The sequence below is a fragment of the Clytia hemisphaerica genome, unplaced genomic scaffold, assembly GCF_902728285.1.
Source record: "Clytia hemisphaerica strain Z4C2 unplaced genomic scaffold, Clytia hemisphaerica genome assembly, whole genome shotgun sequence".
NCBI classification, from domain to species: domain Eukaryota; kingdom Metazoa; phylum Cnidaria; class Hydrozoa; order Leptothecata; family Clytiidae; genus Clytia; species Clytia hemisphaerica.
The window spans coordinates 25,584-97,672 of NW_027103940.1; the positions used below are offsets into that span (position 1 = coordinate 25,584).

The window sequence follows — 72,089 nt, forward strand, 5'->3', positions numbered from 1 at the left end:
CCCTACTGGACCATTTTTGAACTTTTGGATCCTCAGATCCTAAGGTCCTAAAGTCTTAAGTCTAGCGTTAAAACTCAGAGTTAAAACTCAGCCCTTCGAACCTACTTTAGAGCACTTACAAATCGATTGTGGTTTCAAAACACCCCGGTGAATTTCTCTTTTGTGCCAAGTATTTTGTCTCTGATTGTTTTTGAAAATTAAAAATGCCGATTTCTGCTCTGCGGGGAGTCTAAAATTAGGAGGAAACCCCAAAAATGTGAAAATAACCCTTTTCCGACCATTTTGAGGCATTTTCATTAGGTCAAAATCAATTTTTTGTGAAATATTTAACATTTTGAAAACGTGCAATTTACGAAAGCCAAACAGGCGAAAATTTCAGAAAATTTTGACTCTTTTTTACAGTTTTAAGCCCCTAAAATTGACGAATGGGGGATTTTGAGCCCGAAAATTGCTTGAACTTGAATTAGAACCCCTGCTAGCAGAATTTGGCATTTTTCAGTTTCCGAACTGTCTTTGAAAATTAAAAAGGCCGATTTCTGCTCTGGCAGGGAGTCTAAAAATTAGAAGGAAACCCCAAAAATGTGAAAATAACCCTTTTCCGACCATTTTGAGGCATTTTCATTAGGTCAAAATCAATTTTTTGTGAAATATTTAACATTTTGAAAACGTGCAATTTCGAAAAGCCAAAAGGGGAATTTCAGAAAATTTATTTTGACTTTTTTTCAAGTTTTAGCCCCTAAAACTGACAAAAGGCGGATTTTGAGCCCGAAAAATTGCTTGAAACTTGAAATTAGACCCCCCGCTGAGCATTATTTGGCATTTTTCAGTTTCTTAGACAATCAGGGTCATAATATATTGGCACTTTTGGCTAATTTACAATTTTTCGAAAATTGAAGTTCGAGCGAGAATGTCAATTTTTAGGCCTTCAACTTGATTTCATCAAGTATTTCGATCTGGGAGGGATTTATGGGTTTCTAGGCTATATTTCAAGCCCTACTAGACCATTTTTGAACTTTTGGATCCTCAGATCCTAAGGTCCTAAGTCTTAAGTCTAGCGTTAAAACTCAGAGTTAAAACTCTACCCTTCGAACCTACTTTAGAGCACTTACAAATCGATTGTGGTTTCAAAACACCCCGGTGAATTTCCCTTTTGTGCCAAATATTTTGTCCCTGATTGTCTTTGAAAATTAAAAATGCCGATTTCTGCTCTGCGGGGGGTCTAAAATTAGGAGAAAACCCCTTAAATGTGAAAAATAACCCTTTTCCGACCATTTTGAGGCATTTTCATTAGGTCAAAATAAATTTTTTGTGAAATATTTAACTTTTTGAAAAGGTGCAATTTACGAAAATTCAAAAAGGTGAAAATTTCAGAAAATTTTGACTTTTTTTCAAGTTTTAGCTCCTAAAATTGACGAAAGGAGGATTTTGAGCCCGAAAAATGGCTTGAAACTTGAAATTAGACCCCCCACTGAGCAGAATTTGGCATTTTTCAGTTTCTGAGACAATCCGTGCCATAATATATTTGCACTTTTGGCTAATTTACCATTTTTCGAAAATTGAAGTTCGAGCGAGAATGTCAATTTCAGGCCCTCAGCTTGATTTCATCGATTATTTCGATCTGGGAGGGATTTACTGGTTTCTAGGCTATATTTCAAGCCCTACTGGACTATTTTTAAACTTTTGGATCCTCAGATCCTAAGGTCCTAAGTCTTAAGTCTAGCGTTAAAACTCAGAGTTAAAACTCTACCCTTCGAACCTACTTTAGAGCACTTACAAATCGATTGTGGTTTCAAAACACCCCGGTGAATTTCCCTTTTGTGCCAAGTATTTTGTGCCTGATTGTCTTTGAAAATTAAAAATGCCGATTTCTGCTCTGCGGGGGGTCTAAAATTAGGAGAAAACCCCTTAAATGTGAAAAATAACCCTTTTCCGACCATTTTGAGGCATTTTCATCAGGTCAAAATCAATTTTTTGTGAAATATTTAACTTTTTGAAAAGGTGCAATTTACGAAAAGTCGAAAGGTGAAAATTTCAGAAAATTTTAACTTTTTTTCAAGTTTTAGCCCCTAAAATTGACGAAAGGGGGATTTTGAGCCCAAAAAATTGCTTGAAACTTGAAATTAGACCCCCCGCTGAGCAGAATTTGGCATTTTTCAGTTTCTGAGACAATCCGTGCCATAATATATTTGCACTTTTGGCTAATTTACCATTTTTCGAAAATTGAAGTTCGAGCGAGAATGTCAATTTCAGGCCCTCAGCTTGATTTCATCGATTATTTCGATCTGGGAGGGATTTACTGGTTTCTAGGCTATATTTCAAGCCCTACTGGACTATTTTTAAACTTTTGGATCCTCAGATCCTAAGGTCCTAAGTCTTAAGTCTAGCGTTAAAACTCAGAGTTAAAACTCTACCCTTCGAACCTACTTTAGAGCACTTACAAATCGATTGTGGTTTCAAAACACCCCGGTGAATTTCCCTTTGTGCCAAGTATTTTGTGCCTGATTGTCTTTGAAAATTAAAAATGCCGATTTCTGCTCTGCGGGGGGTCTAAAATTAGGAGAAAACCCCTTAATTGTGAAAAATAACCCTTTTCCGACCATTTTGAGGCATTTTCATCAGGTCAAAATCAATTTTTTGTGAAATATTTAACTTTTTGAAAAGGTGCAATTTACGAAAAGTCGAAAAGGTGAAAATTTCAGAAAATTTTAACTTTTTTTCAAGTTTTAGCCCCTAAAATTGACGAAAGGGGGATTTTGAGCCCAAAAAATTGCTTGAAACTTGAAATTAGACCCCCCGCTGAGCAGAATTTGGCATTTTTCAGTTTCTGAGACAATCCGTGCCATAATATATTTGCACTTTTGGCTAATTTACCATTTTTCGAAAATTGAAGTTCGAGCGAGAATGTCAATTTCAGGCCCTCAGCTTGATTTCATCGATTATTTCGATCTGGGAGGGATTTACTGGTTTCTAGGCTATATTTCAAGCCCTACTGGACTATTTTTAACTTTTGGATCCTCAGATCCTAAGGTCCTAAGTCTTAAGTCTAGCGTTAAAACTCAGAGTTAAAACTCTACCCTTCGAACCTACTTTAGAGCACTTACAAATCGATTGTGGTTTCAAAACACCCCGGTGAATTTCCCTTTTGTGCCAAGTATTTTGTGCCTGATTGTCTTTGAAAATTAAAAATGCCGATTTCTGCTCTGCGGGGGGTCTAAAATTAGGAGAAAACCCCTTAATTGTGAAAAATAACCCTTTTCCGACCATTTTGAGGCATTTTCATCAGGTCAAAATCAATTTTTTGTGAAATATTTAACTTTTTGAAAAGGTGCAATTTACGAAAAGTCGAAAAGGTGAAAATTTCAGAAAATTTTAACTTTTTTTCAAGTTTTAGCCCCTAAAATTGACGAAAGGGGGATTTTGAGCCCAAAAAATTGCTTGAAACTTGAAATTAGACCCCCCGCTGAGCAGAATTTGGCATTTTTCAGTTTCTGAGACAATCCGTGCCATAATATATTTGCACTTTTGGCTAATTTACCATTTTTCGAAAATTGAAGTTCGAGCGAGAATGTCAATTTCAGGCCCTCAGCTTGATTTCATCGATTATTTCGATCTGGGAGGGATTTACTGGTTTCTAGGCTATATTTCAAGCCCTACTGGACTATTTTTAAACTTTTGGATCCTCAGATCCTAAGGTCCTAAGTCTTAAGTCTAGCGTTAAAACTCAGAGTTAAAACTCTACCCTTCGAACCTACTTTAGAGCACTTACAAATCGATTGTGGTTTCAAAACACCCCGGTGAATTTCCCTTTTGTGCCAAGTATTTTGTGCCTGATTGTCTTTGAAAATTAAAAATGCCGATTTCTGCTCTGCGGGGGGTCTAAATTAGGAGAAAACCCCTTAATTGTGAAAAATAACCCTTTTCCGACCATTTTGAGGCATTTTCATCAGGTCAAAATCAATTTTTTGTGAAATATTTAACTTTTTGAAAAGGTGCAATTTACGAAAAGTCGAAAAGGTGAAAATTTCAGAAAATTTTAACTTTTTTTCAAGTTTTAGCCCCTAAAATTGACGAAAGGGGGATTTTGAGCCCAAAAAATGCTTGAAACTTGAAATTAGACCCCCCGCTGAGCAGAATTTGGCATTTTTCAGTTTCTGAGACAATCCGTGCCATAATATATTTGCACTTTTGGCTAATTTACCATTTTTCGAAAATTGAAGTTCGAGCGAGAATGTCAATTTCAGGCCCTCAGCTTGATTTCATCGATTATTTCGATCTGGGAGGGATTTACTGGTTTCTAGGCTATATTTCAAGCCCTACTGGACTATTTTTAACTTTTGGATCCTCAGATCCTAAGGTCCTAAGTCTTAAGTCTAGCGTTAAAACTCAGAGTTAAAACTCTACCCTTCGAACCTACTTTAGAGCACTTACAAATCGATTGTGGTTTCAAAACACCCCGGTGAATTTCCCTTTTGTGCCAAGTATTTTGTGCCTGATTGTCTTTGAAAATTAAAAATGCCGATTTCTGCTCTGCGGGGGGTCTAAAATTAGGAGAAAACCCCTTAATTGTGAAAAATAACCCTTTCCGACCATTTTGAGGCATTTTCATCAGGTCAAAATCAATTTTTTGTGAAATATTTAACTTTTTGAAAAGGTGCAATTTACGAAAAGTCGAAAAGGTGAAAATTTCAGAAAATTTTAACTTTTTTTTTCAAGTTTTAGCCCCTAAAATTGACGAAAGGGGGATTTTGAGCCCAAAAATTGCTTGAAACTTGAAATTAGACCCCCCGCTGAGCAGAATTTGGCATTTTTCAGTTTCTGAGACAATCCGTGCCATAATATATTTGCACTTTTGGCTAATTTACCATTTTTCGAAAATTGAAGTTCGAGCGAGAATGTCAATTTCAGGCCCTCAGCTTGATTTCATCGATTATTTCGATCTGGGAGGGATTTACTGGTTTCTAGGCTATATTTCAAGCCCTACTGGACTATTTTTAAACTTTTGGATCCTCAGATCCTAAGGTCCTAAGTCTTAAGTCTAGCGTTAAAACTCAGAGTTAAAACTCTACCCTTCGAACCTACTTTAGAGCACTTACAAATCGATTGTGGTTTCAAAACACCCCGGTGAATTTCCCTTTTGTGCCAAGTATTTTGTGCCTGATTGTCTTTGAAAATTAAAAATGCCGATTTCTGCTCTGCGGGGGGTCTAAAATTAGGAGAAAACCCCTTAATGTGAAAAAATAACCCTTTTCCGACCATTTTGAGGCATTTTCATCAGGTCAAAATCAATTTTTTGTGAAATATTTAACTTTTTGAAAAGGTGCAATTTACGAAAAGTCGAAAAGGTGAAAATTTCAGAAAATTTTAACTTTTTTTCAAGTTTTAGCCCCTAAAATTGACGAAAGGGGGATTTTGAGCCCAAAAAATTGCTTGAAACTTGAAATTAGACCCCCCGCTGAGCAGAATTTGGCATTTTTCAGTTTCTGAGACAATCCGTGCCATAATATATTTGCACTTTTGGCTAATTTACCATTTTTCGAAAATTGAAGTTCGAGCGAGAATGTCAATTTCAGGCCCTCAGCTTGATTTCATCGATTATTTCGATCTGGGAGGGATTTATTGGTTTCTAGGCTATATTTCAAGCCCTACTGGACCATTTTTAAACTTTTGGATCCTCAGATCCTAAGGTCCTAAGTCTTAAGTCTAGCGTTAAAACTCAGAGTTAAAACTCTACCCTTCGAACCTACTTTAGAGCACTTACAAATCGATTGTGGTTTCAAAACACCCCGGTGAATTTCCCTTTTGTGCCAAGTATTTTGTGCCTGATTGTCTTTGAAAATTAAAAATGCCGATTTCTGCTCTGCGGGGGGTCTAAATTAGGAGAAAACCCCTTAATTGTGAAAAATAACCCTTTTCCGACCATTTTGAGGCATTTTCATCAGGTCAAAATCAATTTTTTGTGAAATATTTAACTTTTTGAAAAGGTGCAATTTACGAAAAGTCGAAAAGGTGAAAATTTCAGAAAATTTTAACTTTTTTCAAGTTTTAGCCCCTAAAATTGACGAAAGGGGGATTTTGAGCCCAAAAAATTGCTTGAAACTTGAAATTAGACCCCCCGCTGAGCAGAATTTGGCATTTTTCAGTTTCTGAGACAATCCGTGCCATAATATATTTGCACTTTTGGCTAATTTACCATTTTTCGAAAATTGAAGTTCGAGCGAGAATGTCAATTTCAGGCCTCAACTTGATTTCATCGATTATTTCGATCTGGGAGGGATTTACTGGTTTCTAGGCTATATTTCAAGCCCTACTGGACTATTTTTAAACTTTTGGATCCTCAGATCCTAAGGTCCTAAGTCTTAAGTCTAGCGTTAAAACTCAGAGTTAAAACTCTACCCTTCGAACCTACTTTAGAGCACTTACAAATCGATTGTGGTTTCAAAACACCCCGGTGAATTTCCCTTTTGTGCCAAGTATTTTGTGCCTGATTGTCTTTGAAAATTAAAAATGCCGATTTCTGCTCTGCGGGGGTCTAAAATTAGGAAAAACCCCTTAAATTGTGAAAAATAACCCTTTTCCGACCATTTTGAGGCATTTTCATCAGGTCAAAATCAATTTTTTGTGAAATATTTAACTTTTTGAAAAGGTGCAATTTACGAAAATTCAAAAAGGTGAAAATTTCAGAAAATTTTGACTTTTTTTCAAGTTTTAGCTCCTAAAATTGACGAAAGGGGGATTTTGAGCCCAAAAAATTGCTTGAAACTTGAAATTAGACCCCCCGCTGAGCAGAATTTGGCATTTTTCAGTTTCTGAGACAATCCGTGCCATAATATATTTGCACTTTTGGCTAATTTACCATTTTTCGAAAATTGAAGTTCGAGCGAGAATGTCAATTTCAGGCCCTCAACTTGATTTCATCGATTATTTCGATCTGGGAGGGATTTATTGGTTTCTAGGCTATATTTCAAGCCCTACTGGACCATTTTTTAACTTTTGGATCCTCAGATCCTAAGGTCCTAAGTCTTAAGTCTAGCGTTAAAACTCAGAGTTAAAACTCTACCCTTCGAACCTACTTTAGAGCACTTACAAATCGATTGTGGTTTCAAAACCCCGGTGAATTTCCCTTTTGTGCCAAGTATTTTGTGCCTGATTGTCTTTGAAAATTAAAAATGCCGATTTCTGCTCTGCGGGGGGTCTAAAATTAGGAGAAAACCCCTTAATTGTGAAAAATAACCCTTTTCCGACCATTTTGAGGCATTTTCATCAGGTCAAAATCAATTTTTTGTGAAATATTTAACTTTTTGAAAAGGTGCAATTTACGAAAAGTCGAAAAGGTGAAAATTTCAGAAAATTTTAACTTTTTTTCAAGTTTTAGCCCTAAAATTGACGAAAGGGGGATTTTGAGCCCAAAAAATTGCTTGAAACTTGAAATTAGACCCCCCGCTGAGCAGAATTTGGCATTTTTCAGTTTCTGAGACAATCCGTGCCATAATATATTTGCACTTTTGGCTAATTTACCATTTTTCGAAAATTGAAGTTCGAGCGAGAATGTCAATTTCAGGCCCTCAGCTTGATTTCATCGATTATTTCGATCTGGGAGGGATTTACTGGTTTCTAGGCTATATTTCAAGCCCTACTGGACCATTTTTGAACTTTTGGATCCTCAGATCCTAAGGTCCTAAGTCTTAAGTCTAGCGTTAAAACTCAGAGTTAAAACTCTACCCTTCGAACCTACTTTAGAGCACTTACAAATCGATTGTGGTTTCAAAACACCCCGGTGAATTTCCCTTTTGTGCCAAGTATTTTGTGCCTGATTGTCTTTGAAAATTAAAAATGCCGATTTCTGCTCTGCGGGGGGTCTAAAATTAGGAGAAAACCCCTTAAATGTGAAAAATAACCCTTTTCCAACCATTTTGAGGCATTTTCATTAGGTCAAACTCAATTTTTTTGTGAAAGATTTAACTTTTTGAAAAGGTGCAATTTACGAAAAGTCGAAAAGGTGAAAATTTCAGAAAATTTTGACTTTTTTTCAAGTTTTAGCCCCTAAAATTGACGAAAGGGGGATTTTGAGCCCAAAAAATGGCTTGAAACTTGAAATTAGACCCCCCGCTGAGCAGAATTTGGCATTTTTCAGTTTCTGAGACAATCCGTGCCATAATATATTTGCACTTTTGGCTAATTTACCATTTTTCGAAAATTGAAGTTCGAGCGAGAATGTCAATTTTAGGCCCTCAACTTGATTTCATCGATTATTTCGATCTGGGAGGGATTTATTGGTTTCTAGGCTATATTTCAAGCCCTACTGGACCATTTTTGAACTTTTGGATCCTCAGATCCTAAGGTCCTAAGTCTTAAGTCTAGCGTTAAAACTCAGAGTTAAAACTCTACCCTTCGAACCTACTTTAGAGCACTTACAAATCGATTGTGGTTTCAAAACACCCCGGTGAATTTCCCTTTTGTGCCAAGTATTTTGTGCCTGATTGTCTTTGAAAATTAAAAATGCCGATTTCTGCTCTGCGGGGGTCTAAAATTAGGAGAAAACCCCTTAATTGTGAAAAATAACCCTTTTCCGACCATTTTGAGGCATTTTCATCAGGTAGTCAAAATAAATTTTTTGTGAAATATTTAACTTTTTGAAAAGGTGCAATTTACGAAAATTCAAAAAGGTGAAAATTTCAGAAAATTTTGACTTTTTTTCAAGTTTTAGCTCCTAAAATGACGAAAGGGGATTTTGAGCCAAAAATTGCTTGAAACTTGAAATTAGACCCCCCGCTGAGCAGAATTTGGCATTTTTCAGTTTCTGAGACAATCCGTGCCATAATATATTTGCACTTTTGGCTAATTTACCATTTTTTCGAAAATTGAAGTTCGAGCGAGAATGTCAATTTCAGGCCCTCAGCTTGATTTCATCGATTATTTCGATCTGGGAGGGATTTACTGGTTTCTAGGCTATATTTCAACAAGCCCTACTGGACCATTTTTTAAACTTTTGGATCCTCAGATCCTAAGGTCCTAAGTCTTAAGTCTAGCGTTAAAACTCAGAGTTAAAACTCTACCCTTCGAACCTACTTTAGAGCACTTACAAATCGATTGTGGTTTCAAAACACCCCGGTGAATTTCCCTTTTGTGCCAAGTTTTTGTGCCTGATTGTCTTTGAAAATTAAAAATGCCGATTTCTGCTCTGCGGGGGGTCTAAAATTAGGAGAAAACCCCTTAATTGTGAAAAATAACCCTTTTCCGACCATTTTGAGGCATTTTCATCAGGTCAAAATCAATTTTTTGTGAAATATTTAACTTTTTGAAAAGGTGCAATTTACGAAAATTCAAAAAGGTGAAAATTTCAGAAAATTTTACTTTTTTTTCAAGTTTTAGCCCCTAAAATTGACGAAAGGGGGATTTTGAGCCCAAAAAATTGCTTGAAACTTGAAATTAGACCCCCCGCTGAGCAGAATTTGGCATTTTTCAGTTTCTGAGACAATCCGTGCCATAATATATTTGCACTTTTGGCTAATTTACCATTTTTCGAAAATTGAAGTTCGAGCGAGAATGTCAATTTCAGGCCCTCAACTTGATTTCATCGATTATTTCGATCTGGGAGGGATTTATTGGTTTCTAGGCTATATTTCAAGCCCTACTGGACCATTTTAAACTTTTGGATCCTCAGATCCTAAGGTCCTAAGTCTTAAGTCTAGCGTTAAAACTCAGAGTTAAAACTCTACCCTTCGAACCTACTTTAGAGCACTTACAAATCGATTGTGGTTTCAAAACACCCCGGTGAATTTCCCTTTTGTGCCAAGTATTTTGTCCCTGATTGTCTTTGAAAATTAAAAATGCCGATTTCTGCTCTGCGGGGGGTCTAAAATTAGGAGAAAACCCCTTATTGTGAAAAATAACCCTTTTCCGACCATTTTGAGGCATTTCATTAGGTCAAAATCAATTTTTTGTGAAATATTTAACTTTTTGAAAAGGTGCAATTTACGAAGTCGAAAAGGTGAAAATTTCAGAAAATTTTGACTTTTTTTCAAGTTTTAGCCCTAAAATTGACGAAAGGGGGATTTTGAGCCCAAAAATTGCTTGAAACTTGAAATTAGACCCCCGCTGAGCAGAATTTGGCATTTTTCAGTTTCTGAGACAATCCGTGCCATAATATATTTGCACTTTTGGCTAATTTACCATTTTTCGAAAATTGAAGTTCGAGCGAGAATGTCAATTTCAGGCCCTCACTTGATTTCATCGATTATTTCGATCTGGGAGGGATTTATACTGGTTTCTAGGCTATATTTCAAGCCCTACTGGACTATTTTTAACTTTTGGATCCTCAGATCCTAAGGTCCTAAGTCTTAAGTCTAGCGTTAAAACTCAGAGTTAAAACTCTACCCTTCGAACCTACTTTAGAGCACTTACAAATCGATTGTGGTTTCAAACACCCCGGTGAATTCCCTTTTGTGCCAAGTATTTTGTGCCTGATTGTCTTTGAAAATTAAAAATGCCGATTTCTGCTCTGCGGGGGGTCTAAAATTAGGAGAAAACCCCTTAATGTGTGAAAATAACCCTTTTCCGACCATTTTGAGGCATTTTCATCAGGTCAAAATCAATTTTTTGTGAATATTTAACTTTTTGAAAAGGTGCAATTTACGAAAAGTCAAAAAGGTGAAAATTTCAGAAAATTTTGACTTTTTTTCAAGTTTTAGCCCCTAAAATTGACGAAAGGGGGATTTTGAGCCCAAAAAATTGCTTGAAACTTGAAATTAGACCCCCCGCTGAGCAGAATTTGGCATTTTTCAGTTTCTGAGACAATCCGTGCCATAATATATTTGCACTTTTGGCTAATTTACCATTTTTCGAAAATTGAAGTTCGAGCGAGAATGTCAATTTCAGGCCCTCAGCTTGATTTCATCCAGCTTGATTTCATCGATTATTTCGATCTGGGAGGGATTTATTGGTTTCTAGGCTATATTTCAAGCCCTACTGGACCATTTTTTAACTTTTGGATCCTCAGATCCTAAGGTCCTAAGTCTTAAGTCTAGCGTTAAAACTCAGAGTTAAAACTCTACCCTTCGAACCTACTTTAGAGCACTTACAAATCGATTGTGGTTTCAAAACACCCCGGTGAATTTCCCTTTTGTGCCAAGTATTTTGTGCCTGATTGTCTTTGAAAATTAAAAATGCCGATTTCTGCTCTGCGGGGGGTCTAAAATTAGGAGAAAACCCCTTAAATGTGAAAAATAACCCTTTTCCGACCATTTTGAGGCATTTTCATTAGGTCAAAATAAATTTTTTGTGAAATATTTTAACTTTTTGAAAAGGTGCAATTTACGAAAAGTCGAAAAGGTGAAAATTTCAGAAATTTTAACTTTTTTTTTTTTTTCAAGTTTTAGCCCCTAAAATTGACGAAAGGGGGATTTTGAGCCCAAAAAATGCTTGAAACTTGAAATTAGACCCCCCGCTGAGCAGAATTTGGCATTTTCAGTTTCTGAGACAATCCGTGCCATAATATATTTGCACTTTTGGCTAATTTACCATTTTTCGAAAATTGAAGTTCGAGCGAGAATGTCAATTTCAGGCCCTCAACTTGATTTCATCGATTATTTCGATCTGGGAGGGATTTATTGGTTTCTAGGCTATATTTCAAGCCCTACTGGACCATTTTTTAACTTTTGGATCCTCAGATCCTAAGGTCCTAAGTCTTAAGTCTAGCGTTAAAACTCAGAGTTAAAACTCTACCCTTCGAACCTACTTTAGAGCACTTACAAATCGATTGTGGTTTCAAAACACCCCGGTGAATTTCCCTTTTGTGCCAGTATTTTGTGCCTGATTGTCTTTGAAAATTAAAAATGCCGATTTCTGCTCTGCGGGGGGTCTAAAATTAGGAGAAAACCCCTTAAATGTGAAAAATAACCCTTTTCCGACCATTTTGAGGCATTTTCATTAGGTCAAAATAAATTTTTTGTGAAATATTTAACTTTTTGAAAAGGTGCAATTTACGAAAATTCAAAAAGGTGAAAATTTCAGAAAATTTTGACTTTTTTTCAAGTTTTAGCCCCTAAAATTGACGAAAGGGGGATTTTGAGCCCAAAAAATTGCTTGAAACTTGAAATTAGACCCCCCGCTGAGCAGAATTTGGCATTTTTCAGTTTCTGAGACAATCCGTGCCATAATATATTTGCACTTTTGGCTAATTTACCATTTTTCGAAAATTGAAGTTCGAGCGAGAATGTCAATTTCAGGCCCTCAGCTTGATTTCATCGATTATTTCGATCTGGGAGGATTTACTCTTGGGTTTTTCCTTAATCTCATAACAAATCATCCTTTCTGTGCATACCACAAAATCTGTTCTATATAATATCGCAATTCGTAAAGTAAAATAAAAAATGGACAAGTAAAGGGGGTATAACTATGTGACGCTATGAAGGCCCTATCTCTGTCCTATTCTAGTATGGTAGTCGGTAGATCATTTCCCTTGCAATTCAAAGGTTCGATCCCCGGTCACTTTCAACACGAATGAGTAGCTTAGATTAGGTCATCTAAATTAAATAATGGCTTTTTTTCTGTCTTTTCTACCGACTTTTCTACTCTGAACTTATCCAGTTGACATTGATCACCAAGATTTTACCAGACAGAACTTGAAATACCTATGTTTTCATTTATTGGTTTCTATGGCTCACTCTACTGCTATTATATCCAAAAATTAAACTGAAGCGAAGCAATATTTGTATACTAAGTGTTATATATTTCTAAATTTATTGATTTATTGAATTATTGAATTATTGATCATGTTTTTTAAAGTTGGGACGAAAAATATGGGATCATAGGGATACAATAACATTTCCGGGTCGGGTTCGGAATTGCTTGAAACGGGGGAAACTAAATTGATATAGTCCGCGAATCGAGGTCTTTTATTGTTGCTCTCGACACATGTATTGTAGACCTCGGTAAAATTCGAGTTTTTGTTTGGCGAAGATGTTTGGCTGCTCACACCACCATACGAAGGTGAATGGCAGACTTTTTTAGCATTCGGAACAATTAAATCAATGTCGCTGTTGTTAGTTGTCGACATTGAAAGTGTTTGTTCAGTCCTTTTTCTTTTTCTGTCAACGCTATCTGTTGTTGGCTCTGAAACCGTGGGTCTTTTGCGTTTGCCACCTCGTCGTTTCTTCTTTTTATCATGTTTTCTTTTAGGACGACTGCACTGTGTTCCCTATTAAAATTAAGAATACTTTGGAATTTAGAAAATGTTGTTAGTGGGTCAAATGTTTTCTCCGCTTATTCGGAAAATTTTGTAGCAAACTTTATACATGTAAAATGGTTAGTCTTGTAGTCTAGTACTGAATGACCCACAAAAAGTATAAAGTTTGATGGCTGGATTTTCAAGAAATAATATAGCCCGGAGTCCACAAATTAAATCCCCGCGAAAAATCAGGAAATCCCTCATCCGCGAAAATTAATCCCCGCAAAATCTTAAAATTTCGCGGATGAGCTCAACCGCGAAAATTAATCCCCGCGAAAATTTATCCCATTAAAGTATTTTGTTATTTGGATTTAAAAAATCTTTTTTCAAAATGGCAAACTTGTCAAATGCTCCTAGTCTACTTCACTGGACTTGTCATCAAAAATTATTAGAAAGCACAGTTCAGCAGCCAGAAGTAGACTCTATTCTAGAAATAATATCATTTCTTAATTAATAGTCTTTTTTCATGAATTTCATTCTTACAAGATGCAGATGTCTTCAGTTTCAAATAACGTATTTCATTCAAAAATCGAACGATTTAAATACGATTTGAATTACCTGATTTGTGAGCCATGGGTGGCCTAACAATTCGTCGAGGGATGAACGAAGCCTTGGATTTGGCTGTAACATGCACTCCAAGAAATCTCGACACGCTAAAGAAAACGAAAGTTAAGATGTAGATTCAAGAAAATTTTGAAAACATGCCAATTACTCTAGGGGCTGAGTTAGGTCCCATATGTGCATCGGCGTATAGTCATTTTTTCTTTTGATCATGAAAGTATAGTCCTTGAAGAGTCAGAAAACGTGTGTGGCGTTATTTAGATCAGGCACAAATTTCCATAATGGCGGATTTTAGATTTTCAACCCTTTTTAGCCCTCTTGCTTGATAAAATTTTTTTTTAACTTTAAACATAGACATATTATATACCAATCGATCACTAATTGAACAAACTATATAAGAACGTAAGGCTTCGACGACCAAAATATCAAGAAGTTAAAAACATTTTACGGTTTTACGGGCTTTTAAACATCCGGGTTTCTTAAAAAAATGGGCAAAAAATGCCCGAAAGGGGGTAGAAATGAGAACATTTTCAGTTTTAAAATTTTTGCCTTTAAAAGTTTTTGACGTTCTTATAAAAAACGTGTAAACAGAAATATCAGAAATACTTACAGAGTGAAACGTTCAGGTGGCTAGGTAATGCGGGTGGTCGGTCACACTTGACAATTTCCTTGGAGCTTTCGAAGGGTAGATCCCCTGTTAGGAGTTCATACATAATTACACCCCTAAAAAAACAGTGAAATGGACTTGTTCCGTCGTTTTGTATTAAGTTTCCCATTTCTGCACTAAGATTCCTTTGCAACTTTTCTAGCGGAAAAAAAGACAGGACTTCGGGTATTTGAAAAATGAGCTTCAGAAATGTTACCTAGTTTCGTGAGCAAAGACGATATATTCCATACCTTTAGAAACAAACCGTTTGCAACCTCATGCTTGTTCTCCCGGGAGAAATAGAAGAAAAATTCTTGAAAAATGACGAAAATCTTGGTGCGGAAATGACGGTTTAAAAAAACATTAAACCTTTGTGTAAAATGTCATTTCAATTTTTCATAAGTTAGTTTTAGCACGTGTTTGTAATCGTATCGTTAAAGACGTAGCTGGTACAACGTTTACAAACTTTCATTTAAAAGATTCTCCATTCTGTAAGCACCGCATGCTCTAAAGGTGTGTAATGAATTAAACAATTCTTTAATTATCGGCGTTTTCTAACCCCGGAATTTAGTGGAAATGAGAACACCACACGTTTGTAAACTAAGAGGTTATTAGTGAGTATGAAAATCTGGAAATGCGGTCATGCTGAATTATTGCGAGAATCTGTAAATAAATGATCGCGTTAGAGGGATTACTGAAACAGTCTTTTTTTTTGCCTACAGTAAGTGGCTTTGTTCATATTTTTCCGATAGAGACTCTTCCTAAATTTATTGTCAGTGGATAACTAGAATTTGAGATTTTTAAGAGAAAAAATTTTAAGAAAAAACTTACAAACTCCATGTGTCGCTTTTGGTAGGATCGTAGAGCTCTGTTGGCGGGTAGTACAACCTCGGATCGCCCCGTTCAACCTCTGGTGCATTGTAAACGGGTGTCCCCCAGAAGTCAGAAATCATTTCACCGTGTTTTATTTTGTATGCTAGCCCAAAATCTGAAACAGAAAAATTCAATATGTCTCAGTGCCACAGGAAAAATTACTCCCGAAAAAAGTACTCATAAATTTTTTCGAGTAATCACATGTTTTGACTGTACTGCTATAATTTTGCAACCCGTGTATTCTAATAATGTTGTTAATAAAAATTGTTTACCTGTAATCTTGACATTACCGTCATCCCCCCGTAAGATATTGGCGGGTTTCAGGTCACTAAAAAAATTTAATACATTGAATAATCAAATTAAAATTAAAATAGAGATTTATTAATTACAATTAGTTTTTCGAGAGATGGCGAATTATCGGGACGAGATGGAGTTTTTACAAGCTCTTATTTGATTTGGTTGGTTGTTAACCAGTAATAAAACAATTTTCTTACTTTTTCTAAAGAACGCGTCATTTTTATTACTTCAAATGACCAATTATTATAGTATCTTATAAAAACTCCATCTCATCTGAAATTATCATCATCATCTCGCCAGTCTGTCAGCTTAATATAGAAAGACTACACGTTTTTTATAAGAATATACTTTATAAGAATATTTATGATGAAATTGGCCAAATAATTAAGAATATCGTAAGAATACTGGCATCATGGAATTTGGCAAATGAAGCTAAAAATGCCATTATTTTTGGAGCATTTTGCTATTAAATTGCCAATTATTCCCCAGCAATGCTTAAAGGTTCTACGACAAAAAAGTCGATTTTTTGCTTGAGGTATGTACTCTTAGGTTCCAAATAAACGGGGGGGTTCGAATAAACGGGGGGGTTGGAAAATTTTCTAGATTTTAATAAACGGGGGGACCTAATTGCCGGGGGGGGTTGGAAATTGTACTTCTGAAACCCAAAAATAAGGTAAAAATAGGCTAAAATCACGCTATTTAGAGCAAAATAAGGGACCTTCTCTTTGACAGCTGAAAATATTCTTCGAGATTAATAAACGGGGGGGTCCTAATAAGGTCCGGGGGGGGGTTGGAAAATTTTCGAAAAATTAACAAGCGGGGGGGCCCGTTTATTTGGAACCTAAGAGTACTACATGCTAGATTTGGACTGGATTTGGACCAGAATAATTTTTCCCAAAAAGTTAAGAATATTCATGATGAATTGGAAAAAAAACATTCTTATAAAAAAAAAAAATTTAGTATAAGTGCATCAAAATATTTGTCTTTTGATATTTTTAACTTTTTAAGTTTAAAGCCTAAAATAGTTTTTTAAAATAGTAATTTTTCCATTTTGAGAGTGTTTTAGAGTCCGTGAAACCTTAAGATTAATTTCTTAACTTTCTTAATATTTTAGCCATCAAAGCCTTATGTTCTTATAAAAAACATGTAAAGTGTGTTTGATCATCTTTTAACTGAAAGAAAGTATATAGATCTACGTTTCAGAATATGAAAAATAAAGCATACCGGTGCACTATGCCTTTCTCAAAGCAGTACCGTAACCCGATACAAATATCACGTAATGCCATCTTGGTTTGATCCTCATTATATAGACGACCTTTATTTAATGGAGCCCGTAGATCACCAGCTGAACAGAGCTCCATTATCAAATAGGCACTACCACTTGCACCAACAAACACATCTATAAACTTTACCTGAAATAATGGAAAGAAACAAAATATGTAAAAGGCATGATTTTTGTAATTTCCTTACACTAACAAATCATCTAAGCGCCCGACACGCCGCTCTGCTCTAAAATGGATTGATCAGGCGTGATGATAATAGCCTAAAATCTGCAAAGTTCACCAGAACTTGCAGATTTTAGAGCAATTTTTGTTTTATTTCACTGTGCTTAAAAGCTCATTTATTGTTCATCCCAAATCCGAATAAAAATTTAGAATGGTACAGCCGACCAAGGGGGATCCGATACCAAACTCGGGCAAGGGGGTGGTGGCAATCTATTTTCAAGGTCCTAGGGTCGGAGGTCCTAACGTTGTGTACAATAAAAGGCTATTTATATCTAGACAAAGGACTGAAAATATCTTCAATTAGAATGAAGAAAGGGAAAAAGTTACAATGGTAGCAGGATAGTTCCCCGACGGATATTTCTCGACCAATAAACCTCCAATGGACGTTTCCCGAAGGCTTTTTTCTCCAACAGGCTTTCCCCTACCTGTCAAGGCAACCTTTCGGAGGAAAATGTTTGGCACAGTCGGGGGAAAGAAAGTCCGGGCGTGAAAACGTTCATCGAAAGATTCAAATAATACGTACAATGTGTTTTGATCCTTGGACGGCGGAAAAACATTCACACTCATTACACAAGTCATCGTTTACGTGATCTGCGCCAATGACTTTAATGGCGACCTAAAAGATAAAAATGTAAACAATTTCAGTCCTGGTGTATCCCTAAGTCCTCTTGCGACCGAAGTCGGAGGCGTTCTAAAGGCTAACCTTTCAATAGCATTAAGCTGAAGGTAGATGTTTTACCCTTGATTCTTCTCTTATTCGTTGAGAGTTCAGCAGGGAGGTGTCAAGTACCATTTTGTACTAAATTACTAAGTACGAAGTATTTGGTATGACCCGAACAGGGATCGAACACACAACTTTGAGCACAGTAGCCGAATGCTTTACCTTCGCACCACATATCTCTAAATAACGTTCCCAATACTCTAGGGGCTGAGCTAGGTCCCGTATGCGCATCGGCGTATAGTCATTTTTTCTTTTGATCATGAAAGTATAGTCCTTGGAGAGTCAGAAAACGTGTGTGGCGTTATTTGGATCAGGCTCAGATTTCCATAATGGCGGATTTTAGATTTTCAACCCTTTTTAGCCCTCTTGCTTGAAAAAATTTTTCTTTGACTTTAAACATAGACATATTATATACCAATCGATCACAAATTTTATGCTGATTGAGAAAAAGGTCAGAATCATGGTCTGAAAATTTCGTTATCTGGAGATATGAAGCACTTTCGATTTCGATTTTTTGAAATTACTACTTTTGGTTCCAGATTTGCGTGGCTGTAACATTTGATTGGCTTACTTGATTTACTTGAAATTTTCGGAGGGTCTTGCCTGCCGTTCAAATAATAAAATTCAGAAAAATTTATTTTCTACATGAATTTCGAAATCCATAATGGCGGATTCAAAATTTTCTTTCGTCACATGGGCTCTTAGGCTCTGCTAGGCTAAGAAAAATATTTTTTGAGCTTAAAACCCTGCATATTATATACCAATCGATCAGAAATTTTATGCTGATTAAGAAAAAGGTCAGAAGCATGGTCTGAAAATTTTGCTATGTCGAGCTATGAAGTACTTTCGTTTTCAAAACTTAGAAAACGTAAGTGCTTCGTTACTGTAGCAATGCGAAAAGAAAAATGAAAAAAATCAGTCAGAAAAATATAGCGTTTAGCGAAAATACACTTAACGCAATAAATTCATCATTGATTGTTGATGGGGGGAGAGGGAAGGGTTGTAGGGAAAAAATAAATAGGAAGTTCTGGTTGCAAAAATCAGTTTTATTGACAATTGAATCATGCTTGATGGTGAGCATTGTTATCAATAATGTTTTTGTGTGAAAAACATAGAAATATAAGGAAAAAATCCAATGAAAATCTGCAAAAACGATGATTTCCAGCATATTTCTGGCATTTTCGGCCGAAAAAAAACTTTCTCAAAAATCCGAATCGGTCATGTTTTGGGCATTGAAAAGGTGAACATTTTTCAACAAAAAAATTGTAACTGTAGCACTTCATAACATTATGAAAAGGGGTGTGTGGATATTATCTGGGTCTCTCTCCAACAGTATAACAGGAAAGAGTCCAAGCCAGATTTTTTGGCTACATTTTCACAAACCAGACTGTAGTAAAAATGACAGTCTGAAAATCGATTAACCTTTTACAAACAAAAACGATGATTACGTAACATTTGATAAAATGCTAGAGGTTTTTAAGATTGAATTTAATAGCATTTTATATGTGTAGTTTTTAAGACGCTTTTCTAATAATACCAAATCATAATTCCCTAAAAAATATCAATCTGTATTTACAATCTGGAAATGAATAATCAGATAAAAAGTTTTACTTCAAACAAATCAATACGTAACTCTGAGTTTCATATGTTTATAAATGTCTTGTCTTTTGCACATTTTCTCATTCTCATAACGAACGGATACTGAGAAGGTCATCTTCAACATAACAATCCACATTCAAGCAATCATGGTCAACTTCACATATCTCATTATTGTGATGTCAATTTCAACTAGTGGATCAATGTTATGTAATAAACGAAAAAATATCACCATCATCCCTCATATTGACGTTGACCAGGGCTTAAATGGTGATCACGCGATTGAGAGGTTTTTTGAAAACCCAACAATGCAGCTGAGATACTTTATCAAGTCTTTGTTTGAAATGAGCTGTTTTGAAGTATGGATTTACTCACCCATTCAAAACCTTTGTATTCACCAGGCAGAAGAAAACTACGTTCGATTTCTCGAGACAAAGTGGATGGCTACAGCAAGCATAGATGATAAAGATATTATCAATCTTTTGTCAGATATACCTCACAGTAACGATCAAGTCGAACAGACACTATTTTTTGTATCTATACAATCAAAGAGAAGTTTGAAAACAGCATCTAACTTTGGAACAAACTGAAAGCAATAAAACAAAAACACAATATTATTATAATATGCCTGACAAATTCTTTACTTTGCCATGAGGGTAAGAAATGGCTGGACAATCAGAATGTCATTCATGCAGATCTCTACAACTCACTTTTCAATCCTCACATACATCGCATCTTAATCGATCTCGCAAATAACCCTCATCACGATTGGCACGAGAGGTATGCTGGAAGCATAAAAGATAAATGCAAATTATCAAACAGCACAAATCTATTCATTTGGCAAGCATTTGAATGGAATCAAGACAAGTCAAGCCCAGAAGTTTTATTTGCGGTCGAATTCTTAAATGATTTTTTTGTTAACACGACACTACATGTGGGTATGACGCCAATAGCAATAGGCACCAATTATTATTACGCCATGGTACACTACACAATACGGGTCGAATGTACCCTATTTTAGAACTTCAGAAAAATGTCACGGGTATAACAAACCACATAAAAGATATAGGAGGAGATAATCAGATTCATATCATATTCTTTTACAGAGAAACGAAATTTGATTTCAAGCAACTACCGTTCACATTCAACAACACAATCAGAATCATAATTGATGACAAAATAACAGAGTCTCCAATGATGACCAAAGATGGAGATTTTGTGATTTTGGAAGAAGATACCAGAAGTCCATTATTTATTAGTATGCTTATCGAGAAAATGTACTCAATTTTATGTAACTGAAATGACAGAGGACACCACACCTCAAATTATGTATATTTTATTTCATTCCAACAATGAAATTTATCTTCTGATTTCGCCCATTAATAATGAGTTCAATCTATTGCAATGAATCTATTGCAATTAGCTGCAAATAAAAAAAACAATTTAATTTCTAAATTTGAGATGTAAGTTCACATTTTGAGAGACTTGTTGATGATATGATAGCATGTTAATGGCTTACAGTTGTGGTATTTTGTTTATTGGTATCCGTTAGATTGATTTTACGGATTTTCTGACCCTTCCCTACTGAAATATTTCAAAAAATGTAACATTAAAAATTAATTTTGTAATTTTATCTTCGGTGATTTTTTAATTTGTTTAGTATTCTTTATAGATGTAGAATATACTTGGTTTAAAAAGTTCCAATTCACGCCAGCCAGAGCATTTTTTTAATTATTTTAGATTTTTGGAAATTTTGTTTGCTCGTACACAGTTACATAATGAGAATACACGTGTTTCCTATTAGCGGATTCATGTAAAAAAGTCACGAAAAACGTCGAGAAAGTCTCTGATTGGCTGAAATATTGCATATACAAGCATATTTTTCAAAACGTCCAGAGTATGAGGTAATCTTTGCATGCCTCCGCCAATCAAAAGTTTGTTTACTCGACGTTTTTTCGTGACTTTTGCATGAATCTGCTAATAGGAAATAGGTGTATTACATAATACTAGCCGGTATCCGGCGTCGCACGCCAGTTAGGCTGTAGCTGAACGCACTAAAAGTCCTTTGGATGTTAAAGCTGGCTTAAAAAATGATCAAATGAATAAAAAGATATCTAAGTGTGACTCTAACCCTTCCCCGGAGATCTTTTTCACCTGACAATCATTTTTTAGACCTGTCAATCATTTTTATCTGCGTTTCTTTTCACTTGTGGTTTCGAAAAAAGTGTTTGTAAGATAATAAAAAAAGACGAAAGTCGATTTGTACACGTTTTTTTTTTTATAAGAACAAACTACCTATATAAGAACATAAGGCTTCGAGGCCCAAAAATTTAAGAACATTCTAAGAACATACTAAGGCTTTGGAGACTGAAAAACATGCAATCTCTTAAGAAATTACATTAAAGTGCTCAAAAAATACTGAAAATAAGAACATTTTAAGAACATTTTTAGGCTTCAAATCCAAAAAACTAAGAACATCCGAAGGCTTCAAAATTTTTTGTCGTTCTTATAAAAAAAAAAACGTGTATGCACTTTTTTTAGTTCAAAGTTTTGGAATACTGGATTTTCAAGAGAAGAGAAAGTCATAACTCTTGACTCTTGACTCTCCACCCACTAACCAACCTGATCCATTTTGAAATACTGTACTTGAGTCAAACTGCACCGAGGTGACACTACTTATAAAATTTTTGTTTCTTAAAAATATAACGGGAATTTCCAAAAATATCAATAAGACCTCATAAACCAGAAAAAGGTTGGTCAATGCTGACAAACTTCAACGCACCGTATAAGGATTCGAACTCTCAAAAATAACATACCAATCCACCGCCTTACTCACTCGGCCACTCAAGATGTAGAGAATTTAGAATAATAATAAAAGATACCATATCTTTATTTGTGCCATGACCTGTATAACTTTATTTACCCGTCAAGGTATTAACTTCTTAAACAAATGATTTTAGATCATTTTCAACATGCGGGCGGGAGCCGATGGCCGATTCTCAGGGGATTTACAGGACTCTTTAGTGGGACTGCTGCAAACGGGCTGTAAACCCTGCTATTTGGGGGGTTAGGACACTCTCCAATCTCCTTAAAGTCTCAAAAGATTGAGGAGAGGAGCTTTTTCTTGCAAATAGTACCCATATACAGCAGACAGAATTTACAGAGCGTACACGCGCGGGCGATTAAACACGATCGCGCGAAATGCGGGTCAAAAAATTCCCGTGAGCAATCTCGTTATTTATAAAAAAGTTTTTGTTTTTATCAGATTTAAAAAGATAAATAAGTCAATTCTAAATTGCTTTTTTTAAACCCTTGACATAGCTTTTCGAATTTAAACATGTAAAATGACGTACACAGTTTTTAACAGTATCAACCACTTGAATGTTTTTATATGAAGAAAAAGATAGACTAATTTCTTCTCTTGCTTTTAATCGCCCTTTGAATGCTGTTATTGTTCGACAAACTTTTTAATTTTCATGTTTTGATTTACATTTGAAATGTTCTTTTCTATAAAAAAAACTTAATTTGTTTTGAAAAGAATTCGAAAATATTTCGAACAAAAGAAAAGAGAAAAACAGGATCGGGCAAAGCTGGGCAGAAATTAAAAGTACGAGATGTAGATGGGCCTTAAATTTCAAAACAAAGACTGAATAAAGTCTAAACCAGGCTCTATCCAATCTGTCAATCAAAACAAAATCATCGAGAACAAAACATTGCTTGCGAAATCGAAAGTGACACACAGACAAAAAAAACAGAAAAGAGACATACAAACTACGGCTATTAATTCATGATATTCATGATGTAATCTTTTATACGGAAGCACACAAAATAATCCGGAACTAGTGGCAAAATTTGCCACTAGTCTTTTGTTATTTTGCCACTAGTTCCGGGTTATCTCGGGTACTTCCGTATAAAAGATTACGTCATGAATAACATGAATATATAGATATAATAGAGGCTCAAATTCTAAAATTCTTTCAGTTTTGAGCCTAAAAAATATGTATTGGGAGTTCTTACTTCCGGGAAATAGCACTGGGGGTAATTATTTCGTGAATACTTTTTCCTGTGACACGTGACACATACCTGTTTGCTAGGATTATGGAATCGATGAATTGAATCTTTCGGGAAGGACAAAATCCAAACAACTTTCCGTTGAAGTTCTTTATCTTATCGTGCCAGCTTCGGTTAAACTTGATAACGTTTTTGAATCGCATTGATCAATATCGTCCAACTGAAAATTGAAACAAAAGAAAAAACTTCCAAAAAGAACGGATTTCGTTCAAATTTTATAAAGCATAGGTTTCGAATGAACTTTCTGTACTGATTTCGTGTAAACGACACGGAAAACATCAACGAAAACTTATCTAATTGAATAGTATCAAGAATTTATTATAGACACTGGATAACCAACGAGCTATATTTTCATTGATTTCTCATGTTCTAGCCTTGTCCGCAGTAATGACATTATGGTTCACTCTCCTTCCTTCATTAAACGATTTTTCGTAACATTCTAATCATTTTTCTCATCTTAACACAGTCATTCCAATTCCCAAATGAAAATTAAGTTTTCCTTAGAAAGGCGAACGCATCAAAATGGTTGCTAATTACGTGTCGTTATGACGTTTCAAGTTGCAAGAAAGATACGAAAAACATGCTATGTATGAAAAATTGAATGTTGACACCAGAAATTTTCAAAATTTAACCTCATACCACCACGAGCCTCCAAAATATTTTCATACCACGGTGAGCCAAGACACTCAAGTCTCATATATGTCGATCTTAGCTCTTCTCAGAAAGATGTTAGAGAGATATTGCCAACTTAAAATTCTGTGTCATTTTAGGCCTTTTGTTTGATTTTTCTTGTCTGATGATGTTTTTGTCACAACAGATTTAATACATGTATCCGTTAAGTATTTTAGCATTTATTTCCAAATTTTTGGCGAGTAAAAGTACAAAAAGATAAAGATAGAAGATTTTTAGAAAAGAGATTATTAATACAGATAGAGGACTTTTTAGAAAAGAGATTATTAATCATTTTTCAAAATAGGCGATATCGGATTTAGATAAATGCAATGCATTCTGGTTTCTAGGGACTCTCAAATGAATTACAATCTATTATAATTGATCTATTATCATGACTTTGAGAGTCCCTAGAAACCAGAATGCATTGCATTTATCTAAATCCGATATCGTCTATTAGAGAACTTCGAGCCGTCATGACAGTTGTCCTTTGCGGACAAAGCTAGATCCTCGATTGTTTTCTTAAACAAAAGAAAGACAATGCTTCGCTCTCCACCGTTTTATACGTTGTTTTTCCAGTGTCTATAATAAATTCATGATAGTATGTTAATGAGCGCAGTTTTGAACAAATCAGAGTTATTTAAAAATTTTCGCGAGTATTAAATTTTGCGAATTTTAGGAAAACTCGGGAAATAAAATTATCGCGTAAATTAATCCATTGTAAGGTACTTGCTTTTTTAACAATTGCAAGTTACATAAAATCTAATCTCATAACAGATCATCCATCCTGCCAACATTGCGCTCTGCTCTAAAAAGGTACTGGCGAATGTGACAATCTATTTTTTAGCCAAAACAATCAAAACCACAATGATGAAAAAAAACAATCTGATGTCATCATATAACTTTAATCCTAATTTACTCACATTCAGTACATTTTTAGGAATTTTTGTAAGCAAAAAGATTGTTCAGTATTCAATAAGCTTTCCAGCAGTATATTGAAATGCCTATATTTGAACAACTTAAATTTCGACCAAATTTTCTCGCAGCAATCATGAATTATGACGTCATAACTCGTGATGCCAAGGTGCTGAAGGTGGGGCTTTTAATATGAAGTTCCTTATAACTTCCCCTGACTCTGTGCAAAATTTCAGCTTTATATCAAAATTTTTCCGGTTAGGGTGGTTTTTCGGCTAATTCTCTCTTACTACATAGCTAATGCGCATATTTAAGCAAAAATCAGAAAACACAAATTATGAAATCTCGAGGAAATGCCGAAAAACCGGTTTTCCCGGCATATTTACGGCATTTTCGGCCGGAAAAGTATGTTTATTGAAAATCGGGCTCTGTCACATTTTAGGTATTGCCATTTTGCATCAGTGTCTAAAATTTCATGAAAAAATATAAAGTACAGCTTGAAAAATTCAAGAGAAACAGTTTTTCCGGCGATTCTCGGCTGTACTTGTGATTATCATAAAGTTCTTCAAAAATCGGTTTTATTGACAATTGAATCTTTTCGTGTGAAAACAAAATTAAAGAAATATCAGGAAAAAGTCCAATGAAAATCTGTAAAAATAATTCATGGACCTTATTAAAAAGACTCATAACAGATACGGCGACTTTCATCGGCAGCTTCAATGAAAGCAGTTATGAGTGCACAAAAATTGACCAAATGGCTTGCAAATAGCATAAATTTAGACATTTGATTGCAAAAAAACAATCCCTAGATGTTCCTTTCTCAGGAAAGAGTCATAACAATTACGACGACTTTCATCGGAAAAGACGCCAAATCTGTAATTGACCTATAGCTTCAGTGAAAGTAGTGGTGAATCCACAAAAATAGAGTAAAGGGCTTGCAAATAGCATAAATTTAGAAATTTGATCGCGAAGAAACAATCCCTAGATGTTCCTTTGCCACAAAACACTCATAACAGATACAGCGACTTTCATCGGAAAAGACCATAGGGTCCTCCAGGGTTCAGGTACCCCCAAAAAAATTAGGTACCCCCAGTCATTTTGGTATCCCCAAAATTTTTAGAATTCTAAAGTAACCCCCCAACTTTGAGTTACCCTCTTTTTAATTTTTTTATTGTTAAAAATACAAAAAGGGATTTTTTGCTCTTTTGTCATTCCTGGGAAAATACTTCCATGGCGGCCAGCACTTCTTTTTCAACAAATTCAAGGGTGTCATATTTTACTATAATTTTCCAGGGTTTCAAGAGATTTTTATATACCACAAACTTTCAAGGGTTTCTAGGGCTTTTAGTTGATCTTTGCTAGTTTTCAAAGATTTCAAGGAAATCTGTCGACAAAAGGAGAAAGGTTGAATTTTCAATTTTTGTGTAAATGAGGGCCCTTAAATTCATTCTATCACCCAGACCTGTCGATCTCATATAATTCCAGTGGCACTTAACGGGTTAAAAGGTAAACCCCCTAAGAATGAGTGTGGAATATCCCCTTGAGTCTCAGGGGTTCCAAAAATATGTTTTCTCATTTTTAAGTCACTGTGATGTTTGTATCCCACGCAATGGGAAAAATTTTGTATTTCTGAAAGTTAAAATGCGGCTGAAGATGGCCACAAAATTTGGCATTTCAAGGGTTTCAAGGGTATAAATCTTGCATTTCAAGGGTCCCCAAAATAATATTGACTTTTCAAGGGTGTTTCAAGGGTTTCAAGGAATTCAAGGATGGTGACTTCATACAAAAACAACAGCCCCCGCCCCCACTAATGAAAATGCAGGTACCCCCAAACATATCAGGTACCCCTAAGTTTAAGAATACTTCCAGGTACGTGGCTTTTTTAACACTTTTTTTTTAGGTACCCCCAAATCTCTGAGGGGGGGGGTGGATCCTATGAAAGACGCCAAATCTGTAATTGACCTATAGCTTCAGTGAAAGTAGTGGTGAATCAACAAAAGTAGAGTAAAGGGATTGCAAATAGCATAAATTTAGAAATTTGATTGCAAAGAAATAATCCCTAGATGTTCCTTTGCCACGAAAGACTATTAACAGATACGGCAACTTTTATCTATAAAGACGCAAAATCTGTATTTGACCAATAGCTTCAGTGAAAGTAGTGGTGAATCCACAAAAATAGAGCAAAGGGCTTGCAAATAGCATAAATTTAGACATTTGATTACAAAGAAACAATCCTAAGATGTTCCATTGTCACTAAAGACCCATAACGGATACGGCGACTTTCATCAGAAAAGAGGCCAAATCTGTATTTGACCTATAGCTTCAGTACAAGTAGTGGTGAATTCACAAAAATAAAGCAAAGGGGTTGCAAATAGCATAAATTTAGACATTTCATTGCAAAGAAACAATCCTTAGATGTTCTATTGTCATTAAAGACTCGTAACGGATCCGGCGACTTTTATCAAAAAAGACACCTTATTTGTAATTGACCTATAGCTTCGGTGAAAGTAGTGGTGAATCCACAAAAATAGAGCAAAGGGCTTGCAAATAGCATAAATATAGACATTTGATTACAAAGAAACAATACCTAGATGTTCCTTCGCCATGAAACACTCATAACAGATGCGGCGACTTTTATCAATAAAGACGCCAAATCTGTATTTGACCTATAGCTTCAGTGAAAGTAGTGGTGAATCCACAAAAATAGAGCAAAGGGCTCGCAAATAGCATAAATTTAGATATTTGATTACAAAGAAACAATCCTAAGATGTTCCATTGTCACTAAAGACTCGTAACAGATACGGCAACTTTCGTCAGAAAAGATAAAAATCTGTAATTGACCTATAGCTTCCGTGAAAGTAGTGGTGAATCCACAAAATAGAGCGACGGGCTTGCATATAGCATAAATTTAGAAATTTGATCGCAAAGAAACAATCCCTAGATGTTCCTTTGCTACGAAACACTCATAACAGAAACGGCGACTTTTATCGATAAAGACGCCAAATCTGTATTTGAATTATAGCTTCAGTGAAAGTAGTGGTGAATCCACAAAAATAGAGCAAAGGGCTTGAAAATAGCAAAAATTTAGACATTTGATTACAAAGAAACAATCCTAAGATGTTCCATTGTCACTAAAGACTCATAACAGATATGGCGACTTTCATCGGAAAAAACACTGAATCTGTAATTGACCAATTGCTTCAGTGAAATTAGTGGCAAATCAAAGAAAATAGACGAAATGGCTTGCAAATAGCAGAAATATGAAATTTGATTGCAAAGAAACAATCCCTAGATGTTCCTTTGCCACGAGAGACTAAGAACGGATACGGCGACTTTTATCAATAAAGACGCGAAATCTGTAATTGAGCTAGAGCTTCAATGAAAGGAGTCATGAGTGCACAAAAATAGTCCAAACAGTTTGCAAATAGCATAAATTTAGACATTTGATTGCAAAGAAACAATCATAACATGTTCCTTTCTCAGGAAAGACCCAAAATAGATACGGCAACTTTCATCGGAAAAGACGCTGAATCTGTAATTGACCTATAGCTTCATGGAAAGTAGTGGTGAATCCACAAACATAGAGCAAAGGGCTTACAAATAGCATAAATTTAGACATTTGATTACAAAGAAACAATCCTAAGATGTTCCATTGTCACTAAAGACTCATAACAGATATGGCAACTTTCATGGGAAAAGACGCTGAATCTGTAATTGACCTATAGCTTCGGTGAAAGTAGTGGTGAATCAACAAAAGTAGCAAATGGCTTGCAAATAGCATAAATTTAGAAATTTGATTGCGAAGAAACAATCCCTAGATGTACCTTTCCCACTAAACACTCATAACAGATGCGGCGAATTTTATCGATAAAGACACCAAATCTGTATTTGACCTATAGCTTCAGTGAAAGTAGTGGTGAATCCACAAAAATAGAGCAAAGGGCTCGCAAATAGCATAAATTTAGATATTTGATTACAAAGAAACAATCCTAAGATGTTCCATTGTCACTAAAGACTCGTAACAGATACGGCAACTTTCGTCAGAAAAGATAAAAATCTGTAATTGACCTATAGCTTCAGTAGAATAGTGGTGAATCCACAAAAATAGAGCAAAGGGCTTGCAAATAGCATAAATATGAAACTTGATTGCAAAGAAACAATCATAACATGTTCCTTTCTCAGGAAAGACTCAAAATAGATACGGCGACTTTCATCGGAAAATACGCTGAATCTGCAATTGACCTATAGTTTCAGTGAAATTAGTGGTGAATCCACGAAAATAGACGAAATGGCTTGCAAATAGCATAAATTTAGAAATTTGATTGCAAGAAACAATTCCTAGATGTTCCTTTGCCACGAAAGACTAATAACAGGTACGGCAACTTTTATCGATAAAGACGCCAAATCTGTATATGACCTATAGCTTCAGTGAAACTAGTTATGAATCCACAAAAATAGAGCAAAGGGCTTGCAAATAGCATAAATTTAGATATTTGATTACAGAGAAACAATCCTCAGATGTTCCATTGTCACTAAAGACTCATAACGGATGAGGCGACTTTCATCAGAAAAGACGTTAAATCTGTAATTGACCTATAGCTTCAGTACAAGTAGTGGTGAATCCACAAAAATAGAGCAAAGGGCTTGCAAATAGCATAAATATGAGATTTGATTGAAAGGAAACAATCATAACATGTTCCTTTCTCAGGAAAGACTCAAAATAGATACGGCGACTTTCATCGGAAAAGACGCTGAATCTGCAATTGACCTATTGCTTCAGTGAAATTAGTGTGAATCCACGAAAATAGACGAAATGGCTTGCTAATACCAGAAAATTTAGAAATTTGATTGAGAAGAAACAATCCTAAGATGTTCCTTTGCCACGAAACACACTCATAACAGATACGGCGACTTTTAACGATAAAGACGCCATATCTGTAATTGACCTATAGCTTAAGTGAAAGTAGTGGTGAATCTACCAAAATAGAGCAAAGAGCTTGCAAATAGCATAGATTTAAAAATTTGATCGCGAAGAAACAACCCCTAGATGTTCCTTTGCCACGAAACACTCATAACAGATACGGCGACTTTTATCGATAAAGACGCCAAATCTGTATTTGACCTATAGCTTCAGTGAAAGTAGTGGTGAATCCACAAACATAGAGCAAAGGGTTTGCAAATAGCATAAATTTAAACATTTGATTACAAAGAAACGAACCTAAGATGTTCAATTGGCACTAAAAACGCATGACAGATATGGCGACTTTTAACGATAAAGACGTCAAATCTGTAATTGACCTATAGCTTCAGTACAAGTAGTGGTGAATCCACAAAAATAGAGCAAAGGGCTTGCAAATAGCATAAATATGAAATTTGATTGCAAGGAAACAATCATAACATGTTCCTTTCTCAGGAAAGACTCAAAATAGATACGGCGACTTTCATCGGAAAAGACGCTGAATCTGCAATTGACCTATTGCTTCAGTGAAATTAGCGGTGAATCCACGAAAATAGACGAAATGGCTTGCTAATACCAGAAATTTAGAAATTTGATTGAGAAGAAACAATCCTTAGACGTTCCTTTGCCACGAAACACTCATAACAGATACGGCGACTTTTAACGATAAAGACGCCATATCTGTAATTGACCTATAGCTTAAGTGAAAGTAGTGGTGAATCTACCAAAATAGAGCAAAGAGCTTGCAAATAGCATAGATTTAAAAATTTGATCGCGAAGAAACAACCCCTAGATGTTCCTTTGCCACGAAACACTCATAACAGATGCGGCGACTTTTATCGATAAAGACGCCAAATCTGTATTTGACCTATAGCTTCAGTGAAAGTAGTGGTGAATCCACAAAAATAGAGCAAAGGGCTTGCAAATAGCATAAATTTAGATATTTGATTACAGAGAAACAATCCTCAGATGCTCCATTGTCACTAAAGACTGATAATGAATGCGGCGACTTTCATCAGAAAAGACGTCAAATCTGTAATTGACCTATAGCTTCAGTAGAATAGTGGTGAATCCACAAAAATAGAGCAAAGGGCTTGCAAATAGCATAAATATGAAACTTGATTGCAAAGAAACAATCATAACATGTTCCTTTCTCAGGAAAGACTAAAAATAGATACGGCGACTTTCATCGGAAAATACGCTGAATCTGCAATTGACCTATAGTTTCAGTGAAATTAGTGGTGAATCCACGAAAATAGACGAAATGGCTTGCAATAGCATAAATTTAGAAATTTGATGGCAAGAAACATTCCTAGATGTTCCTTTGCCACGAAAGACTAATAACAGGTACGGCAACTTTTATCGATAAAGACGCCAAATCTGTATTTGACCTATAGCTTCAGTGAAACTAGTGGTGAATCCACAAAAATAGAGCAAAGGGCTTGCAAATAGCATAAATTTAGATATTTGATTACAGAGAAACAATCCTCAGATGTTCCATTGCCACTAAAGACTCATAACGGATGCGGCGACTTTCATCAGAAAAGACGTTAAATCTGTAATTGACCTATAGCTTCAGTACAAGTAGTGGTGAATCCACAAAAATAGAGCAAAGGGCTTGCAAATAGCATAAATATGAAATTTGATTGCAAGGAAACAATCATAACATGTTCCTTTCTCAGGAAAGACTCAAAATAGATACGGCGACTTTCATAGGGAAAGACGCTGAACCTGCAATTGACCTATTGCTTCAGTGAAATTAGTGGTGAATCCACGAAAATAGACGAAATGGCTTGCTAATACCAAAAATTTAGAAATTTGATTGAGAAGAAACAATCCTAAGATGTTCCTTTGCCACGAAACACTCATAACAGATACGGCGACTTTTAACGATAAAGACGCCATATCTGTAATTGGCCTATAGCTTAAGTGAAAGTAGTAGTGAATCAACAAAAGTAGCAAATGGCTTGCATATAGCATAAATTTAGAAATTTCATCGCAAAGAAACAATCCCTAGATGTTCCTTTGCCACGAAAGACTAATAACAGATGCTGCGAATTTTATCGATAAAGACACCAAATCTGTATTTGACCTATAGCTTCAATGAAAGCAGTCATGAGTGTACAAAAATAGACCAAATGGCTTGCAGATAGCATAAATTTAGACATTTGATTGCAAAGCAACAATCCTTAGATCTTCTATTGTCACTAAAGACTCGTAACGGATCCGGCGACTTTTATTAAAAAAAACACCAAATCTGTAATTGACCTATAGCTTCGGTGAAAGTAGTGGTGAATCAACAAAAGTAGCAAATGGCTTGCAACTAACAGAAATTTAGAAATTTGATTGAAAAAAAAACAATCCTAAGATCTTCCTTTACCATATGAGACTAATAACGGATACGGCGCCTTTTATCGATAAAGACACCAAATCTATAATTGAGCTACAGCTTCAATGAAAGCAGTCATGAGTGCACAAAAATAGACCAAATGGCTTGCAGATAGCATAAATTTAGGAATTTGATTGCAAAGAAACAATCCTTAGATGTTCTATTGTCACTAAAGACTCATAACGGAAACGGCGACTTTTATCAAAAAAGACGCCAAATCTGTAATTGACCTATAGCTTCGGTGAAAGTAGTGGTGAATCAACAAAAGTAGCAAATGGCTTGCAAATAACGAAAAGTTAGAAATTTGATCGCGAAGAAACAATCCCTAGATGTTCCTTTGCTACGAAACACTCATAACAGAAACGGCAACTTTAATCGATAAAGACGCCAAATCTGTATTTGAATTATAGCTTCAGTGAAAGTAGTGGTGAATCCACAAAAATAGAGCAAAGGGCTTGAAAATAGCATAAATTTAGACATTTGATTACAAAGAAACAATCCTAAGATGTTCCATTGTCACTAAAGACTCATAACAGATATGGCGACTTTGATCGGAAAAAACACTGAATCTGTAATTGACCAATTGCTTCAGTGAAATTAGTGGTAAATCAAAGAAAATAGACGAAATGGCTTGCAAATAGCAGAAATATGAAATTTGATTGCAAAGAAACAATCCCTAGATGTTCCTTTGCCACGAGAGACTAAAGGAAACAATCATAACATGTTCCTTTCTCAGGAAAGACTCAAAATAGATACGGCGACTTTCATCGGAAAAGACGCTGAATCTGCAATTGACCTATTGCTTCAGTGAAATTAGTGGTGAATCCACGAAAATAGACGAAATGGCTTGCTAATACCAGAAATTTAGAAATTTGATTGAGAAGAAACAATCCTAAGATGTTCCTTTGCCACGAAACACTCATAACAGATACGGCGACTTTTAACGATAAAGACGCCATATCTGTAATTGACCTATAGCTTAAGTGAAAGTAGTGGTGAATCTACCAAAATAGAGCAAAGAGCTTGCAAATAGCATAGATTTAAAAATTTGATCGCGAAGAAACAACCCCTAGATGTTCCTTTGCCACGAAACACTCATAACAGATACGGCGACTTTTATCGATAAAGACGCCAAATCTGTATTTGACCTATAGCTTCAGTGAAAGTAGTGGTGAATCCACAAAAATAGAGCAAAGGGCTTGCAAATAGCGTAAATTTAGATATTTGATTACAGAGAAAGAATCTTCAGATGTTCCATTGTCACTAAAGACTCATAACGGATGCAGCGACTTTCATCAGAAAAAACGTCAAATCTGTAATTGACCTATAGCTTCAGTACAAGTAGTGGTGAATCCACAAAAATAGAGCAAAGGGCTTGTAAATAGCATAAATATGAAATTTGATTGCAAGGAAACAATCATAACATGTTCCTTTCTCAGGAAAGACTCAAAATAGATACGGCAACTTTCATCGGAAAAGACGCTGAATCTGCAATTGACCTATTGCTTCAGTGAAATTAGTGGTGAATCCACGAAAATAGACGAAATGGCTTGCTAATACCAGAAATTTAGAAATTTGATTGAGAAGAAACAATCCTAAGATGTTCCTTTGCCACGAAACACTCATAACAGATACGGCGACTTTTAACGATAAAGACGCCATATTATCTGTAATTGACCTATAGCTTAAGTGAAAGTAGTGGTGAATCTACCAAAATAGAGCAAAGAGCTTGCAAATAGCATAGATTTAAAAATTTGATCGCGAAGAAACAACCCCTAGATGTTCCTTTGCCACGAATACTCATAACAGATGCGGCGACTTTTATCGATAAGACGCCAAATCTGTATTTGACCTAGAGCTTCAGTGAAAGTAGTGGTGAATCCACAAAAATAGAGCAAAGGGCTTGCAAATAGCATAAATTTAGATATTTGATTACAGAGAAACAATCCTCAGATGTTCCATTGTCACTAAAGACTCATAATGGATGCGGCGACTTTCATCAGAAAAGACGTCAAATCTGTAATTGACCTATAACTTCAGTAGAATAGTGGTGAATCCACAAAAATAGAGAAAAGGGCTTGCAAATAGCATAAATATGAAACTTGATTGCAAAGAAACAATCATAACATGTTCCTTTCTCAGGAAAGACTCAAAATAGATACGGCGACTTTCATCGGAAAATAAGCTGAATCTGCAATTGACCTATAGTTTCAGTACAAGTAGTGGTGAATCCAAAAAAATAGAGCAAAGGGCTTGCAAATAGCATAAATATGAAATTTGATTGCAAAGAAACAATCCCTAGATGTTCCTTTGCCACGAAACACTCATAGCAAATGCGGCGACTTTTATCGATAAAGATGCCAATTCAATATTTGACCTTTAGCTTCAGTGAAAAAAGTGGTGAATCCACAAAAATAGAGCAAAGGGCTTGCAAATAGCATAAATTTAGATATTTGATTACAGAGAAACAATCCTCAGATATTCCATTGTCACTAAAGACTCATAACGGATGCAGCGACTTTCATCAGAAAAGACGTCAAATCTGTAATTGACCTATAGCTTCAGTACAAGTAGTGGTGAATCCACAAAAATAGAGCAAAGGGCTTGCAAATAGCATAAATATGAAATTTGATTGCAAGGAAACAATCCTAAGATGTTCCTTTATCAGGAAAGACTCAAAATAGATACGGCTACTTTCATCGGAAAAGACGCTGAATCTGCAATTGACCTATTGCTTCAGTGAAATTAGTGGTGAATCCACGAAAATAGACGAAATGGCTTGCTAATACCAGAAATTTAGAAATTTGATTGAGAAGAAACAATCCTAAGATGTTCCTTTGCCACGAAACACTCATAACAGATACGGCGACTTTTAACGATAAAGACGCCATATCTGTAATTGACCTATAGCTTAAGTGAAAGTAGTAGTGAATCTACCAAAATAGAGCAAAGAGCTTGCAAATAGCATAGATTTAAAAATTTGATCGCGAAGAAACAACCCCTAGATGTTCCTTTGCCACGAAATACTCATAACAGATGCGGCGACTTTTATCGATAAAGACGCCAAATCTGTATTTGACCTATAGCTTCAGTGAAAGTAGTGGTAAATCCACAAAAATAGAGCAAAGGGCTTGCAAATAGCATAAATTTAGATATTTGATTACAGAGAAACAATCCTCAGATGTTCCATTGTCACTAAAGACTCATAATGGATGCGGCGACTTTCATCAGAAAAGACGTCAAATCTGTAATTGACCTATAACTTCAGTAGAATAGTGGTGAATCCACAAAAATAGAGAAAAGGGCTTGCAAATAGCATAAATATGAAACTTGATTGCAAAGAAACAATCATAACATGTCCCTTTCTCAGGAAAGACTCAAAATAGATACGGCGACTTTCATCGGAAAATAAGCTGAATCTGCAATTGACCTATAGTTTCAGTACAAGTAGTGGTGAATCCAAAAAAATAGAGCAAAGGGCTTGCAAATAGCATAAATATGAAATTTGATTGCAAAGAAACAATCCCTAGATGTTCCTTTGCCACGAAACACTCATAGCAAATGCGGCGACTTTTATCGATAAAGATGCCAATTCAATATTTGACCTTTAGCTTCAGTGAAAAAAGTGGTGAATCCACAAAAATAGAGCAAAGGGCTTGCAAATAGCATAAATTTAGATATTTGATTACAGAGAAACAATCCTCAGATATTCCATTGTCACTAAAGACTCATAACGGATGCAGCGACTTTCATCAGAAAAGACGTCAAATCTGTAATTGACCTATAGCTTCAGTACAAGTAGTGGTGAATCCACAAAAATAGAGCAAAGGGCTTGCAAATAGCATAAATATGAAATTTGATTGCAAGGAAACAATCCTAAGATGTTCCTTTATCAGGAAAGACTCAAAATAGATACGGCTACTTTCATCGGAAAAGACGCTGAATCTGCAATTGACCTATTGCTTCAGTGAAATTAGTGGTGAATCCACGAAAATAGACGAAATGGCTTGCTAATACCAGAAATTTAGAAATTTGATTGAGAAGAAACAATCCTAAGATGTTCCTTTGCCACGAAACACTCATAACAGATACGGCGACTTTTAACGATAAAGACGCCATATCTGTAATTGACCTATAGCTTAAGTGAAAGTAGTAGTGAATCAATAAAAGTAGCAAATGGCTTGCAAATAGCATAAATTTAGAAATTTGATCGCAAAGAAACAATCCCTAGATGTTCCTTTGCCACGAAAGACTAATAACAGATGCTACGAATTTTATCGATAAAGACACCAAATCTGTATTTGACCTATAGCTACAATGAAAGCAGTCATGAGTGTACAAAAATAGACCAAATGGCTTGCAGATAGCATAAATTTAGACATTTGATTGCAAAGAAACAATCCTTAGATCTTCTATTGTCACTAAAGACTCATAACGGATCCGGCGACTTTTATAAAAACAAGTAATACTTTAATGGACCTACCTATTTATAAAACGAATAATTAGAATTTAATGGAAGTAATGTATAATTTCAAATTTCGATTTATATATCTATTGGAACGGAGAAAGCAATTAAGAAACGCATCGATGTTTAACGGTGAAAGAAAAATAATATCGACACTTTAATCAATCATTCATCTCGAGAAAATCTCAAAAAACCGCTTTTTTCGGGACATTTCCGGTTCTAGCGGCCGGAAAAATTTCTTTTTCGAAAATTGGGCTCTGTCACATTTTGGGCATTGCCATTTTACATCATTGTGCAAAAAATCATGAAAATCTGTCGAGTATAAGTTGAAAAAATGAAGGAAAACCGTTTTTACGCCGGTTTTCGGCTGTTCCGGCGATTTTTAAGGAGTTCCGGATTCAAAGGATGATTTTCTTGGAAATTAAACGATGCTAAGTTTTGGACATCATCATAAAGAACATTTTTCTGTAAAGAAACAATTAAATAAGTTGAAAAAATGTGACGGAAATGTGAAAAAACGACGATTTCCGGCACATTTCCGGTTCTACAGACCGGAAAAAAATTTTTTTCGGCAAACGGTTTTCGACACCTTTTCGGCAGTACTAATGTGCATCTATGTGCAAAAAATCGCAAAAAGCTAATGATAAAATCTCGAGAAAATCTCAAAAAACCGCTTTTTTCGGGACATTTCCGGTTCTAGCGGCCGGAAAAATTTCTTTTTCGAAAATTGGGCTCTGTCACATTTTGGGCATTGCCATTTTACATCATTGTGCAAAAAATCATGAAAATCTGTCGAGTATAAGTTGAAAAAAATGAAGGAAAACCGTTTTACGCCGGTTTTCGGCTGTTCCGGCGATTTTTAAGGAGTTCCGGATTCAAAGGATGATTTTCTTGGAAATTAAACGATGCTAAGTTTTGGACATCATCATAAAGAACATTTTTCTGTAAAGAAACAATTAAATAAGTTGAAAAAATGTGACGGAAATGTGAAAAAACGACGATTTCCGGCACATTTCCGGTTCTACAGACCGGAAAAAAAATTTTTTCGGCAAACGGTTTTCGACACCTTTTCGGCAGTACTAATGTGCATCTATGTGCAAAAAATCGCAAAAAACTAATGATAAAATCTCGAGAAAATCTCAAAAAACCGCTTTTTTCGGGACATTTCCGGTTCTACCGGCCGGAAAAAATTTTTTTTCGAAAATCGGGCTCCGTCACATTCGAGGGTTTATAGTAATGCACCTTTGTGCAAAAAATCAGAAAAATTGAATGAGCCAATCTCGAGAAAAGTTGGTAACTAACGAACGAACTAACGAACACGGGTTAATTTATAGGACCTCCACCCCACCGGGGTAGGTCCAAAAAACACCAAATCTGTAATTGACCTATAGCTTCGGTGAAAGTAGTGGTGAATCAACAAAAGTAGCAAATGGCTTGCAAATAGCATAAATTTAGAAATTTGATCGCGAAGAAACAATCCCTAGATGTTCCTTTGCTACGAAACACTCATAACAGATACGGCGACTTTTATCGATAAAGATGCCAAATCTATAATTGACCTTTAGCTTCAGTGAAAATAGTGGTGAATCCACAAAAATAGAGCAAAGGGCTTGCAAGTAGCAGAAATTTAGAAATTTGATTGAAAAAAAAAACCTAAGATGTTCCTTTACCATATAAGACTAATAACGGATACGGCGACTTTTATCAATAAAGACACCAAATCTGTAATTGAGCTACAGCTTCAATGAAAGCAGTCATGAGTGCACAAAAATAAACCAAATGGCTTGCTAAAACCAGTAATTTAGAAATTTGATTGAGAAGAAACAATCCTAAGATGTTCCTTTGCCACTAAACACTCATAACAGATGCGGTGACTTTTATCGATAAAGACACCAAATCTGTATTTGATCTGTAGCTTCAGTGAAAGTAGTGGTGAATCCACAAACATAGAGCAAAGGGTTTGCAAATAGCATAAATTTAAACATTTGATTACAAAGAAACGAACCTAAGATGTTCAATTGGCACTAAAAACGCATGACAGATATGGCGACTTTTAACGATAAAGACGCCATATTATCTGTAATTGACCTATAGCTTAAGTGAAAGTAGTGGTGAATCTACCAAAATAGAGCAAAGAGCTTGCAAATAGCATAGATTTAAAAATTTGATCGCGAAGAAACAACCCCTAGATGTTCCTTTGAAATTTGATTGCAAGGAAACAATCATAACATGTTCCTTTCTCAGGAAAGACTCAAAATAGATACGGCAACTTTCATCGGAAAAGACGCTGAATCTGCAATTGACCTATTGCTTCAGTGAAATTAGTGGTGAATCCACGAAAATAGACGAAATGGCTTGCTAATACCAGAAATTTAGAAATTTGATTGAGAAGAAACAATCCTAAGATGTTCCTTTGCCACGAAACACTCATAACAGATACGGCGACTTTTAACGATAAAGACGCCATATTATCTGTAATTGACCTATAGCTTAAGTGAAAGTAGTGGTGAATCTACCAAAATAGAGCAAAGAGCTTGCAAATAGCATAGATTTAAAAATTTGATCGCGAAGAAACAACCCCTAGATGTTCCTTTGCCACGAAATACTCATAACAGATGCGGCGACTTTTATCGATAAAGACGCCAAATCTGTATTTGACATATAGCTTCAGTGAAAGTAGTGGTGAATCCACAAAAATAGAGCAAAGGGCTTGCAAATAGCATAAATTTAGATATTTGATTACAGAAAAACAATCCTCAGATGTTCCATTGTCACTAAAGACTCATAATGGATGCGGCGACTTTCATCAGAAAAGACGTCAAATCTGTAATTGACCTATAGCTTCAGTAGAATAGTGGTGAATCCACAAAAATAGAGCAAAGGGCTTGCAAATAGCATAAATATGAAACTTGATTGCAAAGAAACAATCATAACATGTTCCTTTCTCAGGAAAGACTCAAAATAGATACGGCGACTTTCATCGGAAAATAAGCTGAATCTGCAATTGACCTATAGTTTCAGTACAAGTAGTGGTGAATCCAAAAAAATAGAGCAAAGGGCTTGCAAATAGCATAAATATGAAATTTGGTTGCAAAGAAACAATCCCTAGATGTTCCTTTGCCACGAAACACTCATAACAGATGCGGCGACTTTTATCGATAAAGATGCCAATTCAATATTTGACCTTTAGCTTCAGTGAAAAAAGTGGTGAATCCACAAAAATAGAGCAAAGGGCTTGCAAATAGCATAAATTTAGATATTTGATTACAGAGAAACAATCCTCAGATGTTCCATTGTCACTAAAGACTCATAACGGATCCGGCGACTTTTATAAAAAAAACACCAAATCTGTAATTGACCTATAGCTTCGGTGAAAGTAGTGGTGAATCAACAAAAGTAGCAAATGGCCTGCAAATAGCATAAATTTAGAAATTTGATCGCGAAGAAACAATCCCTAGATGTTCCTTTGCTACGAAACACTCATAACAGATGCGGCGACTTTTATCGATAAAGATGCCAAATCTATAATTGACCTTTAGCTTCAGTGAAAATAGTGGTGAATCCACAAAAATAGAGCAAAGGGCGTGCAAGTAGCAGAAATTTAGAAATTTGATTGAAAAAAAAAACCTAAGATGTTCCTTTACCATATAAGACTAATAACGGATACGGCGACTTTTATCAATAAAGACACCAAATCTGTAATTGAGCTACAGCTTCAATGAAAGCAGTCATGAGTGCACAAAAATAAACCAAATGGCTTGCTAATACCAGTAATTTAGAAATTTGATTGAGAAGAAACAATCCTAAGATGTTCCTTTGCCACTAAACACTCATAACAGATGCGGTGACTTTTTATCGATAAAGACGCCAAATCTGTATTTGATCTGTAGCTTCAGTGAAAGTAGTGGTGAATCCACAAACATAGAGCAAAGGGTTTGCAAATAGCATAAATTTAAACATTTGATTACAAAGAAACGAACCTAAGATGTTCCATTGGCACTAAAAACTCATAACAGATATGGCAACTTTCATCGGAAAAGACGCTGAATCTGTAATTGACCTATTGCTTCAGTGAAATTAGTGGTGAATTCACGAAAATAGACGAAATGGCTTGCAAATAGCATAAATTTAGAAATTTGATTGCAAGAAACAATATTCCTAGATGTTCCTTTGCCACAAAACACTCATAACAGATGCGGTGACTTTTATCGATAAAGACGCCAAATCTGTATTTGATCTGTAGCTTCAGTGAAAGTAGTGGTGAATCCACAAAAATAGAGCAAAGGGTTTGCAAATAGCATAAATTTAGACATTTGATTACAAAGAAACAATCCTAAGATGTTCCTTTACCATATAAGACTATTAACGAATACGGCGACTTTTATCGATAAAGACACCAAATCTGTAATTGAGCTACAGCTTCAATGAAAGCAGTCACGAGTGCACAAAAATAAACCAAATGGCTTGCTAATACCAGTAATTTAGAAATTTGATTGAGAAGAAACAATCCTAAGATGTTCCTTTGCCACTAAACACTCATAACAGATGCGGTGACTTTTATCGATAAAGACGCCAAATCTGTATTTGATCTGTAGCTTCAGTGAAAGTAGTGGTGAATCCACAAACATAGAGCAAAGGGTTTGCAAATAGCATAAATTTAAACATTTGATTACAAAGAAACGAACCTAAGATGTTCCATTGGCACTAAAAACTCATAACAGATATGGCAACTTTCATCGGAAAAGACGCTGAATCTGTAATTGACCTATTGCTTCAGTGAAATTAGTGGTGAATTCACGAAAATAGACGAAATGGCTTGCAAATAGCATAAATTTAGAAATTTGATTGCAAGAAACAATTCCTAGATGTTCCTTTGCCACAAAACACTCATAACAGATGCGGTGACTTTTATCGATAAAGACGCCAAATCTGTATTTGATCTGTAGCTTCAGTGAAAGTAGTGGTGAATCCACAAAAATAGAGCAAAGGGTTTGCAAATAGCATAAATTTAGACATTTGATTACAAAGAAACAATCCTAAGATGTTCCTTTACCATATAAGACTATTAACGAATACGGCGACTTTTATCGATAAAAACACCAAATCTGTAATTAAGCTACAGCTTCAATGAAAGCAGTCATGAGTGCACAAAATAAACCAAATGGCTTGCTAATACCAGAAATTTAGAAATTTGATTGAGAAGAAACAATCTTAAGATGTTCCTTTGCCACAAAACACTCATAACAGATGCGGTGACTTTTATCGATAAAGACGCCAAATCTGTATTTGATCTGTAGCTTCAGTGAAAGTAGTGGTGAATCCACAAACATAGAGCAAAGGGTTTGCAAATAGCATAAATTTAAACATTTGATTACAAAGAAACAATCCTAAGATGTTCCATTGGCACTTAAAACTCATAACAGATATGGCAACTTTCATCGGAAAAGACGCTGAATCTGTAATTGACCTATTGCTTCAGTGAAATTAGTGGTGAATCCACGAAAATAGACGAAATGGCTTGCAAATAGCATATATTTAGAAATTTGATTGCAAGAAAATTCCTAGATGTTCCTTTGCCACAAAACACTCATAACAGATGCGGTGACTTTTATCGATAAAGACGCCAAATCTGTATTTGATCTGTAGCTTCAGTGAAAGTAGTGGTGAATCCACAAAAATAGAGCAAAGGGTTTGCAAATAGCATAAATTTAGACATTTGTTTACAAAGAAACAATCCTAAGATGTTCCTTTACCATATAAGACTATTAACGAATACGGCGACTTTTATCGATAAAGACACCAAATCTGTAATTGAGCTACAGCTTCAATGAAAGCAGTCATGAGTGCACAAAAATAAACCAAATGGCTTGCTAATACCAGAAATTTAGAAATTTGATTGAGAAGAAACAATCTTAAGATGTTCCTTTGCCACAAAACACTCATAACAGATGCGGTGACTTTTATCGATAAAGACGCCAAATCTGTATTTGATCTGTAGCTTCAGTGAAAGTAGTGGTGAATCCACAAACATAGAGCAAAGGTTTGCAAATAGCATAAATTTAAACATTTGATTACAAAGAAACAATCCTAAGATGTTCCATTGGCACTTAAAACTCATAACAGATATGGCAACTTTCATCGGAAAAGACGCTGAATCTGTAATTGACCTATTGCTTCAGTGAAATTAGTGGTGAATCCACGAAAATAGACGAAATGGCTTGCAAATAGCATATATTTAGAAATTTGATTGCAAGAAATAATTCCTAGATGTTCCTTTGCCACAAAACACTCATAACAGATGCGGTGACTTTTATCGATAAAGACGCCAAATCTGTATTTGATCTGTAGCTTCAGTGAAAGTAGTGGTGAATCCACAAAAATAGAGCAAAGGGTTTGCAAATAGCATAAATTTAGACATTTGTTTACAAAGAAACAATCCTAAGATGTTCCTTTACCATATAAGACTATTAACGAATACGGCGACTTTTATCGATAAAGACACCAAATCTGTAATTGAGCTACAGCTTCAATGAAAGCAGTCATGAGTGCACAAAAATAAACCAAATGGCTTGCTAATACCAGAAATTTAGAAATTTGATTGAAAAGAAACAATCCTAAGATGTTCCTTTGCCACTAAACACTCATAACAGATGCGGTGACTTTTATCGATAAAGACGCTAAATCTGTATTTGATCTGTAGCTTCAGTGAAAGTAGTGGTGAATCCACAAAAATAGAGCAAAGGGTTTGCAAATAGCATAAATTTAAACATTTGATTACAAAGAAACGAACCTAAGATGTTCCATTGGCACTAAAAACTCATAACAGATATGGCAACTTTCATCGGAAAAGACGCTGAATCTGTAATTGACCTATTGCTTCAGTGAAATTAGTGGTGAATTCACGAAAATAGACGAAATGGCTTGCAAATAGCATAAATTTAGAAATTTGATTGCAAGAAACATTCCTAGATGTTCCTTTGCCACAAAACACTCATAACAGATGCGGTGACTTTTATCGATAAAGACGCCAAATCTGTATTTGATCTGTAGCTTCAGTGAAAGTAGTGGTGAATCCACAAAAATAGAGCAAAGGGTTTGCAAATAGCATAAATTTAGACATTTGATTACAAAGAAACAATCCTAAGATGTTCCTTTACCATATAAGACTATTAACGAATACGGCGACTTTTATCGATAAAAACACCAAATCTGTAATTAAGCTACAGCTTCAATGAAAGCAGTCATGAGTGCACAAAATAAACCAAATGGCTTGCTAATACCAGAAATTTAGAAATTTGATTGAGAAGAAACAATCTTAAGATGTTCCTTTGCCACAAAACACTCATAACAGATGCGGTGACTTTTATCGATAAAGACGCCAAATCTGTATTTGATCTGTAGCTTCAGTGAAAGTAGTGGTGAATCCACAAACATAGAGCAAAGGGTTTGCAAATAGCATAAATTTAAACATTTGATTACAAAGAAACAATCCTAAGATGTTCCATTGGCACTTAAAACTCATAACAGATATGGCAACTTCATCGGAAAAGACGCTGAATCTGTAATTGACCTATTGCTTCAGTGAAATTAGTGGTGAATCCACGAAAATAGACGAAATGGCTTGCAAATAGCATACATTTAGAAATTTGATTGCAAAAAAACAATTCCTAGATGTTCCTTGCCACAAAACACTCATAACAGATGCGGTGACTTTTATCGATAAAGACGCCAAATCTGTATTTGATCTGTAGCTTCAGTGAAAGTAGTGGTGAATCCACAAAAATAGAGCAAAGGGTTTGCAAATAGCATAAATTTAGACATTTGTTTACAAAGAAACAATCCTAAGATGTTCCTTTACCATATAAGACTATTAACGAATACGGCGACTTTTATCGATAAAGACACCAAATCTGTAATTGAGCTACAGCTTCAATGAAAGCAGTCATGAGTGCACAAAAATAAACCAAATGGCTTGCTAATACCAGAAATTTAGAAATTTGATTGAAAAGAAACAATCCTAAGATGTTCCTTTGCCACAAAACACTCATAACAGATGCGGTGACTTTTATCGATAAAGACGCTAAATCTGTATTTGATCTGTAGCTTCAGTGAAAGTAGTGGTGAATCCACAAAAATAGAGCAAAGGGTTTGCAAATAGCATAAATTTAAACATTTGATTACAAAGAAACAATCCTAAGATGTTCCATTGGCACTAAAAACTCATAACAGATATGGCAACTTTCATCGGAAAAGACGCTGAATCTGTAATTGACCTATTGCTTCAGTGAAATTCGTGGTGAATCCACGAAAATAGACGAAATGGCTTGCAAATAGCATAAATTTAGAAATTTGATTGCAAGAAACAATTCCTAGATGTTCCTTTGCCACGAAAGACTAGTAACAGGTACGGCAACTTTTATCGATAAAGACGCCAAATCTGTAATTGAGCTATAGCTTCAATGAAAGCATTCATGAGTGTACAAAAATAGACCAAATGGCTTGCAGATTGCATAAATTTAGACATTTGATTGCAAAGAAACAATCCTTAGATGTTCTATTGTCACTAAAGACTCGTAACGGATCCGGCGACTTTTATCAAAAAAGACGCCAAATCTGTAATTGACCTATAGCTTCGGTGAAAGTAGTGGTGAATCAACAAAAGTAGCAAATGGCTTGCAAATAGCATAAATTTAGAAATTTGATCGCGAAGAAACAATCCCTAGATGTTCCTTTGCTACGAAACACTCATAACAAATACGGCGACTTTTATCGATAAAGATGCCAAATCTATAATTGACCTTTAGCTTCAGTGAAAATAGTGGTGAATCCACAAAAATAGAGCAAAGGGTTTGCAAATAGCATAAATTTAGACATTTGTTTACAAAGAAACAATCCTAAGATGTTCCTTTACCATATAAGACTATTAACGAATACGGCGACTTTTATCGATAAAGACACCAAATCTGTAATTGAGCTACAGCTTCAATGAAAGCAGTCATGAGTGCACAAAAATAAACCAAATGGCTTGCTAATACCAGAAATTTAGAAATTTGATTGAAAGAAACAATCCTAAGATGTTCCTTTGCCACTAAACACTCATAACAGATGCGGTGACTTTTATCGATAAAGACGCCAAATCTGTATTTGATCTGTAGCTTCAGTGAAAGTAGTGGTGAATCCACAAAAATAGAGCAAAGGGTTTGCAAATAGCATAAATTTAAACATTTGATTACAAAGAAACGAACCTAAGATGTTCCATTGGCACTAAAAACTCATAACAGATATGGCAACTTTCATCGGAAAAGACGCTGAATCTGTAATTGACCTATTGCTTCAGTGAAATTAGTGGTGAATTCACGAAAATAGACGAAATGGCTTGCAAATAGCATAAATTTAGAAATTTGATTGCAAGAAACATTCCTAGATGTTCCTTTGCCACAAAACACTCATAACAGATGCGGTGACTTTTATCGATAAAGACGCCAAATCTGTATTTGATCTGTAGCTTCAGTGAAAGTAGTGGTGAATCCACAAAAATAGAGCAAAGGGTTTGCAAATAGCATAAATTTAGACATTTGATTACAAAGAAACAATCCTAAGATGTTCCTTTACCATATAAGACTATTAACGAATACGGCGACTTTTATCGATAAAAACACCAAATCTGTAATTAAGCTACAGCTTCAATGAAAGCAGTCATGAGTGCACAAAAATAAACCAAATGGCTTGCTAATACCAGAAATTTAGAAATTTGATTGAGAAGAAACAATCTTAAGATGTTCCTTTGCCACAAAACACTCATAACAGATGCGGTGACTTTTATCGATAAAGACGCCAAATCTGTATTTGATCTGTAGCTTCAGTGAAAGTAGTGGTGAATCCACAAACATAGAGCAAAGGGTTTGCAAATAGCATAAATTTAAACATTTGATTACAAAGAAACAATCCTAAGATGTTCCATTGGCACTTAAAACTCATAACAGATATGGCAACTTTCATCGGAAAAGACGCTGAATCTGTAATTGACCTATTGCTTCAGTGAAATTAGTGGTGAATCCACGAAAATAGACGAAATGGCTTGCAAATAGCATACATTTAGAAATTTGATTGCAAAAAACAATTCCTAGATGTTCCTTTGCCACAAAACACTCATAACAGATGCGGTGACTTTTATCGATAAAGACGCCAAATCTGTATTTGATCTGTAGCTTCAGTGAAAGTAGTGGTGAATCCACAAAAATAGAGCAAAGGGTTTGCAAATAGCATAAATTTAGACATTTGTTTACAAAGAAACAATCCTAAGATGTTCCTTTACCATATAAGACTATTAACGAATACGGCGACTTTTATCGATAAAGACACCAAATCTGTAATTGAGCTACAGCTTCAATGAAAGCAGTCATGAGTGCACAAAAATAAACCAAATGGCTTGCTAATACCAGAAATTTAGAAATTTGATTGAAAGAAACAATCCTAAGATGTTCCTTTGCCACAAAACACTCATAACAGATGCGGTGACTTTTATCGATAAAGACGCTAAATCTGTATTTGATCTGTAGCTTCAGTGAAAGTAGTGGTGAATCCACAAAATAGAGCAAAGGGTTTGCAAATAGCATAAATTTAAACATTTGATTACAAAGAAACAATCCTAAGATGTTCCATTGGCACTAAAAACTCATAACAGATATGGCAACTTTCATCGGAAAAGACGCTGAATCTGTAATTGACCTATTGCTTCAGTGAAATTCGTGGTGAATCCACGAAAATAGACGAAATGGCTTGCAAATAGCATAAATTTAGAAATTTGATTGCAAGAAACAATTCCTAGATGTTCCTTTGCCACGAAGACTAGTAACAGGTACGGCAACTTTTATCGATAAAGACGCCAAATCTGTAATTGAGCTATAGCTTCAATGAAAGCATTCATGAGTGTACAAAAATAGACCAAATGGCTTGCAGATTGCATAAATTTAGACATTTGATTGCAAAGAAACAATCCTTAGATGTTCTATTGTCACTAAAGACTCGTAACGGATCCGGCGACTTTTATCAAAAAAGACGCCAAATCTGTAATTGACCTATAGCTTCGGTGAAAGTAGTGGTGAATCAACAAAAGTAGCAAATGGCTTGCAAATAGCATAAATTTAGAAATTTGATCGCGAAGAAACAATCCCTAGATGTTCCTTTGCTACGAAACACTCATAACAAATACGGCGACTTTTATCGATAAAGATGCCAAATCTATAATTGACCTTTAGCTTCAGTGAAATAGTGGTGAATCCACAAAAATAGAGCAAAGGGCTTGCAAGTAGCAGAAATTTAGAAATTTGATTGAAAAAAAAAACCTAAGATGTTCCTTTACCATATAAGACTAATAACGGATACGGCGACTTTTATCAATAAAGACACCAAATCTGTAATTGAGCTACAGCTTCAATGAAAGCAGTCATGAGTGCACAAAAATAAACCAAATGGCTTGCTAATACCAGTAATTTAGAAATTTGATTGAGAAGAAACAATCCTAAGATGTTCCTTTGCCACTAAACACTCATAACAGATGCGGTGACTTTTATCGATAAAGACGCCAAATCTGTATTTGATCTGTAGCTTCAGTGAAAGTAGTGGTGAATCCACAAGCATAGAGCAAAGGGTTTGCAAATAGCATAAATTTAAACATTTGATTACAAAGAAACGAACCTAAGATGTTCCATTGGCACTAAAAACTCATAACAGATATGGCAACTTTCATCGGAAAAGACGCTGAATCTGTAATTGACCTATTGCTTCAGTGAAATTAGTGGTGAATTCACGAAAATAGACGAAATGGCTTGCAAATAGCATAAACTTAGAAATTTGATTGCAAGAAACAATTCCTAGATGTTCCTTTGCCACGAAAGACTAATAACAGGTACGGCAACTTTTATCGATAAAGACGCCAAATCTGTATTTGACCTATAGCTTCAGTGAAAGTAGTGGTGAATCCACAAAAATAGAGCAAAGGGCTTGCAAATAGCATAAATTTAGATATTTGATTACAGAGAAACAATCCTCAGATGTTCCATTGTCACTAAAGACTCATAACGGATACGGCGACTTTCATCAGAAAAGACGTCAAATCTGTAATTGACCTATAGCTTCAGTACAAGTAGTGGTCAATCCACGAAAATAGAGCAAAGGGCTTGCAAATAGCATAAATATGAAATTTGATTGCAAGGAAACAATCATAACATGTTCCTTTCTCTGGAAAGACTCAAAATAGATACGGCGACTTTCATCGGAAAAGACGCTGAATCTGTAATTGACCTATTGCTTCAGTGAAATTAGTGGTGAACTCACGAAAATAGACGAAATGGCTTGCAAATAGCGTAGATTTAAAAATTTGATCGCGAAGAAACAATCCCTAGATGTTCCTTTGCCACGAAACACTCATAACAGATACGGCGACTTTTATCGATAAGGACGCCAAATCTGTATTTGACCTATAGCTTCAGTGAAAGTAGTGGTGAATCCACAAACAAAGAGCAAAGGGTTTGTAAATAGCATAAATTTAGACATTTGATTACAAAGAAACAATCCTAAGATGTTCCATTGGCACTAAAGACTCATAACAGATATGGCGACTTTCATCGGAAAAGACGCTGAATGCGTAATTGACCTATTGCTTCAGTGAAATTAGTGGTGAATCTACGAAAATAGACGAAATGGCTTGCAAATAGCATAAATTTAGAAATTTGATTGCAAGAAACAATTCCTAGATGTTCCTTTGCCACGAAAGACTAATAACAGGTACGGCAACTTTTATCGATAAAGACGCCAAATCTGTAATTGAGCTACAGCTTCAATGAAAGCAGTCATGAGCGCACAAAAATAGACCAAATGGCTTGCAGATAGCATGAATTTAGACATTTGATTGCAAAGAAACAATCCTTAGATGTTCTATTGTCACTAAAGACTCGTAACGGATCCGGGGACTTTTATCAAAAAAGACGCCAAATCTGTAATTGACCTATAGCTTCGGTGAAAGTAGTGGTGAATCCACGAAAATAGGCGAAAGGGCTTGCAAATAGCATAAATTTAAGAATTTGATTGCAAAGAAACAATCCTAAGATAATCCATTGTCACGAAAGACTCGTAACAGATACGGCGACTTTTATCAGAAAAGACGCCAAATCTGTAATTGACCTATAGCTTCACTAGAAGTAGTGGTGAATCCACGAAAATAGGCGAAAGGGCTTGCAAATAGAATAAATTTAGAAATTTGATTGAGAAGAAACTATCCTAAGATAATCCATTGTCACGAAAGACTCGTAACAGATACGGCGACTTTTATCGGAAAAGACGCCAAATCTGTAATTGACCTATAGCTTCAGTGAAAGTAGTGGTGAATCTACCAAAATAGAGCAAAGGGCTTGCAAATAGCATAAATTTAGAAATTTGATTGCAAAGAAACTATTTTCAATTGTTCAAGTGTCCATAAAATGATTCGTCCTATCAATGGATTCGTGTCTCATGACGATTGATCAGTATTGGTGGAATATTCCCAGACTTTAAACCTTCAATGGCATTAAATTTTGCGGGTTTTGGTGTCATTCGCGAAATTAAGTCCCAATGGAAATATAGAAAGGTCTTATCCACGAAATTCTTTTGAACAAAACTCAAAAAATCTCGAATAACTACTTTTATAATGTTAACTGACATCAAAGAAGCGCTAATAATGCATATTTTAACGACCAGTGTGTATAATTTGGCAGTAAAAAGACACATGAAAATATCATTTCCCGAAAATGTCACCCGCGAAATTAAATCCCCGTGAAATCTAGTTTGAATCGCAGACCTCTACAAAACCCCAGGTAGTATAGGTCTGCTTAATGATCTACCAACCGCTTTCCGATTCATTTTTTTTTAATTCGATGTATTTTACAGAATCTTGGCGAGTTATTAATTTGATTCACATTGATGTTCGCGCAAAAACGATCGTTTCGAACGTTTTCAATAGAATGTTTACATTCGAAATGAATCCCAGACCAGAAAAACAAAACAGAAAGAAAGTTAAAAAACAATCTGATGCGCGCATTTTGTACAGTCTGAAGATACATCAGGGCACTTAAATTCAATAAATCTAATTTCTAATCTTTTACAAAATCTCCACATTAAACAAGAAATGAGGAAAAAAAAGAAGCAAACTTCCTTCCGCCTACTTTTTTTTCGAAATCCAAATATATTTTCCAATCTATGATTTGGTGTCTCACAGAAAATTTAAACATTACGTAATGTTATATTTGTAGACACTCGCCAGCTAAAAATGTCTTTAGCCGTATATCGGCTAAAGGCGGCAAATCTCTGGACAAAGGAAATATCGCTTATTAAGCATCCTCTATAAGGAGCACGAATCCGTTAGTGGATGCCAGCAGCCTACGTGAAATCTTAAAATTTCGCGGATTAGCTGAACAACGAAATTTAATGCCTGCAAAAATTTCTCATTTAAGTATAAGAACTAATTGTTCAACATGTACCTTTTCTGAAAGCAGCTATGTCTTCGTATGCAAGATGAGAGGTTTCAAAAATCTGAAGTCGAAAACCCTGGCATTGATATAACCATTCATCTTTTTAATGGTCGACGTGGATCAATTTAAGTCTTGGAAAAACATTCCATGGCATTAGTAAAAATCCAAATTCTAATTCCAAATCACTAGTGTGTATTTCTTCAATCGGGAACTTTTTGATGAAGTTGATGTATTTGTTTATGTGGAGTCTTTCTGGTAAACTTCTTCGTTTCCGCCAAAGATGTGGTAGCCCTAAATCATGCATCAACTTTGACGCCAACATAATATTCTTTGTATCCATGTTTCCTTGTTTTTTTATTGTTTATGCTGAAAAGATAAATAAAATAACAAGCATTTCTGGATCCCAAATAAAAGTGAAAAAACTACGGAAGCCGAGAAGGGACATCCAAACTTTCTTTTTTTGTCGACTTTTTTTCTTTTTTTGCCGACTTTTTTTCTTTTTTTGCTGACTTTTTTTCTTTTTTTGAAAACTTTTTTTCTTTTTTTGCGGACTTTTTTCTTTTTTTTCAAAAAAAGGTTTTTTTTAATTTAACTTTTCTTTTCGAGACTGCTTTCTTTTAGTTGATAAGGGCAAATTTTTGATATTATGCTCCTAATAAAGTGTAGAATTGACAAAAAAGAATTGACAAGAAAAAATTGCCCTTCGAATCTCCTGCAGTTTTCGAGTTTTAGATTTTTAGTTAATCAATAGAACTTATCAAGAGTCCCCCCTTAAATACTAGCATCAACTAGTTTTTTTCGAGGTCTGAAAATCAAATATCTGAGGCTACCAACGGATTCAGTGTGAAAAGTTTTCGATGTCTAGATCTCGACAATTTTTGGTTTAAGTATTGAAAATTATCGATATTTTCAGCTGAGTCAGCAGTTTTTCAGTATGTATACGCCTTAGATATGAATTATCTCGAGATCTAGACACTAAAACATAACAAACCATACCATTTTTAAACCCGGGGGTTTTTTTACAAAAAAAGAAAAAAAGTCAGCAAAAAAAGAAAAAAAATTCGCAAAAAAAGAAAAAAAGTTGACAAAAAAAAGAAAAAACCTCTTCAATTCAAAAAAAGAAAAAAAGTCGGCAAAAAAAGAAAAAAAGTCAGCAAAAAAAGAAAAAAAGTCGACAAAAAAGAAAAAAAGTCGACAAAAAAAGAAAAAAAGTCGGCAAAAAAGAAAGTTTGGATGTCCCTTCTCGGCTTCCGTAAAAAACAGATGTCCTGGAAGATAGATTACTCTGGAAAATACCGTAGTCCTTATAAAAAGCCACGGTCTTAAAAGCTTTTTTCTTTCTATCTACTTGAACTTTGTTTTGCTCAATTTTTTATCATCAGCGATTTTATTTCAATTCAAGTGCCTAAATGTTTGAACGTGTTTCAATGCTTCAAAGATGTTTCAAACTTATGTTTCAAATATCGAAAAAGAGAAAAAGAAATAAAAATAAGCACATTTAAAATATGCGAACAGACGAAGGTATTATCCGTGTTGTTTACACAAAAGACAGCTCCAATATTTAAATCTTTCGCTCGATCTATATAGGCAAAGGCTGAAGAGTAGTGACAATAACTCGGAAAGGAAGGAACATATGACGTAGCCTATATCGAGTGATTTAGAATGAAATGTAAAGAAATTATAAAACAACAGTGAATTCTACAATTTCTAGTGTATTATTGAATATATTACATAGAACTTAGTTTAAAAATTTCTAAAAAGGCTTAGACAGTTTACTGGGTCATACCTAGGTGGGCTTATGTTTTAAAACTATTCTTTAGTTAGTTTAAGTTACTACCCTAGTAGTTTAATTAATGCACTGTACAGAAAGAGTCTTAATTCAATTCAAAAAGTTATGTCCACGGTCGAATCTCTCAGAGGGTTAAGTCGTCTTAAGATGTACCAGATTTAAAATCTCAATAAGGAACAAAGTATATGTAAAATAAACTTTCACAATAATCAATTACAACCGGACTTCTCTTTTTCTTTTTAACACCACTAGCTTGCAATTTTGAATGATTTTCTGGAGGAACATCTCTCAACTCATCCTGCAAATCAGTCAATTCTTCCATCAAGAGACGAAAAGCAATTTTCTCTTTCTTCATAGATATGGCGTTCTTTCTGCAGTATCAACTCACCGACCGACCCTACGTTGAAATACGAGCTATACCAGAGAAGCTGTGAGATTGAATAAAGCTTGGCCTACAGTACGCGTCAATCCAATGTCCAGCCGCTTGTAATCAGGGAATTTCCCCAAAAACATGTAGGTGTTGCTCATCTTAAGAAGCTTGGATGTTTTCATCAGTGGGAAATTCTGCATTAGGTTGGTCCCAATGAAGTCTGGGTTGACCTTCTTGGTAAAGAGATGTTAGATTCTCGACACGAATGGATACAAGTCGAGCATAAGATTCATGCTGAGAGAAATCCTCTTTCAAATCACGAATAAGTTTCTCTAAACTTTGTTTCTCTTTGTTTTTATTGCTTTGACCGTTTATTTGGAAAGCTTGTAAAGAAGTCAACTGCCAAGCTATATCTGAATAAAAATCATCTTGAAACACAGTTTTTAAAAACGCGTAGAATGGCTTTTTACCGTACCGACGACAGTCTTCCAACACGTTTTTCCTCTTCAAAAACGATTTCAAAAATTTCAACAGCCAACGTTAGAAGCATTTACAAGTCTCAGTTTCTCTAGATTTACTTTCGACATGAGCTTCAAGAATTTCTTCCAATTCTTCTTGTTAGAATGGAATTTGTAATAAGGCTGGTAGTAACTCGTGGGCGAGTGGAAAATCAGGCTGTGATAGGAGAAATTTAATAACAGTCCGGTAGTAAGCATGATCAGGTTCCGAGCCTGGTTCGGGGTATTGTGGATCTTGTAAAAGAAGAGAATAATTGACAAGCAGTAAGCGAAAATTAGTATTTGATTTCAGTTTCTGGATAACTATATCAGGGTCTGTGAGCAGTGACCAAAGAGTGTATCCCATTATGTCATCGTCTAGGGTGACAGCTTCTGTGGCAAGCATCTTGCTCAAAATATAATGGTAAGAATCACCACGTTCAAAAAGTGCAGTCAGAACCCAACACAGATCTTCCGTGTCATCCCAGGTACAATTTGGTAAAGCACAGTAAACAACTTTCACCAATTCTGTCATGAACTTGCAATGTGATTTCTCTTGCTCTTTCGGTAAAACACGAAAAAGTTTATCAATCAAACCACTAAATTCCTTTAAATCTGTGATTCTCTTACAAATTTTCACCAACTTTTTTGGGGTTTTCAATAGCAACACCACGAACATAATGATTTCAGTCAGAAATGTTATTTCATCGTCAAAGGTAGCAGTCATTTTAGGAGCTATAAGAAGCCAGTTCATATAAAGATCAAAACAGATTTGAAGATTTCTGTACTGCTGTAGGTTTTCTCTCGTTCAGTTATAAGAAGTAATACTTTCCCAACCAAACGTGAATTATTTGTGCTGAGAAGCTGATTAAAAATATCATGTATTTCGTTCTTGTAAGTAACAGTATCTTTAAATAGTGGTTTAATAGCAGCATATAGCAATGGCGTGTAGGTGTCGACGGACAGCCTCATTTTCAGACATTTGATTAGGAAATTGCTGACGATGGAATACTTTGAATGACACTCAGTTGGCAAGTCAGCACAAAATTGCAACACAAGCCCAATATTTGATATAATTTGTTGACATGTTGATAATTTCTCCCACCAAAGATTGGAGAAATATTCATCTGTGAACACTTTTTGAAAGATCTTTGTCCACAGCGGGTAATATGGCTCTGATCCATTTGGGTAGGAAGTTATAGGAGCTGTGCTGATTTCGTGAAATTCTGGAAGCTTTTCTAAACAAATGTTGATGACTTTATCTGTAATTTCTTTAATTCCGCAATCAGAAGAAATATCGATCCATCGGAAAAGCTCATCCACTTGCGTGTGAGATATAATATCCTCAATAATGTCTTTAAGATCTTTCCACTGAAAAAATTTCAGAAGTTTAGCGAGGGCTTGTTCTGAGCTCTTTGGCATTTTGTCGACAAATTTTTCGTCATAATCAATCTTTCAGCATAGAAATTTTCGTAGAAACGTTTTGGCCATTTCAACATCATCAGCATTGACTAATAACTGGGTCATTGTGAGTAAAGGTTCATCATCAGGATACCATAATCCCTCTTCTTCTTGTTCAACGAAAGGTCCATTATCTAAATCGTTATATCTTGATTGCTTGAAAAAACTACTGGATACCTTCTCTATAACTGATTTGATTGAAGATTTGAATCTTGGTGACGAGACTTGGATTTCATCTTGGATAAAGCACAGACTTTCATACCACATCTCTTTTTGTGTGAATAACTCTAGCTGAGAGTGTTTTGGTAAGCAGAGGATTATGTATCGGTGATACCAACGCTCGCGAGTTGAAGAATGAGAATATTCTTCTTTGTTGATCTTTTCCTTTTTGTCTTCCCAGAATAATGGTTGCTGGTTGTCATGGGTACACATATGAATTGACGGAGAGAAGGATATTCGCCGAAAGTTGCTGTTCCTTATTTTACCATCAAAACTGAATGCTCCGAAAATTTTGGTTCCCTCGCGCACTGGTTGTCGTCGTTTGCTGAAAATGAGAGGAAGAAAACTGTCATGATCACTTTTTAATTGTGTGATTGAGAAAAATCATTGCTGATTTACTGTTTCCTCTTCCATCGAAGATTTTGCTATTTGATATACTTTAGGCGTACAAACTACAGTACTTTAAAAATGATTTCTAAGCGCTATGGTAAATTGGCATAGATTTTAAAAACAATCGTTCCCAACTAAGATTGAATATACTTCATAACTTTAGACCCTAAAGAACATACCTATGAAATTTTTCCATCGACACCAACTTCTCCTTCATTTCTTTCACCCAACGACACAATTTCCCAATATAAAAAATTGCTTGGTCTTTTTTCTCCAGCTTCGAGTTAGCCATCTGTAGGTATGAGGCTAATGCAAAGTCATTGCCTGTCAAACCATCCATTCCCTTCTGAAGTGTGGTTGGCTCATATTGGTGTTGTAGAGTCCATCCATAAGGATTGTAAAAATAGTCATCTTCTCGTCGCTTTACCGTTCGATGGTTGATCTATTTAAAAGCAAATAATGCATTTGGTACCATCTTTGGAAAATGAGGAATCGTATGAAAAAAACAGAATCTTCCTTTGTGGTAAAAGCTTAGTGAGAGACACTGACCTTTACCCTGGACCCAGTTTTCTCGATAACGGCCAAGCGAAATCTTAGATTAAAGTTTTTTGAAAGGGGTACCCTAAGCGGGTACCCACTTCTCAATATTGATGAGAATATTCTTAAACGAAAAAATTTCAAAATTGCGGAAAAAGCTTGGTCTAGGGTATAAAGGTCAGTGACATAGGATTGAACTTGAATTCAGACTTCGTAAAATTACGTCTTTCGTCTGAAAATTCGTAAACTGAGGCAAGGCAACATCTTTCACGTAAAATAAGTTTCCATGCTCATAACACTTACATTAACTTTTATCTAACAGAGAAGATTGAGAATAAAAATAAATAACTTAATGATGCTTTCTATTAGGCCGTGAAGTAGCCTATGATGTAGTTGATGATGGAGCACTTTAAATAGCATATGTTTTTTATGAAGAGGTACAAGTTTGGAAAAATAACAACTTGTTCATATACCTTAGTCAACGCAGAAGACAATTCGTTATCAGTGACTCGCTTTCACGTAGGATTGAAATCTTTGGTGGGATTTGTGCACCATATCATATACTAGCACTAAGGAATAGCCAGATTCTACAGTGAGAAATCGACTCTACATTCACGATGATAGGCAGCATAGATGATTTCAAATTCAGATTGTTTGTCATCAATTGAACAGTTTCAGTTTTATTATGATGCCAAATGGTTAATTTACTCCCAAGGGAAATGGATGGCAGCTGGATATAAAGTTTTACTAAGTTTTCTGTGGATTTTTCAACTTCTTTATTATATAATATATGGCTTCCTGGTGGGCAAACAATGAGATTTTGAAAGACAGCTTCAATATTGGTGTCACTAGGTTGACAACCTAGTTCCTCTTTGACTTTACTTATGATTGATTCTATCGTTGAAATGAAATTTGGGTTACCAAATGTAATCCCTTCAGGTTGAAATGACAACATGTTTCTACCAACACTAAAACGAAATAAATTTTTCATCTTTTTTTTAATCCTAATTAATAAGTACTAATATTGTCCATTGATAAATTTCTCCAAAAAGTGTGTGAATATAAAAGGACAATAGCTCCATTTTGGGTGACAATTTTAAAAAGGCACCTGAAAAGAAATAAAGTATCAAAAGAAAGAGAACCCTAAATAAACTAAAATATAAGGCAAACATACCATTCTTTTTCATTTAGGTAATTGGTCATTTGGTTGACCTGCTCACGAGTTATAGGTAAAGGAATGGAACCAATATCCTTGATGTTGAGAGAGGGTAATGGTGATTTTCCAATGATACCATGAGTTGCAAACTTGGCAGGTTTTGCCTTGATTGATGATAACAATTTGGAAAATCCTGCTTTCTAAAAATTAGGAATTTGTTGAAATTTATAGACTTTGTTGAAAAAACCTAAAGACTTCTTTGAAGAACAAGGTTTGCCGAAAGCAGTGCATCTCAAATCATGAAAGGAGAGTTAGCTAACAATTAGAAATCGAAGGTATTCTTCCTCATTCTATCTCTTTCAAGGATTTAATAAGATAACATCATCACACCTACGCATAGATGCTACAGGATTAAACCTCATGGAACAACAAACAATAAAAGGAAATCTTTTTTTTTAATTTTCTTAAGAAGTAAAGAAATCCTGAAGGCTTACCACAGGGCATGATGAAATGTTTCTGATTGTTTGTTTATAGTCGGCATTTTCACTTTCACTTTCTGAAGAGGAGTCTTCGTAAGCAGAATTATTGTATTGGACACTGCTGGTATCTGTATTCTGTCTGTAGATGTAATCATTTCCATGCATTGCTTCCTGTTCGTTATCTTCAACTTCACTGTCAGATTCAAACTGGTTTTCGGATTCAGCTTCCTCGTTATCTTCTGATTCAGACCCATCAGTCTCTGATACGACCTCTTCGTTTTCGGTTTCTGATTCATTTTCACTCCCAACATCTTCATTTTCACTCCCAACATCTTCATTTTCACTCTCACTGCTCTCATTACCACCAGTGCTGTTGTCACTTTCCATCATGCTTTTGTTTTGACTTTTTATATCTAGAAACCAAAATTAATAATAAAATCAATAATAATTTTTACATGTTGAAATAGGTCAGATGGCCGAAATATTCATTAAAAGATGATGTGTTTCCCTTACTACCTTATCAATCATGCTTATTTCAAAATTTCAAAACATAATTCTCAAAGCTTTTTTATCAGCGATTTTGAAAACCTTTGGCCCAGTTTCACACCACTTTTATTTGTCAGTACACGTTAGTTTTTGGCAGTTTTTAGCCCTATAAAATGTCAAAAAGAATTTTCACTTGCTTCAATTGCATTAGTTTTTTTACAATTTTTCCACCTATAAAATGATGATATGTCAAAAAAAAATTTCACTTGCTTCAATTGCATTAGTTTTTTTACAATTTTTCCAAGTAAAGGGACGCCAAATTGCCAGGTTTACTATTTTGCCTCCCATGCGTTTACCAAACCAAGGATAATTAATCTACCTTTCATCTTTCAGAAAAAAGATGTTTACTATTACCTTAGTCGCAAGCAAACTTGTAAAAAACATGCTCGTCTTTGCCAAAAGATCTTTCATATAATCAAGACGATAAAAATGTTTTGTTATCAAAGACCAAAACAATTAAACAATCCTTTCTTTCCTGTAAAGATAATTTCATAAAATGTACTATCTTTACCTACAGACCTTATGCGGCTGCGGTCATAACTAAACTAACTCAAAAGAATACAAAGGACTGTAATATGCTATAATATAATATATGCTAATATATGCTAAATATACAATGACGTAATACGTATAATTATACTTTCTTTTCCGACAGATAACTCTATATCTTTAAAGATTAAATCTAATGAAGCAACTTCCACAAATCAAAAATTAGGCCCAAATTCACATAAGAATTTATCTATTTTGAAGTGCCTTAAATTTTAAAGATTACCATTTCCAATCACTGTGTGAAAATCAGGAAAAAGTAAAGAAGCAAAGTCCAAAAACCCCATTTTTAGGCATTTTTGGCCAAAATTTACCCAAAAGTTATTTTCTTCGAAAATGGGGCTCCGTCAGATTTTAAACAAAACCATTTTACATAATTGTGCAAAAAATCAGAAACAAGCGATACTTTTATGGACCTACCTGGTTATCAAACTAATCAATGAACATTGAAACAATGAAACACATAAGACAGGTTAAAATACAAAAAAATAAAGAAAATGAAAGCATATGATATTATCTAATGAGAGAAACTATGAACACTATTGAAAAAGATTTTTGAAAAATAAATAAAAAAGCTATTAAACGCTTTTCTTTAAAAAAACAATCCACTATCAGAAAAATTCACAGCTTAATAAATAAGGTTTCCAGAAAACAGAAACCATCGTGCTCTAAGGTGACATTTTCTTTGTTTAGAAAAAATAATAATAAATTTAATATTTGGCTAAGAACATTGATCTATGCTTATAAATAGTGATTCATATAGACAAAGATTCGTTTTCAGCCAAAAAAATAATAAGTGTTTCCCGAAAACTCAAACCATTGCCCTCCACCGTGACATTTTCATCTTAAAAAAAACTAATAAAAATAATAATAATGTGGCTAAGAACATTGATGTATGCTTATTAATAGTGATTCTTATAGATAAACATGTGTTTTTTGAGCCAACAAATTTTTTTTGCAAAAATCTGCTTGAGCCATCTTTTACCTATGATGGTACCCTACTTTCATGCAAAAAATCAGAAAAAATTAATGATCCAATTTTTCACAAAAAAAGTCCAAAAAACCTGTTTTTTTGGCCCACATTTGCCCAAAAAATATTTTTTTTGAAAATCGGGCTCTTCCATATTTTGGCCACCACTATTTTGCACCTTTGTACCAAAAAAAAGAAGATTCCTATGATGATTCAATCCTGAGATATCTTCAATTCAATATCTTTTGTCAGAAGAGACTCCACCAAAAACTAAAAAAGACCTCACCACCTACGTACCATATAGATTGTGTAAATAATAAGAATCACTCTCAACACAGCTTAAAAATTCCAATATATAATGTGTGACAAACGTTTTTGAATCCTGTGTTATAAAAATATACCTAAGTTTTCTGCTTTGCATGATTGCTTCTGTTGCTGGATGAGAAAACCATCGCTTGAAGAGGTGTTAAACGTGTTATTAAAATATTCAATACTTGTAAAGAGACTTCTGAAGTTACATTCCAAGATTCCACTTGAAGCCCAAAAACTTCTGATAAATTTCTTTGGAAAGCTGAAACACCACCAAACTTTCTAGACTTACATTTTTTCTGACAGAATTAACTCTTTTTCTTCCTTCCCTCGTCTCTACTGAGTTTGTTTATTTTTTTAACATTTCGAATCATTTCGTTCGACGTTTGAAAAAAAGACCAGACATTTGAAATAAAAGACCGATATCGATAATTGTTCTTAAAACTTGTGCGCACATATCTGGTCTGCAGATCTTTATAAATCAAAACAAAATTCTTTAGAAAACAAAATTACAGAATAAGTCATACCAGGGGGTTGTTTTTTTACTTTCGCATGATGGGGACACAATAAAAGTATAACCGATGGAAAGCTAGATAAATTTTGCATATGCCTGGGACAAGCTGGAGTTTTTACAAGCTCTTATTTGATTTAGTTGGTCGTTAACCTGTAATAAAACAATTTTGTTACTTTTTCTAAAAGTTATCGCGTTATCTCTGTTACTTTTAATGACCAATTAGTGAAGTATCTTATAAAAACTCCAGAACATCCCATATGCCTCTGACCTTACTTTTTGTTCAATTTGTATACAATTCAATTTTTATGACTATTTGAAGGAGAAAGAAGACAATTTTTTGGTACATACAAGGCTATTGTACCCCCTGAAAAGATTAAACTAAAAAATCGAAAACAAAAAATTCTATCCTAGCTTTTTTTACCAATATCAGGGTTGGTCACATTTTTGCATTGTTGTGCAAAAGATCAGTAAAAATATATATACCGGGTGCACCAAAAAAAAGTATACAGGTTTGTCGAGATATTGTGAGCTTCAGGATTTAAATTTTTTGTTCATTCCTTTTTTATTGTATAGAGGAAGCTCTAACTTGAATTTTGAGCTATCATACATTAAATTTGAAAAAGTAGTTCGAAAGTTATTTTCAAAAAACTGACTTTTTTTCCATGTCGAAATTTCAAAAAAATCATTAAAAAGCATAATACCAAACATCAATGCAAATGCAAATCAAAAGACAACCCGCCTCTAGGTGGAATGTGTGTTACCAAGTACATAGTCCAAATAATTCGACATTACGTGACAGCACGGTCATTAGCAATACAAGGTGCAAAGCTACTCAGCCAAAGCGCATTAGAAACTTGAAAAATGTTCCATAGTTCAAGACTCTAAATAACGATTTCAAGTGGGTCGGACAAAATGTCTGATCAGGGTTGCTTTAGCTTGAAAAATATCATTATTCAGTCGGACATGAAGCTATTTGGGTCGGAATGTCCGATGTGAGACCGTTATTTCAAGCCCATGATACCGTGAGAATTCCTAAATCCGACACCACTGCCTAATTCCGACCCCCCAAATAACTGTTATGAAAAAAAATTCTATGTTTACAAACATTACCTCTCCAAGTTGAACGATAAACTATTGCTAGAACTCTCAAAACAAAACATCTAACAAGATAGCTGTAATATCAAGATGTCAATTAATGTATATAATTAAAAAGTGTGAGTTGTAAAAATAATTACCTTGTATTCTGGATCAGTTGCTCATGTTTAAAACGATAACAGTTTTGTAATAAAAGTGACTTGTGCGGGAAAAATACGAAACAACTTGGGCTGGTTTCCATCAAGAAACAAACAGACTAAATTGAAAAAATGTCGCGAAATTGAAAAAAGGGCGGATGCGGTAGCACTTAATTTGAATAACAAACATTGAATAAATGAGGCGGCAGCTATCAACGCCATCTTTACCACCCATAAGTCCGGATGTTTATTTATACGGAAGGCCCGCAATCAAGCCAAGTGCCAGTGCAAAGTAATAAAAACCAGGCTTGATTACGTAACATTTCAAAATGAGCACGCTCGTACACAGACCTCTTTTATATTTTCGTGTGCTTTGGAAAATCAAAACATCTCATTACTTTTTATTATGCTGTTGTCATTTATGACGTTGTGCATATTGCAATAAAAAAAATATGTTTTGTTATAAGAAGCAATTATTGTTATTTGGTTCAATTGGTTCAGTGTATCTAACCTCTCAGTTTAGTTGACACTTTGGTATCTTCGTTGCGTCACAGCGAAAGGTTTGTTTTTATTTTAGTTTGTATCTTTGAAAGACCCCATCGGATTTAGGCAGTGGTGTCGGATTTAGGCAGTGGTGTCGGATTTAGGACCTCTCACGGTAGTTGATAAATGCAAAAAACACTGGATAAGCACCTCAAAACAATTCCCAATGAACCCCAAATCTGTGGTTACCTTAAGGGAAGAAATTAACTCGGGAAGAAAATTTTGTGGAACTATATATGGTGAAGATCAGAGATCTGACCTCAAGGAGAGAAAGTGTTGAAAATACTAAATAAAATAAAGATGAAACATAAAAAGGCACTAATATTTTTATAATTATATGTTTTTGTCCATTTTTTTGAATTTTTGTAAATATATAAATCAAACCAATCAAACATCCTGTCAAGAAATGAGAATTTTATGCGAAAAAGAACCAACTAACCAATAGACATAAAGTTTAAAAAGCCAAGCAGAAAAACACAAACACCAAAAACCACTCAAAAACCCAACCAATGCAATCTGGAGTCCCTGATTTGCGACAGGCGCAGCGGCTTTAAACATGTTTTATGGACGTCCAACACTCAGCCTCCCCCAGATTCCATAACCCTGAACCGACCCGCAGTCCAAACAAACTAACAAACATAGAAAAATAAACAAAAAAGGGTAAACAACAGACAAGAACAAGACAAACGACAAAATACAAGTATCAAAAAAATTTTCAAAAGGTAGGCCCAGAACCCGGTTTGACACCCTAAAGTCCGTGCAGCCGTCTGTACGGGAAAGAACGAAAAAAAAATGACTGAGAAAACTAACATACAATACATAATATTAAAAAAAAAAAAAAAACAAGCAACATGCTGAATGGACCTACCTGATGATGAAAGTTAGTTAGCAATGCGAAAAGAAAAATGAAAAAAATCAGTCAGAAAATATAGCATTTAGCGAAAACACAACACAATAAATTCATCATTGATTGTTGATGGGGGGAGAGGGAAGGGTTGTAGGGAAAAAATAAATAGGAAGTTCTGGTCGCAAAAATCAGTTTTATTGACAATTGAATCATGCTTGATGGTGAGCATTGTTATCAATAATATTTTTGTGTGAAAAACATAGAAATACAAGGAAAAAATCCAATGAAAATCTGCAAAAACGGCGATTTCCAGCAACCGGAAAATTTTTTTTCTCAAAAATCGAATTCGGCCATTTTTTGAGCATTGCTAATACGCATCTTTCTGCAAAAAAATCAGAAAACTAAAACTAAAAATTTGAGAAAAAGTCAAAAAACCGGTTTTCCGGCATATTTCCGGCATTTTCAAAAATGCAGTTGCGCTAAAAAACAATTTAAGGATTCTCTGAATTTCATAAAAGTCTCTGGAAATCTATCAAAACACTTTGTTTTCGCAAGAAAGATCTTTCAGCTCCCTGATTGAGCATGCGCTTGAAAAGTTCTGAAATTCTGGGCAGAACATCTTCAAAAAGAAGAGTGCATCTAGCAATGCGTAGGACCTCAGAATATATAGAACTGTGAAAGATGATTGATGGTAAATTACTATCTTTATGTGGCATTCTCACAATGAAAAAGGGAAATGCGTCTCTCTTGTCAAACAATTTGTAGCGAAAGATGTTATTTTCAATGCTTATATCTAGATCCAAAAACGTTACATGTGTTCCATGATGTTCAACTTTCAACTGTAGCTCTTCCTGATATATATCATTATAACATGAGAAAAAATCATCTCTATCATTAATAGCGCAAAGGTCATCAATAAATCTACCAACTGAATGAAAATTGTATGCTCTAGGAGAACTAGTAGATATCAAATTTTGTACATATTTAGATTCGTAATAATAAAGAAAAAGGTTAGCCCAAAATGGAGCTGGATCTATTCCCATCGGGATACCAATGTTTTGTCTGAGTATATGATTACCAACTTTGAAATAGCAATTCTTGATTAAAAATTCAACACACTCCGATAAGGAAATGTTGGTAAAAAATCTGTTATCTTTTCCTTTTGCTGTCCAATAGACTGAATTTGCAGAAAATCCAAGTTTATTGCGACAGGCCCCATCAAAAACGAAATTAATGATATCTGTCAAACTTTTACAAGTAATTCATGAGGAAGAGTGGTATAAAGTGTAGCAAAATCGAAGGTAAAAATTCTTTGTGCTTTTTTCTTAGCATTTATCCGATTTAGATGTTCAATAACCGGTGAAGAATTTTGAACCACCCAAAATTTGCTAAACCCAGAAAAGAATCTTGATTTTCTGTGAAAACTTTCAACATGTTTGTAAAGAACTTTAAAAACATTTCTTGAAACAACTGCGGTCAACGGTTTGGTGCTACAAGTTTTAGAGGCTACAATAAATCTGAAACCAATAGGATTTTTATGCATTTTTGGCATCCAATCCAGGCGTCCGCGCTCGATAGGATCAATCATCGGAACGGCTCGATGACGGATCGATATGTGATTGATGGATTACTTATCGATCGGGATAGGAGATCGATGGAAGATTCAGCCATTAAAAAGTCTTGAGCATCGATCCTTCGTTGATCCATTATCGAGCTAGTATTTCAATCGAGTATATCGATTCGTCATCGATCATTAATCGATTCGTCATCGATCGTCGTCATCGATTATAAATCGATTATGCATCGATCGTTAATCGATTCGTCATCGATCGTTAATCGATTCGTCATCGATCGTTAATCGATTCGTCATCTATTATAAATCGATTATGTATCGATTTTAAATTGATAGGTGTCGATAGGTGTCGATAGGTAATCGATAGCGAGAAAGATCGATTAATATTAGAGCTCGATTTTTAGAAAGAGTCGATAGGGTCGATAAGATCGATAAAAGATCGATGATAGAGCGATAACTAATCATAAGCTTAAAAAAATCTTGAGTATTGATCCTCTATCGATCTCCTATCCGGATCGATAAGTAATCCATCGATCACATATCGATCCGTCATCGAGCCGTTCCAATGATCGATCCTATCGCGCGGACGCCTGGTCCAATACATGACAGTGTAGACCTAAAGCTCTAAACCAGCATCTAATAACATGAAAACCAGAATATGATTCTTCAATGAGAATCAAAACTATAAAGTGCACTTACAAACATCAATTTGTTATTAGATCTAACAAAATTATTGCGAAGCGAATTTATGAGCGAAGCAGTTTTGCTACATTGTGCACGTACCTTTAACTTCTATCCCAAGCGAAAATTTGCTGTAAAATTTGCTATATAAATCACATCTTCAAACCGATGATTTTATCAAAATGACCTTGAATGGTTTGGCTTGAAGCCACGAAAACTTTCTCGGTTTGGTAGCTAGGACTGCGAAAAATGCCGTTTTAAAATGGTGTACCCTAGCAGTGAACAGCAACAAAATTACCGGAAGCCGAAACTCGGACTCAGAATCTGAAGTTGATCAAATTGCCGCGCGGGCGGATTAGAGGGATTTTTAGAGTGTCTCTTATTTTGCTAGCAACTTGCGAATTAGGGTGGAGTCTGGATCGCTTCGCAACCCTTATACAATACGGCTAGTTAACCACACTGTCATCATTGACAATAAAACAAACGATTTTCTGTCAAGAGCCTTGTAAACATTCCAACAACTTCCATCGAAATGATCTATCACAGCTCAGTCTACCATTTTTAGCGCGGTCCGAGGATTGAGCCGAGAACGCTCCGCGAACTTCTGCGCGGGTGAAAACTTCAATCTGTCAATCATTTTCTCAAGCGAAGAGTACGCGAAGCGATTCTAGCTTTACGATAGTGCCGCGGGTCATCAATGGATAGTATTCAATTATCATCATCCCTTTATTTTCATTCCTAGAACTTTTGCAAAAAAAAGGAAAAATAGAAAAGTTGTATTTTTTACTGCTCTATTCACATACTGAATTTGAAAGATCTTCTATGTGGCGTTTTTTTGCAAACTTCAAAAAACTGATTTTTGTCCCTCCTTTGCGGGACTTTGGCTTAAGTGCTTGAGTGCAGCATAGGGTACAAAGTCCAAACATGCGTTTCCCGTAATTTTTGTGTGAAGAGTTAGGTCTACACTGCATGATGGGAAGAGTTTTCATTTTTTCTATCAATCCTAAACCAAAGCGTTTACACATTTCCTCATTTGTATTGATGATGGTATTGAAGTCTATGTCACTAGGCAAGTATGTATTATTGCCTGAAACCTCAGCAATGAGTTTGGCGACATAGAACTTCTTACAAATAAAGGCAAAGTTTTTGGAAGCTTTATATATAATTTTTTGCAGAATTTAATTTTGCTGTTTTTCGACAACTTCGCAAAATTAAATTCTGCGAAACACGAAAACTCATGATATAAAATTGATCCTTTTAGAGGTAAATAGGCAATATTTCATGAACAATAAGGGCCTAATTTAACTTGAGTCCCGCTCGGGACTGTCCCGAACTAGAACGACGTAAATAGGAAGTCGAAAACAATGAAAAAAAAAATTGATCGATGGTTTGATTTATACTATTATATAGTAAATGGGGACTAAAAGTTTCTCGTTACTATATATACTTTTACTTGAGTCCCGATTTTGCGTACGAAATGTTTGGATTCGGGACTAAATTAAAATTCCCGATTTGGCCTACGAAATGGTTGAATTCGGGACTCAAGTAAAAGTATATATAGTAACGAGAAACTTTTAGTCCCGATTTACCTTATGAACATATTGGATTCGGGACTCAAGTAAAAGTATATATAATACATATTTAATATCTGAGTCACTGAAAAGATGGATATGGCGGCTTGAATTTGAAAATCAGGGAAGTGTGGGGCAGATCTTTATTTATACGGGCTAATTATAGCTTGTCTTGAAAATGTAAATTTCGGGACGGTCCCGAATCTGTCTTTAAAAAGGTTTGATTCGGGACGGTCCCGATTTGGCCTACGAAATGGTTGAATTCGGGACTCAAGTAAAAGTATATATAGTAACGAGAAACTTTTAGTCCCGATTTACCTTACGAACATATTGAATTTGGGACTCAAGTAAAAGTATATAATACATATTTAATATCCGAGTCACTGAAAAGATGGATATGGCGGCTTGAATTTGAAAATCAGGGAAGTGTGGGGCAATCTTTATTTATACGGGCTAATTATAGCTTGTCTTGAAAATGTAAAATTTCGGGACGGTCCCGAATCTGTCTATATAAAGGTTTGATTCGGGACGGTCCCGAATTGGTCTACGAAAATGTTGCATTCGGGACTCAAGTAAAAGTATATATAGCAACGAGAAATTTTTAGTCCCGATTTACCTTACGAACATATTGAATTCGGGACTCAAGTAAAAAGTATATATAATACATATTTAATATCCGAGTCACTGAAAAGATGGATATGGCGGCTTGAATTTGAAAATCAGGGAAGTGTGGGGCAGATCTTTATTTATACGGGCTAATTAAGCTTGTCTTGAAAATGTAAATTTCGGGACGGTCCCGAATCTGTCTATATAAAGGTTTTTGATTCGGGACGGTCCCGAATTGGTCTACGAAAATGTTGCATTCGGGACTCAAGTAAAAGTCTATATAGCAACAACGAGAAATTTTTAGTCCCGATTTACCTTACGAACATATTGAATTCGGGACTCAAGTAAAAAGTATATATAATACATATTTAATATCCGAGTCACTGAAAAGATGGATATGGCGGCTTGAATTTGAAAATCAGGGAAGTGTGGGGGCAGATCTTTATTTATACGGGCTAATTATAGCTTGTCTTGAAAATGTAAATTTCGGGACGGTCCCGAATCTGTCTATATAAAGGTTTTGATTCGGGACGGTCCCGAATTGGTCTACGAAAATGTTGCATTCGGACTCAAGTAAAAGTATATATAGCAACGAGAAATTTTTAGTCCCGATTTACCTTACGAACATATTGAATTCGGGACTCAAGTAAAAGTATATATATACATATTTAAATATCCGAGTCACTGAAAAGATGGATATGGCGGCTTGAATTTGAAAATCAGGGAAGTGTGGGGCAGATCTTTATTTATACGGGCTAATTATAGCTTGTCTTGAAAATGTAAATTTCGGGACGGTCCCGAATCTGTCTATATAAAGGTTTGATTCGGGACGGTCCCGAATTGGTCTACGAAAATGTTGCTTTCGGGACTCAAGTAAAAGTATATATAGCAACGAGAAATTTTTAGTCCCAATTTACCTTACGAACATATTGAATTCGGGACTCAAGTAAAAGTATGTAAGGCAACGAGAAATTTTTAGTCCCGATTTTCCTTATTTCAAAATATCTAAAGAAGGCGAAATACTATATTAGAACAAAAAATCCAAACAATGTATGCCACCTTTTATAAAAAAATTCCCTTTCGAATGTTTCTAAAGAAGGCGTAATACATTACTATACTTACTGCCCTAACCTAGATTCCGCTTCTTTACAAAATTCCCTTTCGAATGTTTCTAAAGAAGGCAGAATACAGTTACTTCATAGTATTCCGCCTTCTTTAGTTTTCGAGTGTTTCTAAAGAGGCTACATACTTTGGAATTACTGCCCTAACATATCCGCCTTCTTTAAAATATACGTTTTCGACTAAAGAAGGCGGAATACACTACTTTGGAATATGCTAACATAGTATTCCGCCTTCTTTAAAAATATACGTTTTCGAGTGTTTCTAAAGAAGGCGGAATACACTACTTTGGAATTACTGCACTAACATAGTATTCCGCCTNATTTCTGATTGGTTACCTTGTAGATTTATTCACTGCGTATGTCCATATATTTTGCCTACAATCTAAGATGTCTGCGACATTATTACAAAAGGTCTATTTAGTGAATAGTAATCATGACATGTATTGTTATAAGAAAGAAACTAGGAGATGTAAAAATCAGTAAGATAATGGTACCATAAGCTTTTCCAGCTTTTCCTTAAATTTTATTAAGTTATCAAGCTGCATGAATTTTTCAAGTATGTATTTTTTTATAATGGAATATATTTTTTTTTTCAAGCAAACGCCTCAATCAATCAATCAATCAATCAATCAATCAACCAACCAACCAATCAATCAATAATTAAATCAATCAATTATTCCTGATCATTCTTTAATGTCTAATCTTTAAAGCATTAAAGCTTTATAATAAGTGCATGACATGATCTTTATGTGGGGGCATTTAGTGAAAGCTATGACTAGTATAGTAAACGAGGACTAAAAGTTTCTCGTTACTATATATACTTTTACTTGAGTCCCGATTTTGCGTACGAAATGTTTGGATTCGGGACTAAATTAAAATTCCCGATTTGGCCTACGAAATGGTTGAATTCGGGACTCAAATAAAAGTATATATAGTAGCGAGAAACTTTTAGTCCCGATTTACCTTATGAACATATTGGATTCGGGACTCAAGTAAAAGTATATATAATACATATTTAATATCTGAGTCACTGAAAAGATGGATATGCGGCTTGAATTTGAAAATCAGGGAAGTGTGGGGCAGATCTTTATTTATACGGGCTAATTATAGCTTGTCTTGAAAATGTAAATTTCGGGACGGTCCCGAATCTGTCTATATAAAGGTTTGATTCGGGACGGTCCCGAATTGGTCTACGAAAAGGTTGAATTCGGGACTCAAGTAAAAGTATATATAGTAACGAGAAACTTTTAGTCCCGATTTACCTTACGAACATATTGAATTCGGGACTCAAGTAAAAGTATATATAATACATACCGGGTGCGCCACAAAAAAGTTTCTCTCTTTAAAACTAATTTTCTCGAAATCTAAAAATTTTAAAAGAACCATTCCTACTCCATTGGAAAGAAGAAGGATAGACTTAAATTTTGATGGGTCATTTAATGAATTCGGTACATTAGATCGAAAGTTATGCTCTATTGAATAAAAAAGTTACTTTCTGAAAGTGCTTAAAAACGTTAAAAATCGACCTATCAAATTAAACAGAAGCATAATTACATGATGCACCAATTTTTTCGCTTCAGTCATCAAAAATGATAATTAGCTGTTTAAATGACCTTTTGTTATATGAAGGAAGGTTGAATTACATTAAAAGGAAGAAAATTCGTTGAAAAAAGCCAAAATATCTGGTAAAATTCATAAAAATACATCAAATATGGGTTTTGAGGTACATCCAGCCTTACATACCTTTATCCAGTCTAGAACCAAAAATCTGTGGAAAATTTGGGTAAAAATAAATTACATTGATTTTGATGAAGATTTAAAACCCTTTCGACCCATCAGCTTCAAAATTTATGTGTTTGATTACTGAAAAATGCTCTTGATCATGTAAAGGCTATTGCAATTGCCAAATTTAAAATAAAAATTTGATAGGTCGATATTTAACGTTTTCGGGCACTTTCTGAAAGTAACTTTTTTATTCAATTGAGCATAACTTTTGATCTAAAAAACCAAATTTGATAAATGACCCATCAAAATTTAAGTTTATCTTTCTTCTTTCCAATGGAATAGGCATGGTTCTTTTAAAAATTTTAGATTTTAAGCAAATCAGTTTCAAATAGAGAAACTTTTTTGTGGCGCACCCGGTATTTAATATCTGAGTCACTGAAAAGATGGATATGGCGGCTTGAATTTGAAAATCAGGGAAGTGTGGGGCAGATCTTTATTTATACGGGCTAATTATAGCTTGTCTTGAAAATGTAAGTTTCGGGACGGTCCCGAATCTGTCTATATAAAGGTTTGATTCGGGACGGTCCCGAATTGGTCTACGAAAAGGTTGAATTCGGGACTCAAGTAAAAGTATATATAGTAACGAGAAACTTTTAGTCCCGATTTACCTTACGAACATATTGAATTCGGGACTCAAGTAAAAGTATATATAATACATATTTAATATCTGAGTCACTGAAAAGATGGATATGGCGGCTTGAATTTGAAAATCAGGGAAGTGTGGGGCAGATCTTTATTTATACGGGCTAATGATAGCTTGTCTTGAAAATGTAAATTTCGGGACGGTCCCGAATCTGTCTATATAAAGGTTTGATTCGGGACGGTCCCGAATTGGTCTACGAAAAGGTTGCATTCGGGACTCAAGTAAAAGTATATATAGCAACGAGAAATTTTTAGTCCCGATTTACTTTACGAACATATTGGATTCGGGACTCAAGTAAAAGTATATAAGG

At 35.1% G+C, this 72,089-nt stretch overlaps 1 protein-coding gene and 1 long non-coding RNA gene across 2 annotated transcripts; both read right to left on the minus strand.

The window, feature by feature from the left end:
* Nucleotides 1-12,730: 12,730 nt before the first annotated feature.
* On the minus strand, nt 12,731-51,466 carry LOC136809938 (testis-specific serine/threonine-protein kinase 3-like). Its single transcript, XM_067066504.1, has 9 exons — nt 51,404-51,466; nt 23,508-23,655; nt 17,631-17,723; nt 16,827-17,014; nt 15,578-15,633; nt 15,264-15,420; nt 14,397-14,509; nt 13,784-13,878; nt 12,731-13,195 (listed from the first exon to the last, which is right to left on the minus strand). Exons 4-9 carry the CDS (start codon nt 16,961-16,963, stop codon nt 12,746-12,748), a joined length of 1,008 nt encoding a protein of 335 aa, XP_066922605.1. The 5' UTR covers nt 16,964-17,014; nt 17,631-17,723; nt 23,508-23,655; nt 51,404-51,466; the 3' UTR covers nt 12,731-12,745.
* Nucleotides 51,467-57,325: 5,859 nt separating this feature from the next.
* On the minus strand, nt 57,326-58,401 carry LOC136809935 (uncharacterized). The gene is made up of 3 exons (XR_010847035.1): nt 58,308-58,401; nt 57,832-58,013; nt 57,326-57,625 (listed from the first exon to the last, which is right to left on the minus strand). It is a non-coding gene; the product is annotated as an uncharacterized lncRNA (long non-coding RNA).
* Nucleotides 58,402-72,089: the final 13,688 nt, after the last annotated feature.

Coding starts and splice junctions, on each gene's coding strand:
- LOC136809938 (XM_067066504.1), bottom strand. CDS start 16,963: ATGGAGCTCTGTTCAGCTGGTGATCTACGGGCTCCATTAAATAAAGGT. Junction 15,421..15,577: donor CGGTAATGTCAAGATTACAG/GTAAACAATTTT, acceptor TTTCTGTTTCAG/ATTTTGGGCTAGCATACAAA. Junction 14,510..15,263: donor AAAAGCGACACATGGAGTTT/GTAAGTTTTTTC, acceptor CTGTTTTTTTAG/GGGTGTAATTATGTATGAAC.